Below are 72,089 nucleotides of genomic sequence, written 5' to 3' on the forward strand. Positions count from 1 at the left end.
CACACTCCCACACATGGATCATACTCCCACACATGGATCACACTCACACACATGGATCACACTCCCACACATGGATCACACTCCCACACATGGATCACACTCACACACATGGATCACACTCACACACATGGATCACACTCCCACACATGGATCACACTCCCACACATGGATCACACTCCCACACATGGATCACACTCCCACACATGGATCACACTCCCACCCATGGATCACACTCCCACACATGGATCACACTCCCACACATGGATCACACTCCCACACATGGATCACACTCCCACACATGGATCACACTCCCACACATGGATCACACTCACACACATGGATCACACTCCCACACATGGATCACACTCCCACACATGGATCACACTCCCACACATGGATCACACTCCCACACATGGATCACACTCCCACACATGGATCACACTCCCACACATGGATCACACTCCCACACATGGATCACACTCCCACACATGGATCACACTCACACACATGGATCACACTCACACACATGGATCACACTCCCACACATGGATCACACTCCCACACATGGATCACACTCCCACACATGGATCACACTCCCACACATGGATCACACTCACACACATGGATCACACTCCCACACATGGATCACACTCCCACACATGGATCACACTCCCACACATGGATCACACTCCCACACATGGATCACACTCCTACACATGGATCACACTCCCACACATGGATCACACTCCTACACATGGATCACACTCCCACACATGGATCACACTCCCACACATGGATCACACTCCCACATAAGGATCACTCTTTATTTATTTATTTATTTATTAACAATTTGAGCACACATACAGAGGTACAAAAAATACAGATAAGAGCAGCATGCCAAAGCCACTTATACTATGCATAGCATTACGGGCTGGCTTAAAATTAACTTAGGATTAACTAAGCAATGATGAAATCAGTGATAAAACATTTATGTAAACAGATAACTATAAAGCACAAGTGAGTATTACAAAGACAGGTCATATGGTTGCATGCATTACTGTTCATTCAGTCGTATGAAGTATTCTGTTAGGTAGTGTATTTAAAAAAATAATAAAGTTAGATTCGGTTTTAGGTTTAACATTTATGTGATATAATTGTGAGAAACATTTAAGATATACAATTTATAAGGTTCAGTTATTCAGTATTTATTTGGTTTTGGGTGAGTAAGTGATCTTTGAGAAGAGACTTGAATTTATAAACAGGTAGTGTTTCTTTTATATTTACAGGTAATGAATTCCAGATTTTAGGGCCTTTTATGTGCATTGAGTTTTTGCATAGTGTGAGATGGACACGAGGAACATCAAAGAGTGATCTGTGCCTTGTATTATGGTCATGTGTTCTGTTGAGGTTGGCAAGATGTTTGAGGGGAGGGTTAATATCAGAGTTAAGTGTTCTATGTATGTAATAGGTGCAATAATAAGTATGGATGTTTTGTATGGTGAGTAGGTTTAGTGTTTTGAATATTGGTGGAGTGTGCTGCCTGTAGTGAGAATTTGTTATCATTCTAACTGCAGCCTTTTGTTGGGTAATTAGTGGTCTGAGATGGTTTATTGTTGTTGAGCCCCATAAACAAATTCCATAAGTGAGATAGGGGTAAATAAGCGAGTGATATAGAGCCAGGAGGGCTGACTGTGGAACATAGTACCGTATCTTCGATAGTATGCCTACAGTCTTGGAAATTTTCTTAGAAATTTGTTGTATATGTGTATGAAATTTGAGTCTATTATCAAGGTGGATTCCTAAGAATTTTCCCTCTGTTAGTTTTGTGATAGGTGATCCATTTATCATTATGTTAAGAGGGACATCTGTAGCTCTGTTACCAAACTGAATGAAGTAGGTTTTGTCAATGTTTAGTGTAAGTTTGTTAGTCCTCATCCAGGTAGATATTTTCTGTAATTCGGTATTTACAGTATTGGCTAGCATGACTGGGCTCGGGTGAGAGAAGACGTATGTAGTGTCATCTGCAAGTAGTGTGGGTTTGAGTAATTGCGAAGCATTTGGAAGGTCATTTATGTATAGGAGAAAGAGAAGAGGGCCAAGGACACTTCCCTGTGGGACACCAACTGTAATTGGTTGTGCAGAAGAGTTTGCCCCATTTGCGTACACATATTGGCTTCTGTTGCTGAGGTAAGACTTGAGGTAGTTGAGGGAGTGCCCTCTTATACCATAGTGTGACAATTTTACGTGGAGCAAGTCATGGTCAACTGTATCAAAAGCTTTACGTAAGTCAATGAAGATCCCCAGTGGGACTTCTTTTTTCTCTATTGCAGTGTATACATGTTCTAGCATGTGTATAATAGCATCATTAGTATTTTTATTAGGCCTGAATCCAAATTGGCAGGGGTTGAGTATGTTGTGGGAGATAAGGTAGGGTAGGATCCAGAATACGGCGGGATAGCTCCAGTTCCTGGGATCAAAACCCGTCACGGGGCACCAACGCACCTTGATGTATCATCACCACGCATGTATCGCGAGCGGTAAAGCCGCAGGGGCGAGAGAGAGCCACAAATATGAGAGACAAACCAGACTGCTCAATGTTTACAAGTCTGGTGCTGGCTTCACTGTGTTCCAACACCTGCACTTAACTACACTAATGTTATATATGACTTCTGTCATCTATTATAAACATTATTTATAATATATATATCTCTGTTATAATCTATTGATAATTTTTTACGTGCTCATGTATGCCTTCAACACTAATGAAGGGAATTTTATTTAAAAAAAATTTGAATTTAAGGCAGAGTTTTGGAGGAAGTGTTGACTGGCGACTTCAGCTGTGAATCCGGATTTGTCTTGACACTTCAAGAACCCTGATGATGATGATGATGATCATGATCATGATTATTATTATTATTATTATTATTATTATTATTATTATTATTATTATTATTATTATTATTATTATTATTATTATTATGGAGGGGTGTCTGTGCAGTACAGTTTGCTAAGTATCTCTTGGGCCACGACACAGCCGACCGTTTTGCCGAGGTGGCCCGTGGCCTGGTGGGAAAAGCTCTCGCTTCACACTCTGAGGGTCCAGGTTCAATTCCCGGCGAGGGTTGAAACATTGGGCCTGTTTCCTTTCACATGTTGTCCATGTTCACCCATCAGTAAAATGGGTACCTGGGTGTAAGTGGACTGATGTGGGTCACATCCTGGGTGTTAGTGGACTGGTGTGGGTCACATCCTGGGTGTTAGTGGACTGGTGTGGGTCACATCCTGGGTGTTAGTGGACTGGTGTGGGTCACATCCTGGGTGTTAGTGGACTGGTGTGGGTCACATCCTGGGTGTTAGTGGACTGATGTGGGTCACATCCTGGGTGTTAGTGGACTGGTGTGGGTCACATCCTGGGTGTTAGAGGACTGGTGTGGGTCACATCCTGGGTGTTAGTGAACTGGAGTGGGTCACATCATGGGTATTAATGGGCTGGTGTGGGCCGCATCCTGGGTCTTAGTGGACTGATGTGAGTCACATCTTGGGTGTTAGTGGACTGGTGTGGGTCACATCCTAGGTGTTAGTTGACTGGTGTGGGCCACATCCTGAGTGTTAGTGGACTGGTGTGGGTCACATCCTGGGTGTTAGTGGACTGGTGTGGGTCACATCCTGGGTGTTAGTGGACTGGTGTGGGTCACATCCTGGGTGTTAGTGGACTGGTGTGGGTCACATCCTGGGTGTTAGTGGACTGGTGTGGGTCACATCCTGGGTGTTAGTGGACTGGTGTGGGTCACATCCTGGGTGTTATTGGACTGGTGTGGGTCACATCATGGGTGTTAGTGGACTGGTGTGGGTCACATCCTGGGTGTTAGTGGACTGGTGTGGGTCGCATCCTGGGTGTTAGTGGACTGATGTGGGTCACATCCTGGGTGTTAGTGGACTGGTGTGGGTCACATCCTGGGTGTTAGTGGACTGGTGTGGGTCACATCCTGGGTGTTAGTGGACTGGTGTGGGTCACATCCTGGGTGTTAGTGGACTGGTGTGGTCACATCATGGGTGTTAGTGGACTGATGTGGGTCACATCCTGGGTGTTAGTGGACTGGTGTGGGTCACATCCTGGGTGTTAGTGGACTGGTGTGGGTCACATCCTGGGTGTTAGTGGACTGGTGTGGGTCGCATCCTGGGACAAAACTAACCTAATTTGCGGGAAATGCTCTACATAACAAGTGGCTTTCTATATAGTAGTATGTCATTGATGTCAACTATGGTCTGTATACCTTGTACATGTACTGATAGAAACAGAGAGGCAGTAGGCAGTCTGGGATGAAGTGATCATGGCAGAGATGCAACACGCCCGGCCAGAGAGACGTGTAGTAAGATTACCATCCCCTACGTAATTAAAGATCAAAGTGTTAAATTAAATGACTTGTGGAGTCAAGGAATTACACTGAATTCACAGTTGTGTGGTTTATCCTTTCCTGTCCGTGACTACACTTGATTTTCTGAGGGCCACCAATGGCTGGTCAGCGTCAACCTTGGTCAGATTAGATTGCAATCCATAATTCTCTGCCAGGTAAGAAGGGAGCTAGCTTAGGCAGGGGTATTTGGTTCAGAATAACAAGAATTAATCATGGTGTCATACACGTGACTCCAACACAAGGCGGACACCTCTCTCTACCAAGTGTACTGGGTAATCAAAGCCTGGATAATGAACTAGGCACCAGGTGTTATTAGACAACCCATCGGAGGTAAGACTAACATCAGATTAGACTTAGGATGTAGACAAATGGATCAGAGACCCGACAAGTTGATAAATTAGACACATGTGCGACATCTGAGTATCTTTATTAAGGTAATGGCTTCGCCACACAGTGGCCTCATCAGTCCAATACAAAGAAGAATGGTGAATGCTGATCTTCAACACTGTGATGGCTGGGGTCTAGCTTGACTAATATGTGATTAATTAGTATCTATCAAAGTAGGAACATCCCACTAATTATTGACATTCTGTGGGTTAAACGATATCAATTATCAGTCATAGCGATGTGACAATACTTGCTGTCGATGTGGCTGGCACGCCAACACTTCGAGTTCCCTTATACTGCACGATGACGGATCTATAGCCAGCCACAGTGAGGTGCAGCACTCAGCGAGGTGCAGCACTCAGCGAGGTGCAGCACCAGCTCACTATGTGACCAGTTTGTCACGTCATTAGTGACAGGCAGACTGTACAACCTGCTACTCTAAACTGTGATTGTCACACTGGTCACATCTCTAATCACCAGTCAATTGGTGATTAGAGAGATGTTACCTATGCTAATCACCAGTGAATTGGCGATTAGCACAGGTAACTTAGATCCGTTGTATAATACTTACAGGTCTAAACATGTGTGATTTAAGTTGAACTGTAGTTAAGTATGAAGCTTCACAAACAACTAAATTCTTTTTTCACTCACACTTACCCTAGAGAACTCAGCTCACACACTGAGGTCTGGGGTTCGAATCCCCGGTACGGCTGGAAAATGTTTCCTTGAGACACCTGCTGTCCATGTTTATCCATTAGTAAAATGGGTACCTGAGTCTTAGTGGACTGGTGTGGGTCGCATCCTGGACGTTAGTGGACTGGTGTGGGTAGCATCCTGGACGTTAGTGGACTGGTGTGGGTCGCATCCTGGACGTTAGTGGACTGGTGTGGGTCGCATCCTGGACGTTAGTGGACTGGTGTGGGTCGCATCCTGGACGTTAGTGGACTGGTGTGGGTCGCATCCTGGACGTTAGTGGACTGGTGTGGGTCGCATCCTGGACGTTAGTGGACTGGTGTGGGTCGCATCCTGGACGTTAGTGGACTGGTGTGGGTCGCATCCTGGACGTTAGTGGACTGGTGTGGGTCGCATCCTGGACGTTAGTGGACTGGTGTGGGTCGCATCCTGGACGTTAGTGGACTGGTGTGGGTCACATCCTGGGACAAAATTGACCTAATTTGCGGGAAATGCTCAGCATAACAAGCTTTCTATATAGTAGTATATCACTGATAGACTTCCAGTATGGGTGCCCCAAGTTGAGCTGTGAGTGCTGCTCCAGATTGTATTCACACACCCGATTTACACACTGAAATCGGTGGGTCATCATCTAACACCCGCATCAGGAAACCTTGTCCTGTTTCCTGACGAACCTAACCTAACCTAACCTAACCTAACCTTAGCTAACCTAAAGCAGACTCCACTTTCTGCCAGTCACTGGTTTAACACTGCATGTACCTACATACAGGTACCTACGTACATGTACCTACTTACAGGTACCTACATACATGTATCTACATACATGTATCTACATACAGGTACCTATATACGGGCACCTACAGACAGGCAGCTACATACAGGTACCCACATGGAGGTACTTACATACAGGTACCTACATACATGTATCTACATACAGGTACCTACATACAGGCACCTACATACAGGCACCTACATACAGGTACCTACATGGAGGTGCCTACATACAGGTACCTACATACATGTATCTACATACAGGTACCTACATACAGGAACCTACATACAGGCATCCACAGACAGGCACCTACAGACAGGCACCTACAGACAGGCACCTACTTGCAAGTACCTACATGGAGGTACCTACAGACAGGCACCTACATAGAGGTACCTACATACAGGCACCTACATACAGGCACCTACAGACAGGCACCTACAGACAGGCACCTACATACAGGTACCTACATACAGGCACCTACAGACAGGCACCTACAGACAGGCACCTACATACAGGTACCTACATACAGGTACCTACATACAGGTACCTACATACAGGCACCTACATACAGGCACCTACAGACAGGCACCTACAGACAGGCACCTACATACTGGTACATACATACAGGCACCTACATACAGGCATCTACAGACAGATACCTACAGACAGGCACCTACATACAGGTACCTACATACAGGCACCTACAGACAGGCACCTACAGACAGGCACCTACAGACAGGCGCCTACATACAGGTACCTACATACATGTATCTACATACATGTATCTACATACAGGTACCGACATACAGGCACCTATATACAGGCACCTACAGACAGGCAGCTACATACAGGTACCTACATGGAGGTACCTACATACAGGTACCTACATACAGGCACCTACATACAGGTACCTACATACATGCACCTACATACAGGCACCCACAGACAGGCACCTACAGACAGGCACCTACATACAGGTACCTACATACATGTATCTACATACATGTATCTACATACAGGTACCTACATACAGGCACCTATATACAGGCACCTACAGACAGGCAGCTACATACAGGTACCTACATGGAGGTACTTACATACAGGTACATACATACATGTATCTACATACAGGTAACTACATACAGGCACCTACATACAGGCACCTACAGACAGGCACCTACATACAGGTACCTACATGGAGGTGCCTACATACAGGTACCTACATACATGTATCTACATACAGGTACCTACATACAGGCACCCACAGACAGGCACCTACAGACAGGCACCTACATGCAAGTTTACCTGGAGTTTACCTGGAGAGAGTTCCGGGGGTCAATGCCCCCGCGGCCCGGTCTGTGACCAGGCCTCCTGGTGGATCAGAGCCTGATCAACCAGGCTGTTGCTGCTGGCTGCACGCAAACCAACGTACGAGCCACAACCTGGCTGGTCAGGAACCGACTTGAGGTGCTTGTCCAGTGCCAGCTTGAAGACTGCCAGGGGTCTGTTGGTAATCCCCCTTATGTATGCTGGGAGGCAGTTGAACAGTCTCGGGCCCCTGACACTTATTGTATGGTCTCTTAACGTGCTAGTGACACCCCTGCTTTTCATTGGGGGGATGTTGCGTCGTCTGCCAAGTCTTTTGCTTTCGTAGTGAGTGATTTTCGTGTGCAAGTTCGGTACTAGTCCCTCTAGGATTTTCCAGGTGTATATAATCATGTATCTCTCCCTCCTGCGTTCCAGGGAATACAGGTTTAGGAACCTCAAGCGCTCCCAGTAATTGAGGTGTTTTATCTCCGTTATGCGCGCCGTGAAAGTTCTCTGTACATTTTCTAGGTTGGCAATTTCACCTGCCTTGAAAGGTGCTGTTAGTGTGCAGCAATATTCCAGCCTAGATAGAACAAGTGACCTGAAGAGTGTCATCATGGGCTTGGCCTCCCTAGTTTTGAAGGTTCTCATTATCCATCCTGTCATTTTTCTAGCAGATGCGATTGATACAATGTTATGGTCCATGAAGGTGAGATCCTCCGTCATGATCACTCCCAGGTCTTTGACGTTGGTGTTTCGCTCTATTTTGTGGCCAGAATTTGTTTTGTACTCTGATGAAGATTTAATTTCCTCGTGTTTACCATATCTGAGTAATTGAAATTTCTCATCATTGAACTTCATATTGTTTTCTGCAGCCCACTGAAAGATTTGGTTGATGTCCGCCTGGAGCCTTGCAGTGTCTGCAATGGACGACACTGTCATGCAGATTCGGGTGTCATCTGCAAAGCAAGTACCTACATGGAGGTACCTACATACAGGCACCTACATACAGGCACCTACAGACAGGCACCTACATACAGGTACCTACATACAGGCACCTACAGACAGGCACCTACATACAGGTACCTACATACAGGCACCTACAGACAGGCACCTACAGACAGGCACCTACATACATGTACCTACATGGATGTACCTACATACAGGTACCTACATACAGGCACCTACATACAGGCACCTACAGACAGGCACCTACAGTCAGGCACCTACATACAGGTACCTACATACAGGCACCTACATCCAGGCACCTACATACAGGTACCTACATACAGGCACCTACATCCAGGCACCTACATACAGGTACCTACATACAGGCACCTACAGACAGGCACCTACAGACAGGCACCTACATACATGTACCTACATGGATGTACCTACGTACAGGTACCTACATACAGGCACCTAAAGACAGGCACCTACATACAGGTACCTACATACAGGCACCTACATACAGGCACCTACAGACAGGCACCTACATACAGGTACCTACATACAGGCACCTACAGACAGGCACCTACAGACAGGCACCTACATACATGTTTACCTGGAGTTTACCTGGAGAGAGTTTCGGGGGTCAACGCCCCCGCGGCCCGGTCTGTGACCAGGCCTCCTGGTGGATCAGCGCCTGATCAACCAGGCTGTTGCTGCTGGCTGCACGCAAACCAACGTACGAGCCACAGCCCGGCTGATCAGGAACTGCCTTTAGGTGCTTGTCCAGTGCCAGCTTGAAGACTGCCAGGGGTCTGTTGGTAATCCCCCTTATGTGTGCTGGGAGGCAGTTGAACAGTCTCGGTCCCCTGACACTTATTGTATGGTCTCTTAACGTGCTAGTGACACCCCTGCTTTTCATTGGGGGGATGGTGCATCGTCTGCCAAGTCTTTTGCTTTCGTAGTGAGTGATTTTCGTGTGCAAGTTCGGTACTAGTCCCTCTAGGATTTTCCAGGTGTATATAATCATGTATCTCTCCCTCCTGCGTTCCAGGGAATACAGGTTTAGAAACCTCAAGCGCTCCCAGTAATTGAGGTGTTTTATCTCCGTTATGCGCGCCGTGAAAGTTCTCTGTACATTTTCTAGGTCGGCAATTTCACCTGCCTTGAAAGGTGCTGTTAGAGTGCAGCAATATTCCAGCCTAGATAGAACAAGTGACCTGAAGAGTGTCATCATGGGCTTGGCCTCCCTAGTTTTGAAGGTTCTCATTATCCATCCTGTCATTTTTCTAGCAGATGCGATTGATACAATGTTATGGTCCTTGAAGGTGAGATCCTCCGACATAATCACTCCCAGGTCTTTGACGTTGGTGTTTCGCTCTATTTTGTGGCCAGAATTTGTTTTGTACTCTGATGAAGATTTAATTTCCTCATGTTTACCATATCTGAGTAATTGAAATTTCTCATCGTTGAACTTCATATTGTTTTCTGCAGCCCACTGAAAGATTTGGTTGATGTCCGCCTGGAGCCTTGCAGTGTCTGCAATGGAAGACACTGTCATGCAGATTCGGGTGTCATCTGCAAAGGAAGACACGGTGCTGTGGCTGACATCCTTGTCTATGTCGGATATGAGGATGAGGAACAAGATGGGAGCTAGTACTGTGCCTTGTGGAACAGAGCTTTTCACCGTAGCTGCCTCGGACTTTACTCTGTTGACGACTACTCTCTGTGTTCTGTTAGTGAGGAAATTATAGATCCATCGACCAACTTTTCCTGTTATTCCTTTAGCGCGCATTTTGTGCGCTATTACGCCATGGTCACACTTGTCGAAGGCTTTTGCAAAGTCTGTATATATTACATCTGCATTCTTTTTGTCTTCTAGTGCATTTAGGACCTTGTCGTAGTGATCCAGTAGTTGAGACAGACAGGAGCGACCTGTTCTAAACCCATGTTGCCCTGGGTTGTGTAACTGATGGGTTTCTAGATGGGTGGTGATCTTGCTTCTTAGGACCCTTTCAAAGATTTTTATGATATGGGATGTTAGTGCAATTGGTCTGTAGTTCTTTGCTGTTGCTTTACTGCCCCCTTTGTGGAGTGGGGCTATGTCTGTTGTTTTTAGTAACTGAGGGACGACCCCCGTGTCCATGCTCCCTCTCCATAGGATGGAAAAGGCTCGTGATAGGGGCTTCTTGCAGTTCTTGATGAACACAGAGTTCCATGAGTCTGGCCCTGGGGCAGAGTGCATGGGCATGTCATTTATCGCCTGTTCGAAGTCATTTGGCGTCAGGATAACATCGGATAGGCTTGTGTTAATCAAATTTTGTGGCTCTCTCATAAAAAATTCATTTTGATCTTCGACTCTCAGTCTGGTTAGCGGCTTGCTAAAAACTGAGTCATATTGGGACTTGAGTAGCTCACTCATTTCCTTGCTGTCATCTGTGTAGGACCCATCTTGTTTAAGTAGGGGCCCAATACTGGACGTTGTTCTCGATTTTGATTTGGCATAGGAGAAGAAATACTTTGGGTTTCTTTCGATTTCATTTATGGCTTTTAGTTCTTCCCGCGATTCCTGACTCCTAAAGGATTCTTTTAGCTTAAGTTCGATGCTTGCTATTTCTCTGACCAGTGTCTCCCTGCGCATTTCTGATATATTGACCTCTTTTAGCCGCTCTGTTATTCTTTTCCGTCGCCTGTAAAGGGAGCGCCTGTCTCTTTCTATTTTACATCTACTCCTCCTTTTTCTTAGAGGAATAAGCCTTGTGCATACATCGAGTGCCACCGAGTTAATCTGTTCTAGGCATAAGTTTGGGTCTGTGTTGCTTAGTATATCTTCCCAGCTTATATCGGTTAGGACTTGGTTTACTTGGTCCCACTTTATGTTTTTGTTATTGAAGTTGAATTTGGTGAATGCTCCCTCGTGACTAGTCTCATTTTGTCGGTCTGGGGCTCCACGCATACATGTCTGAACCTCAATTATGTTGTGATCTGAGTATATTGTTTTTGATATGGTGACATTTCTTATCAGATCATCATTGTTAGTGAAGATGAGGTCTAGTGTATTCTCCAGTCTAGTAGGCTCTATTATTTGCTGGTTTAAATTGAATTTTGTGCAGAGATTTAAAAGCTCGTGTGAGTGTGAGTTTTCATCAGAGCTGCCTCCTGGTGTTATTACTGCAACAATATTATTTGCTATATTCCTCCATTTTAGGTGCCTTAAGTTGAAATCCCCCAGGAGCAAGATGTTGGGTGCAGGAGCTGGAAGATTTTCCAGACAGTGGTCAATTTTTAACAGCTGTTCCTGGAATTGCTGGGATGTTGCATCCGGAGGCTTGTAGACTACCACAATGACTAGGTTTTGGTTCTCGACCTTTACTGCTAAAACTTCCACTACGTCATTTGAGGCATTAAGCAGTTCTGTGCAAACAAGTGACTCTGCAATGTACAGGCCAACCCCCCCCTTTTGCCTGTTCACTCTGTCACATCTGTATAGGTTGTAACCTGGGATCCATATTTCGTTGTCCAAGTGATCCTTTATGTGGGTCTCAGTGAAAGCCGCGAACATTGCCTTTGCCTCTGCAAGCAGTCCACGGATGAAAGGTATTTTGTTGTTTATTGCTGGCTTTAGACCCTGTATATTTGCAAAGAAGAATGTTATCGGACTGGTGGTATTGTTGGTACTGGGGGGGGATTTTTTTTTCCGGCATTAGTATCTGTATCTGTTGGTTTGGAGTGGAGGCCATCGACTGTGGTTCCACTCCAGGAATGACTGGATTTGGTGTACGATTTCTGCCATTTCCTGCCAGTTTTTTTTCCTTCCTGGCACTAAAAAACCTCTCCCTCTTGAGTGGCTGTGGCTACCCAGGTTTTCCCATGGCCTGGATGTTTTGTATCTTTTTGTCCCCTTTAGATGGTATGCCTGGCAATTTAAGTTATAGCACAGTCTTTCCTGTACTGAAGAGGTACACATTTCAGGGTGAAAAAGCTTACAGGAAGGGAGTTTGCATTTTCCTGTTGTCATATGGGCATGACATTTTCTAGGGTGGTCATAGTTGCATGTCCCATCTGTTTTTCCAGATTTCCCATGCCAGCAGATACCAAGTGCATAGTATGTGCACAGGCTTGGTTTCCGTTTGCCTTGGGTTTCTGTGACTGTATTCCCTGTTGGTGCATGTTTCCCTGTCTTATTCCTATCCTCCTTAGCACCAACAATGGAGCTCCCACCAGTTGTTTTTGGTAATTTATCCTCACTATTGCTATTGGAGTCCTCTTGTTTGCTATTTCCTGCGGTATTTCTGGTTTGCAATATTGGTTTTATCTTATCTTTGACTACACTTGTTTCCCTACTATGGCTCCTGTCCTCTATGAGGTCATTTATATGTATTCCTTCCTGCGTATAATTCCCGACTACCTGGACAAAATCTCCAGCTTCACCATTACTGTCTACCAGGACAGTATCTCCAGCTTCACCATGTACCTACATGGATGTACCTACATACAGGTACCTACATACAGGCACCTACATACAGGCACCTACAGACAGGCACCTACAGTCAGGCACCTACATACAGGTACCTACATACAGGCACCTACATCCAGGCACCTACATACAGGTACCTACATACAGGCACCTACATCCAGGCACCTACATACAGGTACCTACATACAGGCACCTACATACAGGCACCTACAGACAGGCACCTACAGATAGGCACCTACAGTCAGGCACCTACAGACAGGCACCTACAGACAGGCACCTACGTACAGGTACCTACATGGAGGTACCTACATACAGGTACCTACATACAGGCAACTACATACAGGCACCTACATGGAGGTACCTACATACAGGTACCTACATACAGGCACCTACAGACAGGCATCTACAGACAGGCACCTACAGACAGGCACCTACATACAGGTACCTACAGACAGGCACCTACATACAGGTACCTACATACAGGCACCTACATACAGGCACCTACAGACAGGCACCTACATACATGTACCTACATGGATGTACCTACGTACAGGTACCTACATACAGGCACCTAAAGACAGGCACCTACATACAGGTACCTACATACAGGCACCTACAGACAGGCATCTACAGACAGGCACCTACATGCAGGTACCTACATGGAGGTACCTACAGACAGGCACTTACATACAGGTACCTACATACAGGCACCTACATACAGGCACCTACAGACAGGCACCTGCAGATAGGCACCTACATACAGGCACCTACAGACAGGCACCTACAGACAGGCACCTACGTACAGGTACCTACATGGAGGTACCTACATACAGGTACCTACATACAGGCAACTACATACAGGCACCTACATGGAGGTACCTACATACAGGTACGTACATACAGGCACCTAAAGACAGGCATCTACAGACAGGCACCTACAGACAGGCACCTACATACAGGTACCTACAGACAGGCACCTACATACAGGTACCTACATACAGGCACCTACATACAGGCACCTACAGACAGGCACCTACAGATAGGCACCTACAGTCAGGCACCTACAGACAGGCACCTACAGACAGGCACCTACGTACAGGTACCTACATGGAGGTACCTACATACAGGTACCTACATACAGGCAACTACATACAGGCACCTACATACAGGTACCTACATACAGGTACCTACATACAGGCACCTACAGACAGGCATCTACAGACAGGCACCTACAGACAGGCACCTACATACAGGTACCTACAGACAGGCACCTACATACAGGTACCTACATACAGGCACCTACATACAGGCACCTACAGACAGGCACCTACAGACAGGCACCTACATACATGTACCTACATACAGGCACCTACAGACAGGCACCTACAGACAGGCACCTACATACATTCACCTACATGCAGGTACCTACATACAGGCACCTACATACAGGCACCTACAGGCAGGCTCCTACAGACAGGCACCTACAGACAGGCACCTACAGACAGGCACCTACAGGCAGGCACCTGCAGACAGGCACCTACAGACAGGCATCTACAGACAGGCACCTACAGACAGGCACCTACCTGGAGTTTACCTGGAGAGAGTTCCGGGGGTCAACGCCCCCGCGGCCCGGTCTTTGACCAGGCCTCCTGGTGGATCAGAGCCTGATCAACCAGGCTGTTGATGCTGGCTGCACGCAAACCAACGTACGAGCCACAGCCCGGCACCTACATACAGGTACCTACATGGAGGTGCCTACATACCGGCACCTACATACAGGCACCTACAGACAGGCACCTACAGACAGGCACCTACAAACAGGCACCTACAGACAGGCACCTACAGACAGGCACCTACAGACAGGCACCTACATACAGGTACCTACATGGAGGTACCTACATACAGGCACCTACATACAGGCACCTACATACAGGTACCTACATATAGGTACCTACATACAGGTACCTACATATAGGTACCTACATACAGGTACCTACATATAGGTACCTACATACAGGTACCTACATATAGGTACCTACATACAGGTATATAAGATAAACAACCAATTATATTTTAAGTATATTCAAATATGATAAAGAAACAATACAAAGAAACAAAGAAATAATACAAAGAAACAAAGAAAAAATACAAAGAAACAAAGAAACAATACAAAGAAACAAAGAAAAAATACTAGTGACATAACTTAAATTTATCTAAATTTAAAACCGTTATATTTCCTGACGGACAAACATTATGAATGACAAGTGACGGGGCCAGGAGCTATGACTCGACCCCTGCAACCACAGTTAACTGAATACAAGAATTAGGTTAGCAGACAAGTTGAAATTTCCTGGCAGAAAGGTACCTAAACCCTGGCAGAAAGGTACATAAACCCTGGCAGAAAGGTACATAAACCATGGCAGAAAGGTACCTAAACCCTGGCAGAAAGGTACATAAACCCTGGCAGAAAGGTACATAAACCATGGCAGAAAGGTACATAAACCCTGGCAGAAAGGTACATAAACCCTGGCAGAAAGGTACATAAACCCTGGCAGAAAGGTACATAAACCCTGGCAGAAAGGTACATAAACCCTGGCAGAAAGGTACATAAACCCTGGCAGAAAGGTACATAAACCCTGGCAGAAAGGTACATAAACCCGGGCAGAAAGGTACATAAACCATGGCAGAAAGGTACATAAACCCTGGCAGAAAGGTACATAAACCCTTGCAGAAAGGTACATAAACCATGGCAGAAAGGTACATAAACCATGGCAGAAAGGTACATAAACCCTGGCAGAAAGGTACATAAACCCTGGCAGAAAGGTACATAAACCATGGCAGAAAGGTACATAAACCCTGGCAGAAAGGTACATAAAGACCTGGCAGAAAGGTACATAAACCCTGGCAGAAAGGTACCTAAACCCTGGCAGAAAGGTACATAAACCCTGGCAGAAAGGTACATAAACCCTGGCAGAAAGATACATAAACCATGGCAGAAAGTTACCTAAACCCTGGCAGAAAGGTACATAAACCATGGCAGAAAGGTACCTAAACCCTGGCAGAAAGGTACCTAAACCCTGGCAGAAAGGTACATAAACCATGGCAGAAAGGTACATAAACCCTGGCAGAAAGGTACATAAACCATGGAAGAAAGGTACATAAACCCTGGCAGAAAGGTACATAAACCATGGCAGAAAGGTACCTAAACCCTGGCAGAAAGGTACATAAACCATGGCAGAAAGGTACCTAAATTCTGGCTGGAGGTACATAAATCCTGGCAGAAAGGTACGTAAATCCTGGCTGAAGGTACATAAATCCTGGCAGAAAGATACATAAATCCTGGCTGGAGGTACATAAATCCTGGCAGAAAGGTACATAAATCCTGGCTGGAGGTACATAAATCCTGGCAGAAAGGTACGTAAATCCTGGCTGGAGGTACATAAATCCTGGCAGAAAGGTACCTAAACCCTGGCAGAAGGTACATAAATCCTTGCAGAAAGATACATAAATCCTGGCTGGAGGTACATAAATCCTGGCAGAAAGGTACATAAACCCTGGCAGAAAGGTACATAAACCATGGCAGAAAGGTACATAAACCATGGCAGAAAGGTACCTAAACCCTGGCAGAAAGGTACATAAACCCTGGCAGAAAGGTACATAAACCATGGCAGAAAGGTACCTAAACCCTGGCAGAAAGGTACATAAACCATGGCAGAAAGGTACCTAAACCCTGGCAGAAAGGTACCTAAACCCTGGCAGAAAGGTACATAAACCATGGCAGAAAGGTACATAAACCCTGGCAGAAAGGTACATAAACCATGGCAGAAAGGTACATAAACCCTTGCAGAAAGGTACATAAACCATGGCAGAAAGGTACCTAAACCCTGGCAGAAAGGTACATAAACCATGGCAGAAAGGTACCTAAATTCTGGCTGGAGGTACATAAATCCTGGCAGAAAGGTACATAAATTCTGGCTGAAGGTACATAAATCCTGGCAGAAAGATACATAAATCCTGGCTGGAGGTACATAAATCCTGGCAGAAAGATACATAAATCCTGGCTGAAGGTACATAAATCCTGGCAGAAAGGTACATAAATCCTGGCTGGAGGTACATAAATCCTGGCAGAAAGGTACATAAATCCTGGCAGAAAGGTACATAAATCCTGGCTGAAGGTACATAAATCCTGGCAGAAAGGTACATAAATCCTGGCTGGAGGTACATAAATCCTGGCAGAAAGGTACATAAATCCTGGCTGGAGGTACATAAATCCTGGCTGAAGGTACATAAATCCTGGCTGAAGGAACATAAATCCTGGCTGGAGGTACATAAATCCTGGCTGAAGGTACATAAATCCTGGCAGAAAGGTACATAAATCCTGGCTGAAGGTACATAAATCCTGACTGGAGGTACATAAATCCTGGCTGAAGATACATAAATCCTGGCAGAAAGGTACATAAATCCTGGCTGAAGGTACATAAATCCTGGCAGAAAGGTACATAAATCCTGGCAGAAAAGAACATAAATCCTGGCAGAAAAGAACATAAATCCTGGCAGAAAAGAACATAAATCCTGGCAGAAAAGAACATAAATCCTGGCAGAAAGGTACATAAATCCTGGCAGAAAAGAACATAAATCCTGGCAGAAAAGAACATAAATCCTGGCAGAAAAGAACATAAATCCTGGCAGAAAAGAACATAAATCCTGGCAGAAAAGAACATAAATCCTGGCAGAAAAGAACATAAATCCTGGCAGAGAAGAAATTCATCTCAAAAATCGCCACTTAGAGAGCGAATCTTAGGACGAGGTTTCGGTATCTGGTGAACCATCGTCAGTCACTGGACGGACCGAAAGGTGCGCGTTAATTTCCAGTGGTTGAAGCCACTCCATCAGCTGCCCTCCTAGACGGCAGGGGTGGAAGGCAGCACTCCACCAGCTGCCCTCCTAGACGGGAGGGGTGGAAGGCAGCACTCCACCAGCTGCCCTCCTAGACGGGAGGGGTGGAAGGCAGCACTCCACCAGCTGCCCTCCTAGACGGGAGGGGTGGAAGGCAGCACTCCACCAGCTGTTCTCCTAGACGGCAGGGGTGGAAGGCAGCACTCCACCAGCTGCTCTCCTAGACGGCAGGGGTGGAAGGCAGCACTCCACCAGCTGTTCTCCTAGATAGCAGGGGTGGAAGGCAGCACTCCACCAGCTGCCCTCCTAGACGGCAGGGGTGGAAGGCAGCACTCCACCAGCTGCCCTCCTAGACGGCAGGGGCGGAAGGCAGCACTCCACCAGCTGCCCTCCTAGACGGCAGGGGTGGAAGGCAGCACTCCACCAGCTGCCCTCCTAGACGGCAGGGGTGGAAGGCAGCACTCCACCAGCTGCCCTCCTAGACGGCAGGGGTGGAAGGCAGCACTCCACCAGCTGCCCTCCTAGACGGCAGGGGTGGAAGGCAGCACTCCACCAGCTGCTCTCCTAGACGGCAGGGGTGGAAGGCAGCACTCCACCAGCTGCTCTCCTAGACGGCAGGGGTGGAAGGCAGCACTCCACCAGCTGCTCTCCTAGACGGCAGGGGTGGAAGGCAGCACTCCACCAGCTGCTCTCCTAGACGGCAGGGGTGGAAGGCAGCACTCCACCAGCTGCTCTCCTAGACGGCAGGGGTGGAAGGCAGCACTCCACCAGCTGTTCTCCTAGATAGCAGGGGTGGAAGGCAGCACTCCACCAGCTGCCCTCCTAGACGGCAGGGGTGGAAGGCAGCACTCCACCAGCTGCCCTCCTAGACGGCAGGGGTGGAAGGCAGCACTCCACCAGCTGCTCTCCTAGACGGCAGGGGTGGAAGGCAGCACTCCACCAGCTGCTCTCCTAGACGGCAGGGGTGGAAGGCAGCACACCACCAGCTGCCCTTCTAGATGGCAGGAGCGGAAGGCAGCACTCCAACTGCCCTCCTAGACAGCAGGGGTGGAAGGCAGCACTCCTCCAGATGACTTAGAGAGCAGGGGTGGAAGGCAGCACTCCACCAGATGACTTAGAGAGCAGGGGTGGAAGGCAGCACTCCACCAGATGACTTAGAGAGCAGGGGTGGAAGGCAGCACTCCACCAGATGACTTATAGAGCAGGGGTGGAAGGCAGCACTCCACCAGCTGCCCTCCTAGACAGCAGGGGTGGAAGGCAGCACTCCACCAGATGACTTAGAGAGCAGGGGTGGAAGGCAGCACACCCCTGGCACCCACCACTGGCACATCAAAGTCAGGTATGTTGGGCAGGTCTGGGCACGTCTGTACTGTCCCGTCAGCACTCACTTGTAGTGGATACCTGAGGATAGGAAACTATGTCAGGTGACGGTCTTAACTATCAGCACCAAGATCATCTTACTGTCAGCCCCAAAGCAGTGATGATCTCACTGTCAGCACCACCGCAGTGAGAATCTCACTGTCAGCACCACAACAGTGATCTTACAGAAATGTGATGTGAGAATTAAAATTAACTTATAACGACTAAAGTGAACTGGACAGGCTGCAAGCCTGGTCCAGCAACTGGACAGGCTGCAAGCCTAGTCCAGGAACTGACTTCTGCAGTTTAATCCCACCAGTTTTATAGTTATGACGATTGGGGAAGGTCAAAGAAGACCGCGGACAGAGTACAGGCTAGCGGGCCAAAGACTGCAAACCTCACTTAAGATAAAAGATCTCGGGGTGAGTATAATACCGAGCACATCTCCTGAGGCGCACATCAACCAATTAATTGCTGCAGCATATAGGTGCCTGGCAAACCTCAGAACAGCATTTAGATAACTCAGTAGGGAATCGTTCAAGACTATACAGCGTGTACGTCAGGCCTATACTGGAGTATGCAGCACCATTATGGAACCCACACCTGGTCAGGAACGTCAAAAAGTTAGTGAAACTGCAAAAGATTTGAAGCAAGGGCTTCCCCGGAGCTAAGGGGAATGTCCTACGAGATATCATGGGAAAACGACCTAACGACACTGGGGGACAGGAGAGATAGAAGGGACATGATAACGATATAAAATCCACTGAGAGGAATTGGCTAGGTGGACAGGAACAGGATGTTCCAGAGATGTAATAAAGTTGGTAGAATTACCGACAATATGTAAAGTAAAAGGACACAAGTGCAACTAATGTGACATGTTATTGTGGCAACGTTTCGCTCTCCAGGAGCTTTATCAAGTCATTATGGCTTGATAAAGCTCCTGGAGAGCGAAACGTTGCCACAATAAAAATTCACATTAGTTGCACTTGTGTCCTTTTACTTTACATATTCCAGAGATGTGACACAGAAACAAGGGGTCACAACTGGAAGCTGAAGACTCAGACGAGTCACAGGGATATTAGGAAGTATTTCTTCAGTCACAGAGTTGTCAGGAAGTGGATCAATCTGGAGAGCGACTTACTATCCCTACACAGCTTTAAGAAGAAATACGATAAAGCTCACTGAAGGGAGAGAGAGAGAGGGGACCTAGTAGCAACCAGCGAAGAGGCCGGCCAGGAGCTGTGACTTGACTCCTGCAAACTGTTACAAAACCCCAGTTTCTGGTTTCGAGAAAGTCGAATTTACTATTCCAGTTACCTAACAGAAATTAATAAGCTTCTCTACATTACTTCTCATTATAAACTCGGCATCAAATCTCCTTTAACAAACAAAAAATAAAAAATTGTCTGGGAGGATATATACCGAGTTAAAATATCTGACATATGGAGAGAAGTTTATACAGTTTTCTCAGTATATTCCTTTATTTGCCGTCAATAATTATATGATTCCCAAATATCAACTAGGTGGCTCTGGTGGCCTGGTGGTTAACGCTCTCGCTTCACACGGTGAGGGCCTGGGTTCGATTCCCAGCCAGAGTAGAAACATTGGACGTGTTTCTTTCCACCTGTTGTCTATGTTCCCCATCAGTAAAATGGGTACCTGGGTGTTAGTCGACTGGTGTGGGTCGCATCCTGGGACACTGACCTAAGGAGGCCTGGTCACAGACCGGGCCGCGGGGGCGTTGACCCCCGGAACTCTCTCCAGATAAACTCCAGAAGTACATTACTCTGCAGAGATTCAAGAATTTGAATAATGCAAGTATACAAGTATATACAATTTTGAATAAGGATATATATAGTCCAGGCTGGTAATGACTCGACTCAGACAAGTCCCTACCAAGAGTGACGAGCAGTACGTGGTTCCGTCTCACCCACGAACGTCACCCACGGAACGCCACCGTGGGTTAGACAGATAAGATAAGATTTCGTTCGGATTTTTAACCCCGGAGGGTTAGCCACCCAGGATAACCCAAGAAAGTCAGTGCGTCATCGAGGACTGTCTAACTTATTTCCATTGGGGTTCTTAATCTTGTCCCCCAGGATGCGACCCACACCAGTCGACTAACACCCAGGTACCTATTTGCTGCTAGGTGAACAGGACAACAGGTGTAAGGAAACGTGTCGAAATATTTCCACCCGCCGGGAATCGAACCGGGACCTCCGTGTGTGAAGCGGGAGCTTTAGCCACCAGGCCACGTAACTCCGTGTTCTTGATAAACACGTAACTCCGTGTTCTTGATGAACACGTAACTCCGTGTTCTTGATGAACACGTAACTCCGTGTTCTTGATGAACACGTAACTCCGTGTTCTTGATGAACACGTAACTCCGTGTTCTTGATGAACACGGAGTTCCACAAGTCTGGTCCTGGGGCAGAATGGTTGGCCAGGTCATATATTGCTTTTCTCAAAGTCTTGTGATGTTAGGATAATATCAGAAATTTTTGAATCAACCAAATTTTGCGTCTCGGTCTTAAAAAAAATAATTAAGACTACACAAACCAGAGTCTAACACACGAAAAAGACAACAGAGCCGATTAAACTTGCGGGCACCACGACTCAACAGCCAGAGAGAGAAAATTATGCTGGATGTAGCGAGGTGTGTGAGGCAGACTTTACAGCTACTCCGGAGACTGAAATAAGCGAGAAGGGGTTAACAGCAGCTGACAGCCAGGCTGACAGCACTTATTACCCTCCCAAGAGATTGAAATAAGAAGCAGGGGTTAACAGGAGCTGACAGCCAGGCTGACAGCCAGGCTGACAGCACTTATTATCCCCCCGGAGATTGAAATAAGAAGCAGGGGTTAACAGGAGCTGACAGCCAGGCTGACAGCACTTATTATCCCCCCAGAGATTGAAATAAGAAGCAGGGGTTAACAGGAGCTGACAGCCAGGCTGACAGCACTTATTATCCCCCCAGAGATTGAAATAAGCGAGCAGGGGTTAACAGGAGCTGACAGCCAGGCTGACAGCACTTATTATCCCCCAGAGATTGAAATAAGCGAGCAGAGGTTAACAGGAGCTGACAGCCAGGCTGACAGCACTTATTATCCCCCAGAGATTGAAATAAGCGAGCAGGGGTTAACAGGAGCTGACAGCCAGGCTGACAGCACTTATTATCCCCCAGAGATTGAAATAAGCAAGCAGGGGTTAACAGGAGCTGACAGCCAGGCTGACAGCACTTATTATCCCCCCAGAGGTTGAAATAAGCAAGCAGGGGTTAACAGGAGCTGACAGCCAGGCTGACAGCACTTATTATCCCCCAGAGATTGAAATAAGCGAGCAGAGGTTAACAGGAGCTGACAGCCAGACTGACAGCACTTATTACCCCCAGAGATTGAAATAAGCGAGCAGAGGTTAACAGGAGCTGACAGCCAGGCTGACAGCACTTATTATCCCCCAGAGATTGAAATAAGCGAGCAGGGGTTAACAGGAGCTGACAGCCAGGCTGACAGCCAGGCTGACAGCAGTCAGGTCAACCTACTAATTTATATAACTAAAACAAAGACTCAGATAATAATATAAAGAAAAATATTTTGATTTTAAATTATTAATGAAAATATCTCCAATATAAATTACATGAAAAGGTAATATATACATAGAATATACACTGCGTCCTTCTCAAGGTGAGTACACACACACACACACACACACACACACACCCACACACATACACACACACACACACACACACACACACACACACACACACAAAAATCACACACGCAAAATCATGGAGAAGATTATCAGGAGAAGAGTGGTGGAACACCTAGAAAGGAATGATCTCATCACCAGCAGCCAACATGGTTTCAGGGACGGGAAATCCTGTGTCACAAACCTACTGGAGTTCTATGACATGGTGACAGCAGTAAGACAAGAGAGAGAGGGGTGGGTGGATTGCATTTTCTTGGACTGCAAGAAGGCGTTTGACACAGTTCCACACAAGAGATTGGTGCAAAAACTGGAGGACCAAGCAGGGATAACAGGGAAGGCACTACAATGGATCAGGGAATACTTGTCAGGAAGACAGCAGCGAGTCATGGTACGTGGCGAGGTGTCAGAGTGGGCACCTGTGACCAGCGGGGTCCCGCAGGGGGTCAGTCCTAGGACCAGTGCTGTTTCTGGTATTTGTGAACGACATGACGGAAGGAATAGACTCTGAGGTGTCCCTGTTTGCAGATGACGTGAAGTTGATGAGAAGAATACACTCGATCGAAGACCAGGCAGAACTACAAAGGGATCTGGACAGGCTGCAGACCTGGTCCAGCAATTGGCTCCTGGAGTTCAATCCCACCAAGTGCAAAGTCATGAAGATTGGGGAAGGGCAAAGAAGGCCGCAGACGGAGTACAGTCTAGGGGGTCAGAGACTACAAACCTCACTCAAGGAAAAAGATCTTGGGGTGAGTATAACACCAGGCACATCTCCTGAAGCGCACATCAACCAAATAACTGCTGCAGCATATGGGCGCCTAGCAAACCTCAGAACAGCATTCCGACATCTTAATAAGGAATCGTTCAGGACCCTGTACACCGTGTATGTTAGGCCCATATTGGAGTATGCGGCACCAGTTTGGAACCCACACCTAGCCAAGCACGTGAAGAAACTAGAGAAAGTGCAAAGGTTTGCAACAAGACTAGTCCCAGAGCTAAGAGGTATGTCCTACGAGGAGAGGTTAAGGGAAATGAACCTGGCGACACTGGAGGACAGGAGAGATAGGGGGGACATGATAACGACATACAAAATACTGAGAGGAATTGACAAGGTGGACAAAGACAGGATGTTCCAGAGATTGGACACAGTAACAAGGGGACACAGTTGGAAGCTGAAGACACAGATGAATCACAGGGATGTTAGGAAGTATTTCTTCAGCCACAGAGTAGTCAGTAAGTGGAATAGTTTGGGAAGCGATGTAGTGGAGGCAGGATCCATACATAGCTTTAAGCAGAGGTATGATAAAGCTCACGGCTCAGGGAGAGTGACCTAGTAGCGATCAGTGAAGAGGCGGGGCCAGGAGCTCGGACTCGACCCCCGCAACCTCAACTAGGTGAGTACAACTAGGTGAGTACACACACACACACACACACACACACACAAGGGGTCACAACTGGAAGTTAAAAAATCAGACGAGTCACAGGGATGTGAGGAAGTATTTCTTCAGTCATAGAGTTGTCAGGAAGTGGAATAGTCTGGAAAGCATGGTAGCGGAAGCAGGATCCATGCACAGCTTTAAGAAGAGGTATGATGAAGCTCATGGGGCAGGGAGAGTTCGATCTAGTAGCGTCCAGTGAAGAAGTAGGGCCAGGAGCTATGAATGGACCCCTGCAACCACAATTAGGAGAGTACACGCACTTTACCTAAGAAAGCGGATTCTGTGTTCATTGTCAAAGGAATCGTCAATATATTTGTTCAAGGCATCGTCAGCCAACTCTCTGATCCTGGTGATGGCTGTCAGTGAGGCTGGGTCTGTCAGTGCTGCGTCCTCCTCTGACAGACCTGACGTGTGTTCCGCCCACAGTGATCTACGGAAATCCCTGACAGCCCCGTCTTCAACGGCTTCTTCTGTGGTTGAGTCGTTGGCACGAACCTGTCAAGAAACAGGAGACTATCATACCCAGTCGTTGGCACGAACCTGTCAAGAAACAGGAGACTATCATACCCAGTCGTTGGCACGAACATGTCAAGAAACAGGAGACTATCATACCTAGTCGTTGGCACGAACCTGTCAAGAAACAGGAGTCTATTATACCCAGTCGTTGGCACGAACCTGTCAAGAAACAGGAGACTATTATACCCAGTCGTTGGCACGAACCTGTCAAGAAACAGGAGACTATCATACCCAGTCGTTGGCACGAACCTGTCAAGAAACAGGAGACTATCATACCCAGTCGTTGGCACGAACCTGTAAAGAAACAGGAGACTATTATACCCAGTCGTTGGCACGAACCTGTCAAGAAACAGGAGACTATCATACCTAGTCGTTGGCACGAACCTGTCAAGAAACAGGAGACTATCATACCCAGTCGTTGACACGAACCTGTCAAGAAACAGGAGACTATCATACCCAGTCGTTGGCACGAACCTGTCAAGAAACAGGAGACTATCATACCTAGTCGTTGGCACGAACCTGTCAGGAAACAGGAGACTATCATACCCAGTCGTTGACACGAACCTGTCAAGAAACAGGAGACTATCATACCCAGTCGTTGGCACGAACCTGTCAAGAAACAGTTGACTATACACTAATAATTATGGGAAGTCGTGTGTGACATTAAAATAAACAAAATAACTTGTGGTTCGATCCTCCGTCCACAAACAACGATTCAAACATCGTACCTGAACGACTGACCAAGATCATATACCAGTGAGATGTGTGTACACAGAAGAGTATTGAAAATATAATTTTTAGAAGCATAATGTATATGATACATATATAAGGGTCATTCAACCCTAGAAGCGCTGGCCACTGATTTTACCCAGAAATATAAGGATAGATTTTGCCGCCGAAGTGGCCAGTTTATTGTGTACCTCATATTCATCCTGTGGATGGTAGTGGCTAGTTTATTGTGTACCTCATATCCATCCTGTGGATGGTAGTGGCTAGTTTTTTGTGTACCTCATATCCATCCTGTGGATGGTAGTGGCTAGTTTATTGTGTACCTCATATCCATCATGTGGATGGTAGTGGCTAGTTTTTTGTGTACCTCATATCCATCCTGTGGATGGTAGTGGCTAGTTTTTTGTGTACCTCATATCCATCCTGTGGATGGTAGTGACTAGTTTATTGTGTACCTCATATCTGTCCTGTGGATGGTAGTGGCTAGTTTATTGTGTACCTCATATCCATTTTGTGGATGGTAGTGGCTAGTTTATTGTGTACCTTATATCCATTTTGTGGATGGTAGTGGCTAGTTTATTGTGTACCTCATATCCATAAACACATATGCAGTATAATGTGATCCTATATTGACAACGTTTCACCCACACAGTGGGCTTTTTCAAGTCACACACAGATCTACCTGGGGTGGAAGGTACGGGAGTATTTATAGTCATGTTCAGAATGTTGAGGTCAGGTGGAGAATGCTGCATCTGATGATCTACCGGGTGGAGTTATAGAGTCTTGGGTAGCTTGGCAGGGGTATTGGACAAGTTGTGAGTAGACCTTCTGCAGTGTTCTATGTTCTTATGTGGGACAGCGATGAAGAAGTTTCTTGGCGAGTGGTTCAGCTATGTTATAGAAGCCATTGTTCTGGTTGAAATTGTTGGTTATAGAGATAAGCGATGATTCCAGGATTCTTCTCTATTGAGTGTTGTCTTCTGTGGCGATAAGTCTTGAGTTTCTGTAGTTAATTAAATGGTTACACAGCTTACACATTGAGTATCCGTGGTTCGATCCCCGGTACAGGCGAAAACATCGGGTTCGTTTCCTTCAGACATCTGCTGTCACTGTTCACCTAGCAGTAAGTAGGTACCTGGGTGTTCATCACCTTACACCTGCTGTTTCTGTTCATCTAGCAGTAAGTAGGTACCTGGTGTGGGTCGCATCCACGGGAAAAAAATTAACCTAATTGCCAGAAATACTCTGTATAACCACGGGCTTTCTATATACTATATTAGTGATTTTGTCTATGTATGTATAAGTTGTATCATGTACTTTCAGAAATGTAATTATTATTATTATTATTATTATTATTATTATTATTATTATTATTATTATTATTATTATTATTATTATTATTATTTTTATTATTATTATTATTATTATTATTATTATTATTATTATTATTATTATTATTATTATTATTATTATTATTATTATTATTATTTTTATTATTATTTTTATTATTATTATTATTATTATTATTATTATTATTATTATTATTATTATTATTATTATTATTATTATTATTATTATTACTATTATTATTATTATTTTTATTATTTTTATTATTATTATTTTTATTTTTATTATTATTATTATTATTATTATTATTATTATTATTATTATTTTTATTATTATTATTATTATTATTATTATTATTATTATTATTATTATTATTATTATTATTATTATTATTATTATTATGATACAACAAGCAAACTAAAGGGTTGAAAATCTATCCCAACAGATTTATAGATGACCAGAACACTAAAAACCAATTTACTGCTAAGTGAAAGGCCGAAAAACTAGCACTCAACACCTGTAAACACCACCAATTAACCATACACACCTGGCAAGCAGCTACTGCTACCTCGGTATCGCGAGTACCGTCCAAGGAACGCTGGTTGAGGTTAGCAGAGCCGATTACGATGTGAGAGTCGTCAGCCAGAGCCATCTTGGAGTGGACGTAGATGAGGAAGCGGGACTTGAGTCGCCATTTATACTCCAGAGTGCCAGGAAGAGGCATTTCCTGGCCTCCTGACTGCATCACGTGCCTCTGCGACTCCTTCTGTAACCACGTAACACAATTAAACCACGTAACACAAGTAAACCACGTAACACAAGTAATAACGGTAGAATTTACGACAAATTGTTAGGATGTTAATTAATGGCTTGTAGTGGTACCAGTGGCAGCAGCAGTACTAGTGTCAGTAGTAGCAGTACTAGTGTCAGTAGTAGCAGTACTAGTGTCAGTAGTAGCAGTACTAGTGTCAGTAGTAGCAGTACTAGTGTCAGTAGTAGCAGTACTAGTGTCAGTAGTAGCAGTACTAGTGTCCGGTACTGGTGTCGGTGGTGGCGGTACTGGTGTCGGTGGCAGCGGTACTGGTGTCGGTGGTAGGCGGTGCTGGTGTCGGTGGTAGGCGGTGCTGGTGTCCGGTGGCAGCGGTACTGGTGTCGGTGGTAGGCGGTGCTGGTGTCGGTGGTAGCGGTGATGGTGTCGGTGGTAGGCGGTGACTGGTGTCGGTGGTGGCGGTGCTGGTGTCGGTGGTGGCGGTGCTAGGTGTCGGTGGTAGCGTGCTAGGTGTCGGTGGTAGGCGGTGCTGGTGTCGGTGGCAGGCGGTACTGGTGTCGGTGGTGGCAGGTGCTGGTGTCATGGTAGCGGTGCTGGTGACAGTGGTAGCGGTACTGGTGTCAGTGGCAGCGGTACTGGTGTCGGTAGGTGGCGGTACTGGTGTCGGTAGGTGGCGGTGCTGGTGTCGGTGGTAGGCATGCCGGTGTCGGTGGTAGCGGTGCCGGTGTCGGTGGTAGGCGGTACTAGGTGTCAGGTGGTGGCGGTACTGGTGTCGGTGGCAGGCGGTACTGGTGTCGGTGGTAGGCGGTGCTGGTGTCGGTGGTGGCGGTGCTGGTGTCGGTGGTAGCGGTACTGGTGTCGGTGGTGGCGGTGCTGGTGTCGGTGGTGGCGGTACTGGTGTCGGTAGCAGGCGGTACTGGTGTCGGTGGTGGCGGTGCTGGAATGTCGGTGGCAGCGGTACTGGTGTCGGTGGTAGCGGTGCTGGTGTCGGTAGGCAGGCGGTGCTGGTGTCGGTGGTAGCGGTACTAGTGTCGGTAGGTAGGCAGGTGCTGGTGTCGGTGGTAGCGGTGCTGGTGTCGGTGGTAGGCGGTGCTGGTGTCGGTAGGTGGCAGTGCTGGTGTCGGTGGTGGCGGTGCTGGTGTCGGTGGTGGCGGTACTGGTGTCGGTGGCAGCGGTGCTAGGTGTCGGTGGTAGGCGGTACTGGTGTCGGTGGTAGGCGGTGCTGGTGTCGGTGGTGGCGGTACTGGTGTCGGTGGCAGCGGTGCTGGTGTCAGGTATTAGCGGTACTGGTGTCGGATGGTAGCAGTGCTGGTGTCAGTGGTAGGCGGTGCTAGGTGTCGGTAGGTAAGGCGGTGCTAGTGTCGGTGGTAGCGGTACTGGTGTCGGTGGTAGCGGTGCTAGGTGTCGGTAGGCAGGCGGTACTGGTGTCAGGTGGTAGCGGTGCTGTGTCGGTGGAGGCGGTACTGGTGTCCGGTGGTAGCGGTGCTAGGTGTCGGTGGCAGGCGGTACTGGTGTCGGCGGTGGCGGTGCTGGTGTCGGTGGTAGGCAGGTGCTGGTGTCGGTGGTGGCGGTACTGGTGTCGGTGGTAGGCGGTACTGGTGTCGGTGGTAGCGGTGCTGGTGTCGGTGGTAGGCGGTGCTGGTGTCCGGAAGTGGCAAGGTACTGGTGTCAGGTGGCAGCGGTACTGGTGTCGGTGGTAGGCGGTACTGGTGTCGGTGGTGGCAAGGTGCTAGGTCGTCGGTAGGTAGGCGGTACTGGTGTCGGTGGTAGGCGGTACTGGTGTCGGTGGTAGGCGGTACTAGGTGACAGGTGGCAAGGCGGTGCTAGGTGTCGGTAGGTGGCGGTGCTGGTGTCGGTGGTAGGCGGTGCTGGTGTCGGTGGTGGCGGTACTGGTGTCGGTAGTAGGCGGTACTGGTGTCGGTAGGCAGGCGGTACTGGTGTCGGTAGTGGCCAGTGCTGGTGTCGGTGGTAGCAGGTACTAGGTGTCAGTGGCAGCAGTGATAGGTGTCGGTGGTAGCGGTACTGGTGTCGGTAGTGGCGGTACTGGTGCCGGTGGCAGCGGTACTGGTGTCGGTGGTAGCGGTACTGGTGTCGGTGGTGGCGGTGCTAGGTGTCGGTAGGTAGGCGGTACTGGTGCCGGTGGCAGGCGGTACTGGTGTCAGGTGGTAGGCGGTGCTGGTGTCGGTGGTAGCGGTGCTGGTGTCGGTGGTAGCGGTACTGGTGCCGGTGGTAGCGGTACTGGTGTCGGTGGTGGCGGTACTGGTGTCGGTGGTGGCGGTACTGGTGCCGGTGGCAGGCGGTACTGAGTGTCGGTGGCGGCGGTGCTGGTGTCGGTAGGTTGGCGGTACTGGTGTCAGGTAGGTAGCGGTGCTGGTGCCAGGTGGCAAGGCGGTACTGGTGTCGGTGGCAGGCGGTACTGGTGTCGGTGGTAGGCCGGTACTGGTGTCGGTGGTAGGCGGTGCTGGTGCCAGGTGGCAGGCGGTACTGGTGTCGGTAGGCAGGCGGTACTGGTGTCGGTGGTGGCAAATTGCTGGTGTCGGTGGTAGCGGTACTGGTGCCAGGTAAGGTAGGCAGGTGCGCTGGTGCCAGGTGGCAGCGGTACTAGGTGTCGGTGGTGGCGGTACTGGTGTCGGTGGTGGCAGGTACTGGTGACGGTGGTAGCGGTACTAGTGTCGGTGGCAGCGGTACTGGTGTCGGTGGTAGCGGTGCTGGTATCAGGTGGTGGCGGTATTGGTGTCGGTGGTAGCGGTACTGGTGTCGGTGGTAGCGGTAACTGGTGTCGGTGGTGGCGGTGCTGGTGTCGGTGGTAGCGGTACTGGTGTCGGTGGTAGCGGTACTGGTGTCGGTGGTGGCGGTGCTGGTGTCGGTGGTGGCAGTGCTAGGTGTCGGTGGCAGCGGTACTAGTGTCGGTGGTGGCGGTACTGGTGTCGGTGGTAGGCGGTGCTGGTGACGGTGGTGGCGGTACTAGTGTCGGTGGCAGGCGGTACTGGTGTCGGTGGTAGGCGGTGCTGGTGTCGGTGGTAGCGGTGCTGGTGTCGGTAGGTAGCGGTGCCGGTGTCGGTGGTAGGCGGTACTGGTGTCGGTGGTGGCGGTACTAGGTGTCAGTGGTAGGCGGTGCTAGGTGTCAGGTGGCAGGCGGTACTGGTGTCCGGTGGTAGCGGCTGGTGTCGGTGGTGGCGGTACTGGTGTCGGTGGTAGGCGGTGCTGGTGTCGGTGGTGGCGGTACTGGTGTCGGTGGTAGGCGGTGCGCTGGTGTCGGTAGCAGGCGGTGCTGGTGTCGGTGGTAGCGGTGCTGGTGTCGGTGGCGGCGGTACTGGTGTCGGTGGTAGCGGTGCTGGTGTCGGTGGCAGCGGTACTAGGTGTCGGTGGTAGCGGTGCTGGGTGTCGGTGGTGGCGGTACTGGTGTCAGGTGGTAGCGGTGACTGGTGTCGGTGGTAGGCAGGTACTGGTGTCAGGTGGTAGGCGGTACTGGTGTCGGTAGGTAGGCGGTACTGGTGTCGGTGGTAGGCGGTGCTGGTGTCAGTGGCAGCGGTACTGGTGTCAGGTGGTAGCGGTACTGGTGTCGGTGGTAGCGGTACTGGTGTCGGTGGTAGCGGTACTGGTGTCGGTGGCAGCGGTACTGGTGTCGGTGGTAGCGGTACTAGGTGTCGGTGGTAGCGGATGCTGGTGTCGGTAGGTGGCGGTGCTGGTGTCGGTGGTAGGCGGTACTGGTGTCGGTAGGTGGCGGTACTGGTGTCGGTGGTAGGCGGTACTGGTGTCAGGTGGCAGCGGTACTGGTGTCGGTGGTAGGCGGTGCTGGTGTCGGTGGTAGCAGGTGCTGGTGTCGGTGGTAGCGGTACTGGTGTCGGTAGGCAGCGGTACTGGTGTCAGGCGGTAGGCGGTGCTGGTGTCGGTGGTAGCGGTACTGGTGTCGGTGGTAGGCGGTACTGGTGTCGGTGGTAGGCGGTGCTGGTGTCGGTGGTAGGCGGTGCTAGGTGTCGGTGGTAGCGGTACTAGGTGTCGGAGGTAGGCGGTGCTGGTGTCGGTAGGCAGGCGGTGCTGGTGTCGGTGGTAGCGGTGCTGGTGTCGGTGGTAGGCGGTACTGGTGTCGGTGGTGGCGGTGCTGGTGTCGGTGGTGGCGGTGCTGGTGTCGGTGGTGGCGGTGCTGGTGTCATGGCAGGCGGTACTGGTGTCGGTAGGTAGGCGGTGCTGGTGTCGGTGGTAAGGCGGTACTGGTGTCAGGTAAGTGGCGGTGCTGGTGTCGGTGGTAGGCAGGTGCTAAGGTGTCGGTGGCAGCGGTGCTAGGTGTCGGTGGTGGCAGGTGCTGGTGTCGGTGGTAGCGGTACTGGTGTCGGTGGCGGCGGTACTGGTGTCGGTGGTGGCGGTACTGGTGTCGGTGGTAGGCGGTGCTAGGTGCCGGTGGCAGGCGGTGCTGGTGTCGGTGGTAGGCGGTGCTGGTGTCGGTGGTAGCGGTGCTGGTGTCGGTGGTGGCGGTGCTGGTGCCGGTGGCAGGCGGTGCTGGTGTCGGTGGTGGCGGTGCTGGTGTCGGTGGTAGGCAGGTGCTAGGTGTCGGTGGTAGCGGTACTGGTGCCGGTGGTAGGCAGGTGCTAGGTGTCGGTAGGTAGCGGTGCTGGTGTCGGTGGTAGCGGTGCTGGTGCCGAGTGGCAGCGGTGCTGGTGTCGGTGGCAGCGGTGCTGGTGTCGGTGGTAGCGGTGCTGGTGTCGGTGGTAGCGGTACTAGTGCCGGTAGGCAGCGGTGCTGGTGTCGGTGGCAGCGGTACTGGTGTCGGTGGTGGCGGTACTAAGGTGTCCGGTGGTAGCGGTGCTGGTGCCGGTAGCAGGCGGTGCTGGTGTCAGGTGGCAGCGGTGCTGGTGTCGGTGGTAGCGGTGCTGGTGTCGGTGGTAGCGGTACTGGTGCCAGGTGGTGGCGGTGCTGGTGCCGGTAGGCAGCGGTACTGGTGTCGGTAGGCAGGCGGTACTGGTGTCGGTGGTAGCGGTGCTGGTGCCAGGTGGATGGCGGTGCTGGTGCCGGTGGCGGCGGTACTGGTGTCGGTGGCAGCGGTACTGCTGTCGGTGGTAGCGGTACTGGTGTCGGTGGTAGGCGGTTGCTGGTGTCGGTAGGCGGCGGTACTAGGTGTCGGTGGTAGGCAGGTGCTGGTGTCGGTGGCAGGCAGGTACTGGTGTCAGGTGGTGGCGGTACTGGTGTCGGTGGTAGCGGTACTGGTGTCAGGTGGTAGCGGTACTGGTGTCGGTGGTGGCGGTGCTGGTGTCGGTGGCAGCGGTACTGGTGTCGGTGGTAGCGGTACTGGTGTCAGGTGGTAGGCGAGGTACTAGGTGTCGGTAACGGCGGTACTGGTGTCGGTGGTAGCGGTACTGGTGTCGGTGGTATGGCGGTGCTGGTGACGGTGGTAGCGGTGCTAGTGTCGGTGGCAGCGGTCACTGGTGTCAGGTGGTAGCGGTACTGGTGTCGGTAGTGGCGGTGCTAGTGTCGGTAGGTAGCGGTACTGGTGTCGGTGGTAGGCGGTACTAGTGTCGGTGGCGGCGGCGGTAACTGGTGTCGGTGGTAGGCGGTACTGGTGTCGGTGGTAGCGGTACTGGTGTCGGTGGTAGGCGGTGCTAGGTGTCGGTGGTAGGCGGTGCTGGTGTCGGTGGCGGCGGTACTGGTGTCGGTAGGTAGCGGTGCTGGTGTCAGGTGGTAGCGTGCTAGGTGTCAGGTAGGCAGCAGGTACTGGTGTCGGTGGTAAGGCGGTACTGGTGTCGGTGGTAGCGGTACTGGTGTCGGTGGTAGCGGTACTGGTGTCGGTGGTGGCGGTGCTGGTGTCCGGTGGTAGGCGGTACTGGTGTCGGTGGTGGCAGCGGTACTGGTGTCAGGTGGTAGGCGGTACTGGTGTCGGTGGTAGGCGGTGCTAGGTGTCGGTAGCGGCGGTGGTGTCGGTGGTAGCGGTGCTAGGTGTCGGTGGTAGCGGTACTAGGTGACGGTGGTGGCGGTGCTGGTGTCGGTGGCGGCGGTGCTGGTGTCGGTGGTAGGCGGTACTGGTGTCGGTGGTAGCGGTACTGGTCGGTAGTGGCAGGTACCGGTGTCGGTGGTAGGCGGTACTGGTGTCGGTGGTAGCGGTACTGGTGTCGGTGGTGGCGGTGCTGGTGTCGGTGGCAGCGGTACTGGTGTCGGTGGTGGCGGTACTGGTGTCGGTGGTAGCGGTACTGGTGTCGGTGGTAGCGGTGCTGGTGTCGGTATGGCGGTACTGGTGTCGTGGTAGCGGTGCTGGTGTCAGGTGGCAGGCGGTACTGGTGTCGGTGGTAGCAGGTGCTGGTGTCGGTGGCAGCGGTGCTGGTGTCGGTAGGTGGCGGTGCTGGTGTCGGTGGCAGCGGTACTGGTGTCGGATGGTAGCGGTGCTGGTGTCGGTGGTGGCGGTGCTAGTGTCGGTGGTAGCGGTACTGGTGTCGGTGGTAGCGGTACTGGTGTCGGTGGTGGCGGTGCTGGGGTGTCAGTGGTAGCGGTGCGGCTGGAGTGGGCGGTAGGTAGGCGGTGCTGGTGTCAGGTGGCAGCAGGTACTGGTGTCGGTGGTAGCGGTACTGGTGTCGTGGTAGGCGGTGCGGGTGTCGGTGTGATGCTAGGTGTCAGGTGGCAGCGGTACTGGTGTCAGGTATGGCAGGTACTGGTGTCGGTGGTATAGCGGTGCTAGTGTCGGTGGTGGCGGTACTGGTGTCGGTAGGTAGGCAGGTGCTGGTGTCGGTAGTAGCGGTACTAGGTGTCGGTGAGGTAGGCGGTACTGGTGTCGGATGGCAGCGGTACTGGTGTCAGTGGTGGCGGTGCTGGTGTCGGTGGTAGCGGTACTGGTGTCGGTGGTAGCGGTACTGGTGTCGGTGGCAGCGGTACTGGTGTCGGCGGTAGGCGGTGCTGGTGTCGGTGGTGGCGGTACTGGTGTCGGTAGGTAGGCGGTGCTAGTGTCGGTGGTAGCGGTGCTGGTGTCGGTAGTAGGCAGGTGCTAGTGTCAGGTGGTAGGCGGTGCTGGTGTCAGGAAGTAGGCGGTACTGGTGTCGGTGGCAGCGGTACTGGTGTCGGTGGTAAGGCGGTGCTGGTGTCGGTGGTGGCGGTGCTGGTGTCGGTGGTGGCGGTGCTGGTGTCGGTAGGTAGGCGGTACTGGTGTCGGTGGTAGCGGTACTAGGTGTCGGTGGCAGGCAGGTACTGGTGTCAGTGGTAGCAGGTACTGGTGTCAAGGTAGAGCGTACTAAGGTGTCGGTAGGTGGCGGTACTGAGTGTCGGTAGTGGCAGGTGCTGGTGTCAGGTGGCAGCAGGTACTGGTGTCGGTAGTGGCGGTGCTAGGTGTCGGTAGTAGGCGGTGCTGGTGTCGGTGGCGGCGGTACTGGTGTCAGGTGGTAGCGGTACTGGTGTCGGTAGGTGGCGGTGCTGGTGCCGGTGGCCCAGCGGTACTGGTGTCGGTGGTAGCGGTGCTAGGTGTCGGTGGTAGCGGTGCTGGTGTCGGTGGTGGCGGTGCTGGTGCCGGTGGCGGCGGTACTGGTGTCGGTGGTAGGCGGTACTGGTGTCAGGTGGTAGCGGTACTGGTGTCGGTGGTGGCGGTACTGGTGCCGGTGGTGGCGGTACTGGTGTCGGTGGTGGCGGTGCTGGTGTCGGTGGTGGCGGTGCTGGTGCCGGTGGCAGCGGTGCTGGTGTCGGTGGCAGCGGTACTGGTGTCGGTGGTAGCGGTACTGGTGTCGGTGGTAGGCGGTGCTAGTGCCGGTAGGCAGCGGTGCTGGTGTCGGTGGCAGCGGTACTGGTGTCGGTGGTAGCAGCAGTACTAGTGTCAGTAGCAGCAGTACTAGTGACAGTAGCAGCAGTACTAGTGTCAGTAGCAGCAGTACTAGTGACAGTAGCAGCAGTACTAGTGACAGTATCAGCAGTACTAGTGTCAGTAGTAGCAGCAGTACTAGTGTCAACAGCAGCAGTACTAGTGTCAGTAGCAGCAGTACTAGTGTTAGTAGCAGCAGTACTAGTGTCAGTAGCAGCAGTACTAGTGACAGTAGCAGCAGTACTAGTGTCAGTAGCAGCAGTACTAGTGTCAGCAGCAGCAGTAGTACTAGTGTCAGTAGCAGCAGTACTAGTGTCAGTAGCAGCAGCAGTACTAGTGACAGTAACAGCAGTACTAGTGTCAGTAGCAGCAGTACTAGTGACAGTAGCAGCAGTACTAGTGTCAGTAGCAGCAGTACTAGTGACAGTAGCAGCAGTACTACTGACAGTAGCAGCAGTACTAGTGACAGTAGCAGCACTACTAGTGTCAGTAGCAGCAGTACTAGTGACAGTAGTAGCAGTAATAGTGACAGTAGCAGCAGTACTAGTGTCAGTAGCAGCAGTACTAGTGACAGTAGCAGCAGTACTAGTGACAGTAGCAGCAGTACTAGTGTCAGTAGTAGCAGTACTAGTGTCAGTAGTAGCAGTACTAGTGCCAGTAGCAGCAGTACTAGTGTCAGTAGCAGCAGTACTAGTGTCAGTAGTAGCAGTACTAGTGTCAGTAGTAGCAGTACTAGTGTCAGTAGCAGCAGTACTAGTGTCAGTAGCAGCAGTACTAGTGACAGTAGCAGCAGTACTAGTGTCAGTAGCAGAAGTACTAGTGACAGTAGCAGCAGTACTAGTAACAGTAGCAGCAGTACTAGTGACAGTAGCAGCAGTACTAGTGACAGTAGCAGCAGTACTAGTGACAGTAGCAGCAGTACTAGTGTCAGTAGCAGCAGTACTAGTGACCGCAGCAGCAGTACTAGTGACAGTAGCAGCCGCAGTACTAGTATCAGTAGCAGCAGCAGTACTAGTGACAGTAGCAGCAGCGGTGCTAGTGACAGTAGCAGCAGCAATACTAATGACAGTAGCAGCAGCAGTACTAGTGACAGTAGCAGCAGCAGTATTCTACCTGTGTTGGAACGTACCCTCCCCAGGCAGTGTAGGAACGTACCCTCCCCAGGCAGTGTAGGAACGTACCCTCCCCAGGCAGTGTAGGAGCGTACCTTCCCCAGGCAGTGTAGGAACGTACCTTCCCCAGGCAGTGTAGGAACGTACCTTCCCCAAGCAGTGTAGGAACGTACCTTCCCCAGGCAGTGTAGGAACGTACCTTCCCCAGGCAGTGTAGGAACGTACCTTCCCCAGGCAGTGTAGGAACGTACCTTCCCCAGGCAGTGTAGGAACGTACCTTCCACAGGCAGTGTAGGAACGTACCTTCCCCAGGCAGTGTAGGAACGCACCTTCCCCAGGCAGTGTATGAACGTACCTTCCCCAGACAGTGTAGGAACGTACCTTCCCCAGGCAGTGTAGGAACGTACCTTCCCCAGGCAGTGTAGGAACGTACCTTCCCCAGGCAGTGTAGGAACGTACCTTCCCCAGGCAGTGTAGGAACGTACCTTCCCCAGGCAGTGTAGGAACGTACCTTCCCCAGGCACTGTAGGAACGTACCTTCCCCAGGCAGTGTAGGAACGTACCTTCCCCAGGCAGTGTAGGAACGTACCTTCCCTAGGCAGTGTAGGAACGTACCTTCCCCAGGCAGTGTAGGAACCTTCCCCAGGCAGTGTAGGAACGTACCTTCCCCAGGCAGTGTAGGAACGTATCTTCCCCAGGCAGTGTAGGAACGTACCTTCCCCAGGCAGTGTAGGAACGTACCTTCCCCAGGCAGTGTAGGAACGTACCTTCCCCAGGCAGTGTAGGAACGTACCTTCCCCAGGCAGTGTAGGAACGTACCTTCCCCAGGCAGTGTAGGAACGTACCTTCCCCAGGCAGTGTAGGAACGTACCTTCCCCAGGCAGTGTAGGAACGTACCTTCCCCAGGCAGTGTAGGAACGTACCTTCCCCTGGCAATGTAGGAACGTATCTTCCCCAGGCAGTGTAGGAACGTACCTTCCCCAGGCAGTGTAGGAACGTACCTTCCCTAGGCAGTGTAGGAACGTACCTTCCCCAGGCAGTGTAGGAACGTACCTTCCCCAGGCAGTGTAGGAACGTACCTTCCCCAGGCAGTGTAGGAACGTACCTTCCCCAGGCAGTGTAGGAACGTACCTTCCCCAGGCAGTGTAGGAACGTACCTTCCCTAGGCAGAGGAAGAGAACGTAATCACATGGGTGACGCTCCGAACCGACCTCCTTCAACGCCGCTGCGATCCTCTTATACATCATCTGGTGAAGAATACTGGTGATAGTAATAGTAATAATAATTAATAATAATAATAATAATAATAATAATAATAATAATAATAATAATAATAATAATAGTGTTGTATCTGGAAAGATAGATAGTTACCTGGAAAGGAAGACAGGTACCTGGAAAGATAGACAGGTACCTGGAAAGCAAGATAGGTACCTGGAAAGTAAGACTGGTATCTGGAAAGACAGACAGGTACCTTAAGAATAAGACTGGTATCTGGAAAGACAGACAGGTACCTTAAGAGTAAGACTGGTATCTGGAAAGACAGACAGGTACCTAGAAAGTAAGATAGGTACCTGGAAAGCAAGACTGGTATCTGGAAAGGCAGACAAGTACCTAGAAAGTATGACAGGTACATCTATAGTGAGACAAGTACATCTATAGTTAGATAGGTACATATATACTGAGACACTGTAAATAGGTTTCAGGGTAGTAAGGTCAAATCCTGGATAAAGAAATACGTACCTGAATAGTGGGATAGGTACCTGCATAGCATGACAGGTAAGTAGAGAGCATGACAGGTACCTGCATAGCATGACAGGTAAGTAGAGAGCATGACAGGTACCTGCATAGCATGACAGGTAAGCAGAGAGCATGACAGGTACCTGCATAGCATGACAGGTAAGTAGATAGCATAACAGGTACCTGGATAGTCAGATACTGGTAGTGCAGAATAGTCTTGATGCTGGAACGTACAAGTGGTTGCTCTGGATTACCCTCGGGCAACATTGGTAATACAATATACACACGGAAGTCCTCACCAGCCCGGATCTTGCTCACCTGGGATAGAGTACAAAGAAGTACATGAAATTTCACGAGAGTACATGATACGAACAGGAAATGTACTCTGTTTTCAATAATTATTAATTGTCGGTTTTAACACAAGACGTAAATATCCCAGCGATCAATAATTACCAATGTCCCGAAGATAATTAAGTAATTACTCTCACGAGCAAAATGATTATTAAATAATTTAACAAACTAAAAAAAAACGAGTTCCTGGGCCTCGACGAACTATATTCAATTTTTTTTTAATAATCTAAATGAGAACGTAGCCGCTATAGGGACTATTTAATTCATCAATCCAAACTATTGTTGTACCAGAGATGTGGAAGATGATTAATTCCTATATTTAAGTCAGGTGATAATTGCATCAGATTACCGTCCAATAAACCTTACGTCTATGGCAGCCAAACTGTTAGAATCAATTATAACCGAGATTATTAGAAGTTACCTTGATGAATATAATTTATTCGATAATTTGACTTGATAAGGTCACTGTGTGGGCGAAACGTTGTCAATAATGACATTATACTGTGTTTATATTTCTAGTAATGTTTGTAAAGCTGAGTGATCTCCAGTGGTACAATGTTACCACACACTGGGTGATCTCCAGTGGTACAATGTTACCACACACTGGGTGATCTCCAGTGGTACAATGTTACCACACACTGGGTGATCTCCAGTGGTACAATGTTACCACACACTGAGTGATCTCCAGTGGTACAATGTTACCACACACTGGGTGATCTCCAGTGGTACAATGTTACCACACACTGGGTGATCTCCAGTGGTACAATGTTACCACACACTGGGTGATCTCCAGTGGTACAATATTACCACACACTGAGTGATCTCCAGTGGTACAATGTTACCACACACTGAGTGATCTCCAGTGGTACAATGTTACCACACACTGGGTGATCTCCAGTGGTACAATGTTACCACACACTGGGTGATCTCCAGTGGTACAATGTTACCACACACTGGGTGATCTCCAGTGGTACAATGTTACCACACACTGGGTGATCTCCAGTGGTACAATGTTACCACACACTGAGTGATCTCCAGTGGTACAATGTTACCACACACTGGGTGATCTCCAGTGGTACAATGTTACCACACACTGGGTGATCTCCAGTGGTACAATGTTACCACACACTGGGTGATCTCCAGTGGTACAATATTACCACACACTGAGTGATCTCCAGTGGTACAATGTTACCACACACTGAGTGATCTCCAGTGGTACAATGTTACCACACACTGAGTGATCTCCAGTGGTACAATGTTACCACACACTGGGTGATCTCCAGTGGTACAACGTTACTTACCACACACTGAGTGATCTCCAGTGGTACAATGTTACCACACACTGAGTGATCTCCAGTGGTACAATATTACCACACACTGAGTGATCTCCAGTGGTACAATGTTACCACACACTGAGTGATCTCCAGTGGTACAATGTTACCACACACTGAGTGATCTCCAGTGGTACAATGTTACCACACACTGGGTGATCTCCAGTGGTACAATGTTACCACACACTGAGTAATCTCCAGTGGTACAACGTTACTTACCACACGCTGAGTGATCTCCAGTGGTACGTTACTTACCACACACTGAGTGATCTCCAGTGGTACAACGTTACCACACACTGAGTGATCTCCAGTGGTACGTTACTTACCACACGCTGAGTGATCTCCAGTGGTACGTTACTTACCACACACTGAGTGATCTCCAGTGGTACAACGTTACCACACACTGAGTGATCTCCAGTGGTACAACGTTACTTACCACACGCTGAGTGATCTCCAGTGGTACAACGTTACTTACCACACGCTGAATGATCTCCAGTGGTACAACGTTACCACGCACTGAGTGATCTCCAGTGGTACAACGTTACTTACCACACGCTGAGTGATCTCCAGTGGTACAACGTTACTTACCACACGCTGAGTGATCTCCAGTGGTACAACGTTACTTGCACAGGCGTGCTGGTCCTCCTCCCAGGCCTTCGACGATCCCACGAAGAACTGTAAGTTGTTACACTTTATATCTCAGTCTGTGTAGGCTGTGTCAATTTGTGCATCAGTCTAGGTCTAGACCTAGCCTAGACCTAGACACAGACCTAGGCCTAGGGATAAAGTTATGTGTCAGAGGTGAGTGTGTGTGTGTGTGTGTGTGTGTCGGTCTTCTCTGTTGGTACAAATTTGAACATCTGTGTCGCACTCCCTTTAATAAAACACACACACGAAAATACACAGTTAAAAGAGCGAATAAAACAAAACACTAGAAAACAGAGAGAGAGAGAGAGAGAGAGAGAGAGAGAGAGAGAGAGAGAGAGAGAGAGAGAGAGAGAGAGAGAATGTGGGGGTTGCTAATCATCCACATGCTTCTGGATGAACATATTCCAAGTATCATCAGACTCGCAGGTGTTGAAGTTGATGTGACATCAGGTGACAAATTTTCAGTGACTTGTAAAGCATTGAAGGGTAAAAATAAGGTCCAATTAGATTGATCTTCACAATAGTAATGACACGAGAAAGGATCTTACAACAGAAAGGATGACTAAGATAGACAGAGGGTGTGCCTCGACTTGGACAAAACAAGAAAGATATTAAAGTCCACACACCTGTTAATATATGTCCACTAACCATTATTACATTCCATATCACACTAGTCTTCCCATACCCACAATCCTCACCCCATCTTTCCAGTTCAAGGATCCTCCTCACACCTGCCTCTCGCTCCAACCCCTTCCCCTTAAGGCCCTATGTTACCTGTACCTCAACCTCCTCATCCACCACATCTGCATCCAAGATTCTGAACCCCTTCAGTACAAAAAACCCACCACCCCAACCTAATCTCCAACCACTCCAGGATTCAAGAACCCATAAACTGGAACACTGTAATGCTATGGAAGCTGGATGGAATAACAAATATGAATGATGAATGGAAAAAACGAATAATGGAGGCATCCCAAGACATAACACAGAGACAAGGCTTATGGAGATAATAACAGATGTGATCTTCCAGGCTGAACATCAGATTATGAGAAACGACAGAGAGAACAAGAGGTGGAGTTGTAGCACTGCTCCTCAGAAACCAGAGGAATGGACAGAGGGAAAGTAGACGACTAAAAAGTAGGAACACTGCAGACGGGTTCCAAGGTCGTGATAACAGTGATGCACAACCCTCCACTGAAAAGCAAGAGTGCGCCAACAGGGCAATAGTGGATACCATAGATAAGGTGGCCTGATGGGCTCTCGTTAACCGGGCAAATCTGCTGGTCATAAAGGACTTTAACAACAAGGAGACTGACTGGGAGAACCTGGAGCCACACAAGGGACCAGAAATATGGAGGACTAAGATGCTGGAGGCTGTATTAGAAAACTTAATGCACCAACATGTTAGTGACACAACCAGAGAGAGAGAGAGAAGAGGATGAACCAACAAGGCTGGACCTTGGCACACTACTGCTAGTGAGTAAAACAAAATACATAAACATTTACAAACAGGGAGGCTCCATGACACCTCCTCCCCTCTTCTGCCGGTCTGTCTACCAGCAGGCACAAAACACTATACAGTAATGTCCCAAAACTTAAACGCGCCTCTGGACACTAGGGTCTTACGGGTAAACATGAGAACACTTCAACACAAATAAAATAACCTATGGTATAAACTTACAAAAAAAAAGAACAACCCCCCCCCTACTTAAACCAAAGCCAAACCATGACGACTTCTCCCAGCCGCCTCTTCTCGTACTGCCCCACAAACACCTCACCCGCTCCTGTCTCCTGGCCACTCTGCCTGACCAGGAATAATAGGCGTCCGGTTTCAGAACAGATTCTGGAAAATGACATTACATATGGAGCGTTTATCATAGAGCATTTTTACTGCAGCACACTGCTTATGGGTCCTGAGAGTGGGGACAGATGCTGTGTGTGCCGCTAGCAACAATCATCAACAAATCTATTCAAACAAGGTAACTACCAGAGGCGTGGAAGACAGCAAATGTAACCCCAATTTTTAAGTAAGAAGACAGACAAGCAGCACTGAAAAGTATTGTACCGACATGTATAGTATGGAGAGGATTATCAAGAGAAGAAGGGAATCAACCTGACGACACTGGAGGGAATGAGGGATAGGGGAGACATGATAACGACATATAAAATGCTGAGAGGAACTGACAAGGTGGATAGGGACAATGTTTCTGAGATGTGACACTGCAACAAGGGGTCACAACTGGAAGTTGAAAACTTAGATGAGTCATAGGGATGTTAGGAAGTATTTCTTTAGCCTTAGAGTTGTCAAGAAGTGGAACAACCTGGGGAGTGATGTAGTGGAGACAGGATCCATACATAGCTTAAAGAAGAGGTATGATAAAGCTGATGAAGCAGGAAGAGTGACCTAGTAGCGACCAGTGAAGAGGCGGGCCAGGAGCTATGATTTGACCCCAGCAACAACAATCAGGTGAGCAATTAGGCGAGTACACACACATACACACACACATACACACACACACACACACACACACACACACACACACGCACACACACACACACACACACACATACACACACACACACACATACACACACCAGGAGCTGAGTCTCGACCCCTGCAACCACAATTAGGTGAGTACAATTAGGTGAGTACACAAACACACACACACACACACACACATACACACACACACACACACACACACACACACACACACACACACACGCACACACACACACACACACACACATACACACACCAGGAGCTGAGTCTCGACCCCTGCAACCACAATTAGGTGAGTACAATTAGGTGAGTACACACACACACACACACACACACACACACACACACACACACACACACACACACACACACACACACACACTAACCACAATCTTCAACACATCCCTTGAAACTGGGCAACTACCTGAGGTATGGAAGACGGCAAATGTAGTCCCTAATTTTAAGAAAGGAGAGAAACGAGGCACTAAACTACAGACCAGTGTAACTGACGTGCATAGTATGCAAAGTCATGGAGAAGATTATCAGGAGAGTGGTAGAGCACCTTGAACGGAACAAAAGTATAAATGCCAACCAGCACGGATTCATGGAAGGCAAATCCTGTGTCACTAATCTTCTGGAGTTTTATGATAAAATAACAGAAGTAAGACACGAGAGAGAGGGATGGATTGATTGCATTTTCCTGGATTGCAGGAAGGTCTTCGACACAGTTCCTCACAAGAGAATAGTGCAGAAACTAGAGGATCAGGCGCATATAACAAGAAGGGCACTGAAATGGATCAGAGAATACCTGACAGGGAGGCAACAACGAGTCATGGTACGTGATGAGGTATCACAATGGGCACCTGTGACGAGCGGGGTCCCACAGGGGTCAGTCCTAGGACCAGTGCTATTTTTGGTATATGTGAATGACATGATGGAAGGGATAGACACAGAAGTGTCCCTGTTCGCAGATGATGTGAAGTTAATGAGGAGAATGAAATCAGATGAGGATCAGGCAGGACTTCAAAGAGACCTGGACAGACTGGACACCTGGTCCAGCAACTGGCTTCTTGAATTTAACCCCGCCAAATGCAAAGTCATGAAGATCGGAGAAAGGCAAAGAAGACCACAGACGGAGTATAAGCTGGGTGGCCAAAGACTACAGACCTCGCTCAAGGAGAAAGATCTTGGGGTGAGTATAACACCGAGCATGTCTCCGGAAGCACACATCAACCAGATAACTGCTGCAGCATATGGGCGCCTGGCAAACCTGAGAAGAAGGTTCCGATACCTTAGTAAGGAAACAAGGGGTCACAATTGGAATTTGAAGACCCAGATGAGTCACAGGGATGTTAGGAAGTATTTCTTCAGTCATATAGCAGTCAGGAAGTGAAATAACCTAACAAGTGAGGCAGTGGAGGCAGGAACCATACTTAGCTTTAAGATGAGGTATGATGAAGCTCATAGAGCAGGGAGAGAGAGAGAGGAGCTAGAGGCACTCAGTGAAGAGGCGGGGCCAGGAGCCGAGTCTCAACCCCTGCAACCACAATCAGGTGAGTACACTCACCTGATTTTCAATATAAATGAATTTTTGTGCTCTTCTGATGAGACGAACTACAGCTCTATGGATGCTTGCATCAATCACACGCCCACCTGTGGTGTCAAGCACGCCCACACGCCCACTGCTGAACATGGCAGAATTGCCATCGATTGACCGCACCACCTGTGGAACGAATTGGTCATCAGTAGCCAGCAGGGAGAGATATTAAGAGAGTGAGTACCTGCACTCTGACTCGTGATCATTCAGGTACAAGCACCTGAATGGTTACCAGTCAGAGCAAGCACCTGAATGGTCACCTGTCAGAGCAAGCACCTGAATGGTCACCAGTTAGAGCAAGCATCTGAATGGTCACCAGTTAGAGCAAGCATCTGAATGGTCACCAGTCAGAGAAAGCACCTGAATGGTCACCAGTCAGAGGAAGCACCTGAATGGTCACCAGTCAGAGCAAGCACCTGAATGGTCACCTGTCAGAGCAAGCACCTGAATGGTCACCAGTTAGAGCAAGCATCTGAATGGTCACCAGTTAGAGCAAGCATCTCAATGGTAACCAGTCAGAGCAAGCATCTGACTGGTCACCAGTCAGAGCAAGCATCTGACTGGTCACCAGTCAGAGAAAGCACCTGAATGGTCACCAGTCAGAGGAAGCACCTGAATGGTCACCAGTCAGAGTAAGCATCTGAATGGTCACCAGTCAGAGGAAGCACCTGAATGGTCACCAGTCAGAGTAAGCATATGAATGGTCGCCAGTCAAATCAAGCACCTGAATGGTCACCAGTCAGAGTAAGCATCTGAATGGTCACCAGTCAGAGCAAGCATCTGACTGGTCACCAGTCAGAGCAAGCATCTGACTGGTCACCAGTCAGAGCAAGCACCTGAATGGTCACCAGTTAGAGTAAGCATCTGAATGGTCACCAGTCAGAGGAAGCACCTGAATGGTCACCAGTCAGAGCAAGCATCTGCCTGGTTAGCAGTCAGAGCAAGCATCTGACTGGTCACCAGTCAGAGCAAGCATCTGACTGGTTACCAGTCAGAGCAAGCACCTGACTGGTCACCAGTCAGAGTAAGCATCTGAATGGTCACCAGTCAGATCAAGCACCTGAATGGTCACCAGTCAGAGTAAGCACCTGAATGGTCACCAGTCAGAGCAAGCATCTGCATGGTTATCAGTCAGAGCAAGCATCTGACTGGTCACCAGTCAGAGCAAGCATCTGACTGGTTACCAGTCAGAGCAAGCACCTGACTGGTCACCAGTCAGGGCAAGCATCTGACTGGTTACCAGTCAGAGCAAGCACCTGACTGGTCACCAGTCAGAGCAAGCATCTGACTGGTTACCAGTCAAAGCAAGCATCTGACTGGTTACCAGTCAGAGCAAGCATCTGACTGGCCACCAGTCAGAGCAAGCATCTGACTGGTTACCAGTCAGAGCAAGCATCTGACTGGTCACCAGTCAGAGAAAGCACCTGAATGGTCACCAGTCAGAGGAAGCACCTGAATGGTCACCAGTCAGAGTAAGCATCTGACTGGTTTCTAGTCAGAGCAAGCATCTGACTGGTTACCAGTCAGAGCAAGCATCTGACTGGTCACCAGTCAGAGTAAGCATCTGAATGGTCACCAGTCAGAGCAAGCATCTGACTGGTCACCAGTCAGAGCAAGCATCTGACTGGTTACCAGTCAGAGCAAGCATCTGACTGGTCACCAGTCAGAGAAAGCACCTGAATGGTCACCAGTCAGAGGAAGCACCTGAATGGTCACCAGTCAGAGTAAGCATCTGAATGGTCACTAGTCAGAGGAAGCACCTGAATAGTCACCAGTCAGAGTAAGCATCTGAATGGTCACCAGTCAGATCAAGCATCTGACTGGTTACCAGTCAGAGCAAGCACCTGACTGGTCACCAGTCAGAGCAAGCATCTGACTGGTTACCAGTCAAAGCAAGCATCTGACTGGTTACCAGTCAGAGCAAGCTTCTGACTGGTTACCAGTCAAAGCAAGCATCTGACTGGTTACCAGTCAGAGCAAGCTTCTGACTGGCCACCAGTCAGAGCAAGCATCTGACTGGTTACCAGTCAGAGCAAGCATCTGACTGGTTACCAGTCAGAGAAAGCACCTGAATGGTCACCAGTCAGAGCAAGCATCTGACTGGTCACCAGTCAGAGCAAGCATCTGACTGGTTACCAGTCAGCGCAAGCATCTGACTGGTCACCAGTCAGAGAAAGCACCTGAATGGTCACCAGTCAGAGGAAGCACCTGAATGGTCACCAGTCAGAGTAAGCATCTGAATGGTCACTAGTCAGAGGAAGCACCTGAATAGTCACCAGTCAGAGTAAGCATCTGAATGGTCACCAGTCAGATCAAGCACCTGAATGGTCACCAGTCAGAGTAAGCATCTGAATGGTCACCAGTCAGAGCAAGCATCTGACTGGTCACCAGTCAGAGCAAGCATCTGACTGGTTACCAGTCAGAGCAAGCAGCTGACTGGTCACCAGTCAGAGCAAGTACCTGAATGGTCACCAGTCAGAGTAAGCATCTGAATGGTCACCAGTCAGAGGAAGCATCTGACTGGTTACCAGTCAGAGCAAGCATCTGACTGGTTACCAGTCAGAGCAAGTATCTGACTGGTTACCAGTCAGAGCAAGCATCTGACTGATCACCAGTCAGAGCAAGCATCTGACTGGTTACTAGTCAGAGCAAGCATCAGACTGGTTACCAGTCAGAGCAAGCATCTGACTGGTCACCAGTCAGAGAAAGCATCTGGCTGGTTACCAGTCAGAGCAAGCATCTGACTGGTTACCAGTCAGAGCAAGCATCTGACTGGTCACCAGTCAGAGCAAGCATCTGACTGGTCACCAGTCAGAGCAAGCATCTGACTGGTCACCAGTCAGAGTAAGCATCTGAATGGTCACCAGTCAGATCAAGCACCTGAATGGTCACCAGTCAGAGTAAGCATCTGAATGGTCACCAGTCAGAGTAAGCATCTGAATGGTCACCAGTCAGGGCAAGCATCTGACTGGTCACCAGTCAGAGCAAACATCTGACTGGTTACCAGTCAGAGCAAGCATCTGACTGGTCACCAGTCAGAGCAAGCACCTAAATGGTCACCAGTCAGAGTAAGCATCTGAATGGTCACCAGTCAGAGGAAGCACCTGAATGGTCAACAGTCAGAGTAAGCATCTGAATGGTAACCAGTCAGATCAAGCACCTGAATGGTCACCAGTCAGAGTAAGCATCTGAATGGTCACCAGTCAGAGTAAGCATCTGACTGGTCACCAGTCAGAGCAAGCACCTGAATGGTCACCAGTCAGAGGAAGCACCTGAATGGTCACCAGTCAGAGCAAGCATCTGACTGGTCACCAGTCAGAGCAAGCACCTGAATGGTCACCAGTCAGCGCAAGCATCTGACTGGTTACTAGTCAGAGCAAGCATCTGACTGGTTACCAGTCAGAGCAAGCATCAGACTGGTCGCCAGTCAGAGCAAGCATCTGACTGGTTACCAGTCAGAGCAAGCATCTGACTGGTTACCAGTCAGAGCAAGCATCTGACTGGTCACCAGTCAGAGCAAGCATCTGACTGGTCACCAGTCAGAGCAAGCATCTGACTGGTTACCAGTCAGAGCAAGCATCTGACTGGTCACCAGTCAGAGAAAGCACCTGAATGGTCACCAGTCAGAGGAAGCACCTGAATGGTCACCAGTCAGAGTAAGCATCTGAATGGTCACCAGTCAGAGGTAGCACCTGAATAGTCACCAGTCAGAGTAAGCATCTGAATGGTCACCAGTCAGATCAAGCACCTGAATGGTCACCAGTCAGAGTAAGCATCTGAATGGTCACCAGTCAGAGCAAGCATCTGACTGGTCACCAGTCAGAGCAAGCATCTGACTGGTCACCAGTCAGAGCAAGCAGCTGACTGGTCACCAGTCAGAGCAAGCACCTGAATGGTCACCAGTCAGAGTAAGCATCTGAATGGTCACCAGTCAGAGCAAGCACCTGAATGGTCACCAGTCAGAGTAAGCATCTGAATGGTCACCAGTCAGAGGAAGCACCTGAATGGTCACCAGTCAGAGGAAGCATCTGACTGGTTACCAGTCAGAGCAAGCATCTGACTGGTTACCAGTCAGAGCAAGCATCTGACTGGTCACCAGTCAGAGCAAGCATCTGACTGGTTACTAGTCAGAGCAAGCATCTGACTGGTTACCAGTCAGAGCAAGCATCTGACTGGTCACCAGTCAGAGCAAGCATCTGACTGGTTACCAGTCAGAGCAAGCATCTGACTGGTTACCAGTCAGAGCAAGCATCTGACTGGTCACCAGTCAGAGCAAGCATCTGACTGGCTACCAGTCAGAGCAAGCATCTGACTGGTCACCAGTCAGAGAAAGCACCTGAATGGTCACCAGCCAGAGGAAGCACCTGAATGGTCACCAGTCAGAGTAAGCATCTGAATGGTCACCAGTCAGAGGAAGTACCTGAATGGTCACCAGTCAGAGTAAGCATCTGAATGGTCACCAGTCAGATCAAGCACCTGAATGGTCACCAGTCAGAGTAAGCTTCTGAATGGTCACCAGTCAGAGTAAGCATCTGAATGGTCACCAGTCAGAGCAAGCACCTGACTGGTCACCAGTCAGAGCAAACATCTGACTGGTTACCAGTCAGAGCAAGCATCTGACTGGTCACCAGTCAGAGCAAGCACCTGAATGGTCACCAGTCAGAGTAAGCATCTGAATGGTCACCAGTCAGAGGAAGCACCTGAATGGTCACCAGTCAGAGTAAGCATCTGAATGGTCACCAGTCAGATCAAGCACCTGAATGGTTACCAGTCAGAGCAAGCATCTGACTGGTTACCAGTCAGAGCAAGCATCTGACTGGCTACCAGTCAGAGCAAGCATCTGACTGGTTACCAGTCAGAGGAAGCACCTGACTGGTCACCAGTCAGAGCAAACATCTGACTGGTTACTAGTCAGAGCAAACATCTGACTGGTTACCAGTCAGAGCAAGCATCTGACTGGTCACCAGTCAGAGCAAGCACCTGAATTATAAAAAAGGATTATTTGGTGTTCTGGTAGCGGGGAGTAAATGATATGTCTTCGGAGGCTTCTTTGTTTATTGAAAATGTTGTGGTGGGTACACAGGCTTGTGTGTTGTGCCCATGGCCCGGGAGGGCCATCCCACGAGAGAGAGCTAGGAGTAGGCCTTGTGTCTTCCTGCTAGGCCACTGTGTGTGTGAGAGCGTGGCAAGGGCCGGCAGGCTGGCGTGCCCACCGAGAGGCCTGGCTACAGAGGGCAGCATCTTAGTGCCGCGAAATATGAACTAAGCTGACAGACAGCATAGGCTGTTTGTGCAGACAGTACAGGCTGTCTACCGTGTGTCGTCCCGACGTGACGATACTGGTGGTAAAAGGAACTCGGTCTCTCTCTCGTAGGAACAGGGCACCGAACACAAAATAAAAACATATATATACATATGGACATGGAAAAAAAACTTCCTACAGGGAGAGAAGAAAAAACATGTTGGGTGTGCTAAACATCGTGGTCATAGGCAGTGAGCGTCGATGGGCATCACTGCACGCCTTCCTGTGTCTGGACAGATACTGCAACACAGGAGACATCGCTGCGGCTGAGCTGTGACGTAACAGGTTACGGTCTCCTCTGGAACGGTGAAGCAGACATCGTAGGAGTCGCTGCAGGTTTCACTCAACCTGGGGCACGACATGCTGGTGCCCTCGAGTGAGGCGTCGACAAAACTCGGCAACTGGGCAGGACTTCTGGCAAGCGACTCAGGAGGACACTTCTCGACTGGTACTGTCGCTGGGCTGTCACTGCCGGCGAGCGTGGAGCGAGTTGTAGAGAGAGTCGTGGCAGAGACAACTGGGTGAAACATCTGGGAGTCGTAACATCATACACCAGACTGCAGTGAGAGAGCTACCAGTCAAAGTGACATCTTCTTTGTGCAGGCTGCTCACTGAAGCTTGTGACACGAGGCTGACACAGCGTGACTTGGCGAGTATCATTCTCTCGGCAGTTGGAGTTATAGCAGAGGTTAGTCTAAGCATCCCCAGACTTGTTTCTCTACATATAACTACACTCTGACGGTCTGGAGGTGAAGTGAAGCAAATCTCGATGGGAATCGTAGCAGGTACAAGAGGGCTCGGTCACTCAGGGCTGTCTTGACATCAGCTGTCATATGCACTGGTCACATCAGGTGACTTAGCACAGTGGTGCTACTCAGGTCTGGCTCAGACCTCACTGGACACACGGAAACTTTAAACACACCCGCGGTACATGTGGTACAACATGGCTTAAACTAGCAAATGATGCTTTTCTGTGCATAAAACTGACACTAAGACATACTAAAATGTGAGAACACTGACTGAGAGGAATTAACACACGGCATATATCTTCTCTTAGTCTTCTCGACAATATTTTAATAATTACTGAACACTCGATGGTGACATCATGTGATGTCAGGCGTGATGACATCAGCAGCACTGTGACGTCAGCAGACATCTCAAGGTGACTTCAGGCAGACATCATGAGGTGACGTCAGCAGACATCGTGACGTCATGAAGTCGGCCAGCATCGTGGGTGACGTCGATGTGATGCGGGCAGCAGACCACAGCATTAGGCCTGGGACATCTGGTAACTCACGTGGCTGGTAGATCCACGTGACATCGCCCACACCCACATGGCGTCGTGATCTACATGGCATGCTGATCCACGTAGCTTCGAGTGGCCTCGGGCACTTGGATACACAGTTCTGGCAATGAATTCACACGGAAAACAGCAGAAAACACAGCAGAGGGAGTGGGCAGTGGTGAGTGGTGTATGGTAGTGTGGTGGCGAGGAGCGTGGGTGAGTGTATGGCGAGGGAGCATCTGGCCATTCCTCCTCCTCCCACCCACAAACAGAGGGAAACACACTGGACGCAGAAATCACCACGAAACTCACCTCTGGCTTGCTGAAACAACTGTGCTGAGCTGAACAACAACAGCAACATGCAAGTGACGCTGAACACATGACTTGGGAAACAGCATGGGACGCGGAGAATTTCGGCAAATTTCGGCTTGGATCCTGCTTGTACTTGTGTCTGGATGCTCAAACGTGCAGACACGACATCAGGATAACTCGTTGAGAGACGGATGCTTGTTGTATGGGATGATGAAGTGAAGATGACTTCATCCCTCTTCCTTCCTCTCTCTGGGCAAACAACTGCTGCGACCACTGCTTTCCACCATTTATAAAAGGATTATTTGGCGTTCTGGTAGCGGGTGGTTAAATGATACGTCTTCGGAGGCTTCTTTGTTTATTGAAAATGTCGTGGAGGGTACACAGGCTTGTGTGTTGTGCCCATGGCCCGGGAGGGCCATCCCATGAGAGAGAGCTAGGAGTAGGCCTTGTGTCTTCCTGCTAGCCCGCTGTGTGTGAGAGCGTGGCAAGGGCCGGCAGGCTGGCGTGCCCACCGAGAGGCCTGGCTACAGAGGGCAGCATCTTAGTGCCGCGAAATATGAACTAAGCTGACAGACAGCATAGGCTGTCTGTGCAGACAGTACAGGCTGTCTGCAGAATGGTCACCAGTCAGAGTAAGCATCTGAATGGTCACCAGTCAGAGCAAGCACCTGAATGGTCACCAGTCAGAGGAAGCATCTGACTGGTCACCAGTCAGAGGAAGCATCTGACTGGTCACCAGTCAGAGCAAGCATCTGACTGGTCACCAGTCAGAGCAAGCATCTGAATGGTCACCAGTCAGAGCAAGCACCTGAATGGTCACCAGTCAGAGCAAGCACCTGAATAGTCACCAGTCAGAGCAAGCACCTAACTGGTCACCAGTCAGAGCAAGCACCTGAATGGTCACAAGTCAGAGCAAGCACCTGAATGGTCACAAGTCAGAGCAAGCATCTGAATGGTCACCAGTCAGAGCAAGCATCTGAATGGTCACAAGTCAGAGCAAGCATCTGAATGGTCACAAGTCAGAGCAAGCATCTGAATGGTCACCAGTCAGAGCAAGCACCTGAATGGTCACAAGTCAGAGCAAGCACCTGAATGGTCACAAGTCAGAGCAAGCATCTGAATGGTCACAATTATCACAATTTAACACAAATTATTACAGTTTAACCAAAATTATCCAGAGTTTGTTTACCATATCTCTGATAGATGGCAGGGTAGAAATTAATCAATCTATTAGTGGAATACTGTATGGGAATGATTGAAAGATATATGCAACACCTGCGTATTTTTATTACGCAGATATTTAGCCCACCTGTCGTCAGTCTATAGTTGATTGAGTTTGGGGGACTGATAACCTCATCTACTGCAGAGCTTAGAGCACCATAGAATCCAGTCAGAGCACCACAAATCCCAGTTAGGGCACCACACATCCCAGTCAGAGCACCACACATCCCAGTCAGAGCACCATACATCAAAGTTAGAGCACCACACATCCCAGTCAGAGCACCACACATCCCAGTCAGAGCACCATACATCCCAGTCAGAGCACCATACATCAAAGTTAGAGCACCACATATCTCAGATAGAGCACCACACATCCCAGTCAGAGCACCATACATCAAAGTTAGAGCACCACACATCCCAGTCAGAGCACCATACATCCCAGTCAGAGCACCATACATCAAAGTTAGAGCACCACATATCTCAGATAGAGCACCACACATCCCAGTCAGAGCACCATACATCAAAGTTAGAGCACCACACATCCCAGTCAGAGCGCCATACATCCCAGTCAGAGCACCATACATCAAAGTTAGAGCACCACACATCCCAGTTAGAGCACCACACATCCCAGTCAGAGCACCATACATCAAAGTTAGAGCACCACACATCCCAGTTAGAGCACCACACATCCCAGTTAGAGCACCACACATCCCAGTCAGAGCACCACACATCCCAGTCAGAGCACCATACATCTCAGTCAGAGCACCATACATCAAAGTTAGAGCACCACACATCCCAGTTAGAGCACCACACATCCCAGTCAGAGCACCATACATCAAAGTTAGAGCACCACACATCCCAGTTAGAGCACCACACATCCCAGTTAGAGCACCACACATCCCAATCAGAGCACCACACATCCCAGTCAGAGCACCATACATCCCAGTCAGAGCACCATACATCAAAGTTAGAGCACCACACATCCCAGTTAGAGCACCACACATCCCAGTTAGAGCACCACACATCCCAGTTAGAGCACCACACATCCCAGTCAGAGCACCATACATCAAAGTTAGAGCACCACACATCCCAGTTAGAGCACCACACATCCCAGTCAGAGCACCATACATCAAAGTTAGAGCACCACACATCCCAGTCAGAGCACCACACATCCCAGTCAGAGCACCACACATCCCAGTCAGAGCACCATACATCAAAGTTAGAACACCACACATCCCAGTCAGAGCACCACACATCCTAGTCAGAGCACCATACATCAAAGTTAGAGCACCACATCCCAGTCAGAGCACCACTCACCCCAGTCAGAGCACCACACAGCCTAGTTAGAGCACCACCCATGTCAGTCAGAGCACCACACAACCCAGTTAGAGCACCACACATCCCAGTTACAGCGCCACATATCCCAGTCAGAGCACCACACATCCCAGTTAGAGCACCACCCATGCCAATCAGAGCACCATGCAACCCAGTTATTGCACCACAGGAGAGCTTAGAGCCAGAGATTCGAACAGGTTTAAGAGCTGTCATGTTTAATTATCTAGCGGATGTTTACAGAAGCTTCCGTTGACGTAGAGTTCTGGGTCACAATCAGTAACCAGATGATTGGAACTTGGGAAGGGAATGGAAGAGACGTTTGGGGATTGGATTTGAGAGGGATTGTAACTAAAGTTTGGGACTGGATTTGAGAGGATTAAAAGGAACGTTTTGAAGTTTAATTTATGGGGATTGGAAAGACTGTTTGGGATTGGATTTGAGGGAGATTGGAAGGGAAGCTTGGGAATGGTTTGTTTTCAATTGTGTTATTACGATTTCGTGAGTTTTAGAACTCACCCTAGGTTCGACCCCCACCCGTTCCGTGATCTCTAACACTTACCTGCATTTGCCAGATATTTTTGTCCTCCATTCTTCGTAAATCAGGTACGATGTCGTCTTCGTAAGTCTGAACCAGCAAATGGACCTTCTTAGGCACCTGTTTCCTCCAGCATTCTTCAAAGTTCCTGAGGAGATCGATGGCCGCTGGTCCTGTGAGGCGAGCGTGGACATCGTGCCAGGGTTCCCGGGGTCCTTGGCTTTCTTTCACTTTGATGATTCCGTTGTGAAAGTCCCCGCGGTGTTCGCGGGCCAGTGTGGTGAAGAGGTTGTGGTCTGGCGTATCCCAGCGGCCTTTGGTTATGTCTAGACCGCCCACGAAAGCCACCAGACCATTTTCCCCATCGTCGGCTACTATGAGTTTCTGGTGGTGGGACCACACTGCCTCAACCAGCTTCTTTCTCACTACGGAAGCTGTGATTCGTTTTCGTGTCGTCTTGGCGACGTGAACATTTGTATTTTCGAAGTATCGATCTGTGTTCTCGTCATAAGTTTGAAAGAGCCCGGCGCAAAGTCCCACCGAGAGTAATTCGTTCCAGATGAGTATGAGAACTCGTACTCCTTCTGCTGCTTTCTGCTTCAGCAGCTCCCCCAGGGTTTCCTTGTCACGTTCCAGCCTGGTGCCCGTCCATAGACTCCAGGCGGCAATGTAAATAAACTTCCTCGCTCGGCGGAAAGTGTCCGCCATGGCTTTGAAAACGCCTTCCCGCGGCGTAACTATCCCAGGAATATTACTGAAGTGTGCATCTTGGTATAGAGTGAACGACCCACCCTTCCGCATTGGGAAGTACGACCTGGGCATCTCCATACCCTCCTGCAGTGCCTGAGCTGCTGGGGTATATCTTATCTTCATCACGACTCTTCTTTTCCCTCCCTCGAGGTATACAGGACCATCCTTACTCCAGGCCTTGTTTGTATCACCCAGGGCCACACGACCACATCCCACACACTTGGATCGAATGCGATCTTTCTCCCACACGTTAACTTTCAGAAAGTTGGCGGCCTCACATACAGGAATGATGGTGCGTTCGCCCCACACCGCATTCACTGCGTTCTTACGAACTCCTGTGGTAAGTATGTCCTCTGTTCCCAGCAACACAGTTACCCACACGTCCGACCATTCTCCAGGGATGATTTGATATATATGATCTTTGTCACTGAGATCCTCTCCCCTCACCACTTCCAGTTCCAAGTCTCCATGAAGGATCGACATAGTAATACAAGGTATCAATCCACTGTCAACAAACGCAGCATCAACATACCACCTCTCCTTTCCTCCGAACCACCCAGACGGTGTCAACACCTCATAGAATTATCTCCCAGATACGGTAGAAGCATCTTGTGAAGTATCCTGTCAATCGATTAAACTCAAGGAATAGAACCTCCACCTACGTTCAATAATCCACAAGCAATTAGCCCTTCCTTGATATTTCCAGATATCAGGAGACACAGCCACAACTACAGACAACAACTCTCTGTGCTACACTGATCTCTCACACTCGCCGTCCACAGGAAATCCCCGATGTCTGATACGTAGTGCTGAGATTTCCCAAGATAACAATTACAGTCTTGGGGAAATACTTAAACCCTTTGGAGTTACAACACAGGTCTGGGAAGTGTTTATTATTGTTATTTGTAATTAAGACATATTCGCTGCGCTTGGATTAGTAAGTTTATTTAGTAACAAGTAAACATTAACACAGCTATATAATTTGTCATCAAAGCAGAATGTGTGTAAATCACCCAGGAGAACCCCAAAAAGGTCAAACAAACTGACCTATTCCCACTGTGGTCCAAGGATAGTCTTATTAACGAAGCATTTCGATACTGGGAGCTTTGTTGGGGTCATGGTTGTAGAGAGAATGGGTAGGGGTCAGAGTTGAAGACACGTTGTGTGGGGTCAGGGTTAAAGATGGGGTGCATGCATTAAGAGACTGATCACCATCCATCAAGACTGAAGGTGTGATCACTTTCCATGAGGGCTAAAGGACTGATCACCTTCTGTCAAAACTAAGGGACGGATTTCTTGTTTTATTAACGCTAAGGGACTGATCACCTATCAAAGACAGGACAGGACAGACGGTAGTAAGTTACAAACATAACAGAACAACAACACAACATGGTTGTAAGGCGACCTTGTTGTCTCTGACTCTGCTTAAACACCACTTAAACAGTGTTTCTAGTTCCCGGTGTTTGCTGTATCTGACCAAAACATTACCTTGTAATAATAATAATAATAATAATAATAATAATAATAATAATAATAATAATAATAATATCTTTATTTTTAAAGTACATAACAACGTATACATACCATAGCTGAGAATGTCATACTACAATGTTATACTATATAGAGAGCATTTGAGGGAAATTAGGTTAATTTTGTCCCCAGGACTCGACCACCACCCGTTCACTAACACCCAGGTACCTATTTACTACTAAGTGAACATGGACAACAGGTGTCTTAGAGAAACACGCCTTAATGTGTCCACCCACACCGGGGATCGAACCAGGGCCACTCAGTATACGAACTGAGTGCGCTAACAACAGAGCTCGGGTTCCACAATACCTTCTTCCTCTCTAAACAACTAGAGACCCAACACTGATCACTGTGAACGCCACTTGTGACAGAGTCATGGAATTCCTCACCATTTATACTCACTCGTTTGATTTTATTAGTCAGCTACACTTGATCCGGAGAACATTCTTCTTTAGCCTAATTCTGTTATTGTCTTTGTTTTTATTTGTTATTCGGGACTTTATTAGAAGCCTTATCGAACTCTAAATAAAGAGTATTACATTATCATGGTCACACTCCTCAAAGTGCTTTAATGATGGACGTTAGTAAATATGCTAAGAATAATTCCTGGTGGCCATTATTGCTTCAGATAATCTGCTTACGTTAACGTCTGGCTTATTGGTCGATAATTTGATGGTAGGGACTTACCTACCTAGCTTCATCGCTAGCGCACTAAGCTCACACACAAAGTTCCAGGGGTCGATCCCCGTAAATGCAGGAAACATTATTACGAGTTCCCATTAAACACCTGCTGTTCTTGTCTACCAATCAGTAAAATGGGTACCTGGGTGTTAATGGACTGGTGTGGGTGGCATCCCGGGTGTTAGTGGACTGGTGTGGGTCGTATCCTGGGTGTTAGTGGACTGGTGTGGGTCACATCCTGGGTGTCAGTGGACTGGTGTGGGTCATATCCTGGGTGTTAGTGGACTGGTGGGGGTGGCATCCTGGGTGTTAAAGGACTGGTGTGGGCCGCATCCTGGGTGTTAGTGGACTGGTGGGGGTGACATCCTGGGTGTTAGTGGATTGGTGTGGGTCGCATCCTGGGTGTTAGTGGACTGGTGTGGATCACATCCTGGGTGTTAGTGGACTGGTGTGGGTCACATCCTGGGTGTTAGTGGACTGATGTGGGTCACATCCTGTATTAGTGTTAGTGGACTGGTGTGGGTCACATCCTGGGTGTTAGTGGACTGGTGTGGGTCACATCCTGGGTGTTAGTGGACTGGTGTGGGTCACATCCTGAGTGTTAGTGGACTGGTGTGGGTCACATCCTGAGTGTTAGTGGACTGGTGTGGGTCACATCCTGGGTGTTAGTGGACTGGTGTGGGTCACATCCTGGGTGTTAGTGGACTGGTGTGGGTCACATCCTGAGTGTTAGTGGACTGGTGTGGGTCACATCCTGGGTGTTAGTGGACTGGTGTGGGTCACATCCTGAGTGTTAGTGGACTGGTGTGGGTCACATCCTGGGTGTTAGTGGACTGGTGTGGGTCACATCCTGGGTGTTAGTGGACTGGTGTAGGTCACATCCTGGGTGTTAGTGGACTGGTGTGGATCACATCCTGGGTGTTAGTGGACTGGTGTGGGTCACATCCTGGGTGTTAGTGGACTGGTGTGGGTCATATCCTGGGTGTTAGTGGACTGGTGTGGGTCACATCCTGGGTGTTAGTGGACTGGTGTGGGTCACATCCTGGGACAAAACTGACCTAATTTACGGGAAATGCTCAACATAACAAGTGACTTTCTATATAGCAGTATGTCAGTGATGTCAACTATGGTCTGTATACCTTGTACATGTACTGGTAGTAATAAAATTATTATTATTATTATTATTATTATTATTATTATTATTATTATTATTATTATTATTATTATTAATGATATTTATAGTAACTACCTTCCACATACTCGGCGAAATAGTTACTCAGGTTTATGGAGACTCTTTCCTCATTTTACCTGGAGAAGTTTTCGGGGGTCAACGCCCCCGGGGCCCGATCTGTGACCAGGCCTCGTGGTGGATCACGGCCTAATCAACCAGGCTGTTTCTGCTGGCCGCACGCAAGCCGACGTACGAACTATAGCCCGGCTGGTCAGGTACAGGATTTAGGTGCCTGTCCAGTACTTTCTTTAAGACAGCCACGTACATATGTGGCTTAAGACAGCCACGTACATATGTGGCTTAAGACAGCCACGTACATATGTGGCTTAAGACAGCCACGTACATATGTGGCTTAATACAGCCACGTACATATGTGGTTTAAGACAGCCACGTACATATGTGGCTTAATACAGCCACGTACATATGTGGCTTAATACAGCCACGTACATATGTGGTTTAAGACAGCCACGTACATATGTGGCTTAAGACAGCCACGTACGTATGTGGCTTAAGACAGCCACGTACATATGTGGCTTAAGACAGCCACGTACATATGTGGCTTAAGACAGCCACGTACGTATGTGGCTTAAGACAGCCACGTACGTATGTGGCTTAAGACAGCCACGTACATATGTGGCTTAAGACAGCCACGTACATATGTGGCTTAAGACAGCCACGTACATATGTGGCTTAAGACAGCCACGTACATATGTGGCTTAAGACAGCCACGTACACATGTGGCTTAAGACAGCCACGTACGTATGTGGCTTAAGACAGCCACGTACGTATGTGGCTTAAGACAGCCACGTACATATGTGGCTTAAGACAGCCACGTACATATGTGGCTTAAGACAGCCACGTACGTATGTGGCTTAAGACAGCCACGTACGTATGTGGCTTAAGACAGCCACGTACATATGTGGCTTAAGACAGCCACGTACATATGTGGCTTAAGACAGCCACGTACATATGTGGCTTAAGACAGCCACGTACATATGTGGCTTAAGACAGCCACGTACATATGTGGCTTAAGACATCCACGTACATATGTGGCTTAAGACAGCCACGTACATATGTGGCTTAAGACAGCCACGTACATATGTGGCTTAAGACAGCCACGTACATATGTGGCTTAAGACAGCCACGTACATATGTGGCTTAAGACAGCCACGTACATATGTGGCTTAAGACAGCCACGTACATATGTGGCTTAAGACAGCCACGTACATATGCTGCCACATACTATCCATTATTATTATTATAATCAAGGGGGAAGCGCTAAACCCGGAGGATTATACAGCGCCTGGGGGGGGGGATGTGGAAGGCATTCAGGCTTAATTCGGGGAACTGGAGCTCAGATCCAATTCCCTAAATCAAGAGCCCCTCACCAACATCAAGGAACCTTCCTTGAGGGGACATACTATCCAGATTATCATGGTTTTAATATACATATAAAAATCCATTTACGCTTTGTTAATCCCGGCCCAGGAGCTGTCACTCCACAGTATGTTCACCTGTCCTTATCTTTAATGCATTAATTGGTTGACAGGTTCCATAACCCTGTTTTATATTTTGTTATTTTCAGGGTTATGATTCGTATTTGCTTTCATTATAGTAGACTGGAAAAGTGGGTATTATTAATATAATTTTTTAAGTGGTAGGTGGGTAAGTCAGTGGTTGACCTGGGTGGTCAGATGACCACAAGTTCCTGTAGCGGGTTATTATGTTAGGACCCGCGTCAGGAAACACTTGTCCTGTTTCCTGACGAACCGACAAAAAAGAGTTTTGAGAACCTATTTCCTTCTCATTATGAGTAAGTTTGTCCAGATCTACTTCCAAGCACACATAAGGGGGATTACCAACAGACCCCTGGCAGTCTTCAAGCTGGCACTGGACAAGCACCTAAAGTCAGTTCCGGATCAGCCGGGCTGTGGCTCGTATGTTGGTTTGCGTGCAGCCAGCAGCAACAGCCTGGTTGATCAGGCTCTGATCCACCAGGAGGCCTGGTCTCAGACCGGGCCGCGGGGGCGTTGACCCCCGGAACTCTCTCCAGGTAAACTCCAGGTAAGTGGGTTCAATTTTACCTTAAGTTCCCACTGTGGGTATTTGTTTAGTCACGAACTCCCACTGGTGGGTTTGTATGTTAATATTACAGTGTGGTGGTCACAGTGACGGTGAGAAAGCTGTATCACCCACTAACACCTCTACACATTAATATGTAACCGTGAAAGTGATGTACTGTTCGATAGATATATGCCAGAAAATAATTTAGGTATTCCTCTATCTATACCATACTCTTAGACATTAACATATATTTAGTAATCAGATAATCCATATTGTGATGGCTAGCAGGGAAGAGGAACCTCACAGGCCGCTTGGTCAGTCTTCTGGCATCAGCAGTGGTGGGTTAAAGAGGTTACCTGGAGGTTATTCCGGGGATCAACTCCCCCGCGGCCCGGTTCATGACCAGGCCTCCCGATGGATCAGGGCCTGATCAACTAGGCTGTTACTGCTGGCCGCACGCAGTCCAATTTACGAGCCACAGCCCTGCTGATCCGGCACTGACTTTAGGTATCTGTCCAGCACTCTCTTGAAGGCAGCCAGGGGTTTATTGGTAATTCCCCTAATGCTTGATGGGAGGCTGTTGAACAGTCTTGGGCCCCGGACACTTATGGTGTTTTCCCTTATTGTACCAATGGTGCCCCTACTTTTAATTGGGGGCATTTTGCATCGCCTGCCCAGTCTTTTACTTTCGTAGGGAGTGATTTCTGTGTGCAGATTTGGGACCATTCCTTCCAGGATTTTCCAAGTGTAGATTATGGTATATCTCTCCCTCCTGCGTTCCAACGAGTACAAGTCAAGTGCTTCCAAGCGTTCCCAGTAGTTAAGGTGCTTGACAGAACTTATACGTGCAGTAAAGGATCTCTGTACACTCTCTAGATCTGCGATTTCACCTGCTTTGAATGGAGATGTTAATGTACAGCAGTATTCTAGCCTAGAGAGAACAAGTGATTTGAAAAGGATCATCATTGGCTTGGCATCTCTCGTTTTGAACGTTCTCATTATCCATCCTATCATTTTCTTTGCACGTGCGATCGTGGCACTGTTGTGATCCTTGAAAGTGAGATCCTCAGACATTACTACTCCCAGGTCCCTTACATTATTTTTCCGCTCTATTGTATGGCCAGAGTCTGTAGTATACTCTGTTCTAGTTATTATCTCCTCCAGTTTTCCATAACGGAGTAGTTGGAATTTGTCCTCATTGAACATCATATTGTTTACCGTTGCCCACTGGAAAACTTTGTTTATATCTTCTTGGAGCTTACTGGCGCACAGAGCTTGTATCTCACACTGCTTACAAAATATATATCTGGCAGCCAGTGATACAAAGACAGAGGCATTCCCAGCGTACCGAGGATATCCGTCTCCACTCCTGACTCGTTTGTGAGATTATTTCCAGTATTTTACCTCAGTAAGTGGCCACCGTATTATTGTTGGAAAGACGGGAATAATTTACCTTTTGGTTATGAGCGGACCAAGAACCCAAACTAGGGTATGTAGCAGCCCACTGAGTTGACTAAGTGAATCACCCGAGAGTATTTAGCCAGAAGTTAGTAATCTTTCCGTGCACATTAAAGCTAGTTTTTTTTTTTTTATATTTTATTTATAACCAATACAGTATACATAAAAATAAAAATAAAAGGAAACAGTATGGATCTCTAACATCATAATCCTACTAGAACATCTACATACTTATCCCATATACCAAAATACAAATAAACATACAAAGAAAACAGCTTAAAACCGACTCATTACAGTTACAATAAACCCGTATACAAAAATCTCAGACACAAAAGGAATGCGTGTATAAACTGGCTAGATATATCTGTATACCATACAGCCAAAACTTACGTTAAGAACATAGCATGAAAAACCTATATCAGGGTGCTGACAGTCTAAGTACATCTTAACATACAAAAACCTAGAACATAACATAACCTAAAAAAAAACCACTTCATATGGCAAAGAACAATACCATTGTATAATACTATACAAAGTACATTGAAATGACAATTAAAACAAATTATCGAAAAGGGAACATACAACAAGCATGTTGAATACCTATAAACCTACACATCACATACACCACAGTATTATCTTTGTATAACACATTTGAGGACAAAAAGAAAAACCAAACATACTTAGATCATGCCTTGTGTCACCTCAAACCTTCAAACACACAAATACTGTGAGATGTACCCTCTCACACATACACACAATGTAGTGCAACAACACTACTTACATATTATATTCAATACCTTCTGAAAAACAATGTGAAAAACATATCTTGCACAACTACCCAGACCAAACTCACATCACAAAAGAAGCTTATTTATTATATTACCAAACATACCACACACGCTAACATCCATACACATGTCCATACTCAAGAAAACTAGCCCGCCGCAACCCCTTACTTTACACTTAAATCTCTTAAATCCTTCAACCTGAATCTACGATAACCTTCAGTAAATGCTGTCTCCCATCTTTCCCCATAAAGATCCCTATTGCGGCACTTTGTTCTATACATCGTGGCCCCTAACACTCTTATCCTTTCCTCGACTCCCACCTCCCTCATTGCCCAAGATATATATATAAAATCAGTGACCAAATACGCAACCGCATTCACCACCTGCTGACTCCACCCACCTATATCTAAACTTAACACCCGCAACACCTGTAACCCTTCCCCACCCACTAACCTAACTACCCTACTTAGCCAGACCCTCACATCTTCTAAACAAATACAAAAGTACACAGCGTGAAATATGGTTTCCGGACATCCACACGCTTTGCACTCCCCACCCTCCCTTAATCTCCTATTAAATAACACAACCCCAGACGGCAAAATCCCATGTAAAAACCTAAACATAACCTCCCTGACACTTGGTTTTACACGTAGTTGTTGAAGACATTTCCATACAGAACCCCATGCATACATAGGGTATGCCCCCTCAACTGCCGCCACCACAGACCCACCCCCCACCCTCTCAAGAACCTTCAATTTAAGCTGTTTCGGATCCCTTACCTTCAGTAAAACTCGCAACATAGCCTCCCCAAACATTAAATCCCTACCCCTCCACCACCGTTGCATATCCATGCGCAGTCTTTCAAGGCCTCCCCCCCTCACCCCCTCCCTCACAAACCCCCTTTTCAGAAACACACTCAACATACGTTTCTCAAGAGGTATAAGCCCCAGCCCCCCCTGGCTAACGGGAAGCGACACCACCCCTCTACTTAGCCAGTCACAACCCGATCCCCATATAAATCTGAATACTCGCAGTTGCAACCGTTGCACCTCACACCGTCGTAACGGATATATTGCCACCACGTGCCATAACTTGCTATACAACAGGACATTCGTGACTATAACCCTTTGATGCAACGTTAATTGCTCTGCCCTCAAACCTCCCAATCTTTTCAAAACTCCATCCACGGTGCGCCTCGAATTTGCCTCTTGTGCATCCCTATCATTCCGCATGTACACTATCCCACATATCAACAGCTGATCTACCACACGCCATCCACCCTCAACAGTCTCACCATTATGTACACTATCCCCTAGATCCAAATACTTGGACTTTACTACATTAATTTTCATCCCCGTAGCCTCACCAAAAACGTCTATCACCCTTCCTACCTTATGTAAATCCCTCACATCCCTCACCAAGACAGTCGTATCATCCACGTAACCCACTATACCCGCTTCCCCTTCTCGTGCAAAACCAACCCTCGCTCTCGCCATACTCCACCTAACTGCCCTATAAAAGGGTTCCTGAAGACATGCAAACAAAATTTGCGACAGAGGACATCCCTGTCGCAAACCCCTTCCCATCTGTATGCTATCACCTAGTCGTCCATTAACCTGAATTCTCATAACTGCACCCAGATACAAAGTTTTTGCCCAAGAAACAATTTCCCTCCCGAAACCCAACCAACGCATAAAACTCCATAATGCATCCCTTTCTACGCTATCATAAGCAGCTCTCCAATCCAGAGCCAAAACACCCCCTCCCCCCTCCCCCCTATGCTCTATAAAACTCCTAATAACTCCATGCCCTTCATACATTGATCTACCCGGTATGCCATATTGTCCTCTATCAATTACTTTACCTAAAACCTGTTTGATTCTGTTCCCTAATACCCTTGCAAATAACTTATAATCACCGCACATAAGCGATATTGCACGGTAATCTTCTACCGTGGTCTGTCCACCCTTCGGCACTAATACAACAACAGCAGTCCTTTGCTGCTCACCCATTGCCCCATCTTCCTTCATTACATTGAACAATCTGACTAAAAATCTCCTCAATACTTCCCAATTCTTAACATAAAAATCATTAGGCAACCCGTCTACACCCGGTGCCTTACCTAAACTTGCACCTGCTATAGCTTGCCAAATTTCCCCTTCCGTAATCTGTCCTTCCAAAGTCTCCCTATCTCTACCATCAAGCTCGCATTGCACATAACCACCCATTTCCCTTAAAGCATCATCTCGTATACCCACATGTTGTGCATATGACCTAAACCATACATCAAGATATCCACTCATACCTTCAGTCGACATCAATACCTGCCCTTCCCTATACCCTCCCATCCCCACATGAACAGTTAATCCCATCATCTCCGTCGCCGCTCTCCTCTTACGCTGTCCTCTCAATACACACGCCGATGGCCTATCACCCCATAACACCTCCTCCAACCCTGCCAAAATGCGTGCACCATCAAATCTTTCATTTTGCAAATCCCTAATGCTCTCCTTTAATCCCTCAATATCTCCCACCGGGTAACTAACCCTCCCTCGTTCGTAGCAAGCCCTCAACTGCCCCTCAAGATAAGATTGAAACCCATACTTTAACCTATTATATTCCCTCCCATTACGTACATAAAAATCCTTAATACCTGATTTCGCCACCGAGTCCCACCATCTAACCAGATCACCATTCCCAGGTGCTTCTGCCTCCAACCCCTCCCAAAACTGTTTAAATGACTGTCTATATTCTTCTTCATGCAGCAACTTTACATTTAACTTCCAATACCCCCTACCCCTTCGTGGCAACCCCTCCCAACCCAAATCCACCATAACACCCCTATGATCAGAAAATACCACATCCAACACCCTCACCCTATGTATTACTACCCTTCTGGGGACGTACAAACGATCGAGCCTAGCAGCATACCCACGCCTAATAAATGTATGCTCTACCTCCCCCCCCCCACAGATATCGATTAAACCCACCCCTGATAACAATTCTCCCAATGTTCCCATACAATGCCCCGCCCCCCTCGGTTCCACATCCTTACGCCTTATCACACAGTTCCAATCACCTCCTATCACGGCTACCCCTGGCAATCCACGCAAGTAGTAAACCAACACGTCCCTCACAAATTTATTCTTAACGCGTACGTCTCCCTCTGCCGGTCCATACACACACACCAACGTCATCTGTACCTGACCCCATAATCCATCCACACGTATCACCCTCCCCTCCCCCCCTTCACAATGCCTGACAACCAACGGGCTAGTTTCCTTTACCAATATAGCCACACCGCCTTTCAATCTGACCGCATGTTCAACATACACCTTATATCCCTCCACCTTCAACTCATAACCATGTCTATAATTATGCTCCTGCAAGAACACCACGTCAACACCATGACGCTCCAAAAACTCCCTAAACCACTCACACTTTCTCTGCGACCTCAAACCATTGATGTTCAATGTCAAGCACTTAAAACCGACAAAGGTGGTTTCCCTCTTGACACAACCTTTTTGTCACCTGATCGCCTCATTGCACTCTTATCCCTCCCCCCCCTTTTTGTGCACTCTTACTCGATCCCTGTCCCTGAGTGTCTTTTGAACCCCTCTGCGTGACATCCGCCCATGTTTTCTTCCCTGAACGTTGTGCGGGCGTAAGCACTTCATCTGAATCATAAAGCACTGCTGCGCGCTTTCGCGTCGTACCGTCGACCTGCATCTCGTCATCAAGCTCATCACCACGATGAACCTCAACCTCCACCGTATTCACCGACAAGACAGCCTTGTCACACACCTTAGGACGAACTACCTTCGCCCCTCCGTCCTCCATAATAGTCCCAAGATCCAGGATCGTGCCTTCTTCCTGATACGGCCCCGTGCCCGAAATATCCACAAGCGTCGTCAATGCTTCCTCCTTGCTATCATTCACTTCTGCGATGATCTCCTCCAATGCCTGAACCACGTCCAAGGAAGGGGAGTCCCCCCCACTCGTAGCACCTGCCATCTTCTCTGCCTTCTCAACCTCCTCACTCCATGACGCACTCTGCGGAGTCAGTGTCGAAAAAGGCTGTTCTTGCTCCACTCTCCTCACCTCTACGTTTCTTCGTTGTTGCAGGTCGTTGTCTCCACGTCCTCTACCACATTGCGCTGCCAGGTGTTCATACGACCCACACAAACGACAAGTGCGTCGTTGCCCTGCGTATGTCACAAGTACCTGAGTTCTGAATTCTTCCATCACCACATACGACGGTATAGGATGTCGTATCGTCATCTTTGCAGAGTACGTACCCTCAGGTATTCCCATATACGTACCAGCTGACCATCTTCCGGCAGTAACCGTGTGTACCGTCCCATATTTACTCATGGCAAACCTTATGTCAGATGCATCCGCCTCAAATGGCACATTCCTGATCTTCACCCAAGTGAAGTAACTTGATACATCATGCATCCTCACCGTGACAGCATGATTCACAGGTATGGCCACTTCCTGAAACTTGTTAACCACTGTCTCATACATACTCGTCGAATTGAATTTAAGAAATATCCTCTTCGTGCCATTCAAGGCAAGTCCACAAATCTCTTCAGTAGCTACGCCGTAGGTGTCTCTAATTATTGCTGGTAGAAGTAGCTCCATAGACGGCCCAGTGATAGCTCCACTGGTTAATTCAATACAGACTGTATTGACTCTCCGGCGACAAGCCTGCGCCATGTTGTGAAAATATTACTGCACCCAGTCAACACCAGGGGGTAGCAGCAGCACACGTCCTCTCTACTCAAGGGCTGAGAGACGAATGGTTTAAAGCTAGTTAGGATGTATGCTGGGATTACTAACATTAACTGATTACAAGTGGCAAGTGTGCAAGTGGCTTTCAAAAGAGAAGTTGCATGGAAGTTAGCCTGGGTAGACTCAGGGGATTTCTAGCTAGGATAGTTTGAGCATGAGAAAAGCAAGGACATTAGTCCTGCAGATCAGTTAACCTTTACAAAGAAATGAAATAAAGAACATTTGTGACGGTACGATAAAGTGGTCTTACGTTACCTGTGTCAGCAGTGACTGCCTGAGTAAGGTCCCTCTGAAGTTCCCATATACGTAAAGCTAGGTAAGATTCACCAGGAAACAAGACAAGTGTTTCCTGAGACGGGTCTTAGTCATAGAATAACCCACCACTAGATCTTTTGGTTATCTTACCGAGGCCTTCCACCTACCCATCCACCACATGACCGAGGTCTTCCACCTACCCATCCACCACATGACCGAGGTCTTCCACCTACCCATCCACCACATGACCGAGGTCTTCCACCTACCCATCCACCACATGACCGAGGTCTTCCACCTACCCATCCACCACATGACCGAGGTCTTCCACCTACCCATCCACCACATGACCGAGGTCTTCCACCTACCCATCCACCACATGACCGAGGCCTTCCACCTACCCATCCACCACATGACCGAGGCCTTCCACCTACCCATCCACCACATGACCGAGGCCTTCCACCTACCCATCCACCACATGACCGAGGTCTTCCACCTACCCATCCACCACATGACCGAGGCCTTCCACCTACCTATCCACCACATGACCGAGGTCTTCCACCTACCCATCCACCACATGACCGAGGTCTTCCACCTACCCATCCACCACATGACCGAGGTCTTCCACCTACCCATCCACCACATGACCGAGGTCTTCCACCTACCCATCCACCACATGACCGAGGTCTTCCACCTACCCATCCACCACATGACCGAGGTCTTCCACCTACCCATCCACCACATGACCGAGGACTTCCACCTACCCATCCACCACATGACCGAGGTCTTCCACCTACCCATCCACCACATCACCCAGGCCTTCCTCCCACCCATCCACCACATGACCGAGGACTTCCACCTACCCATCCACCACATGACCGAGGCCTTCCACCTACCCATCCACCACATGACCGAGGTCTTCCACCTACCCATCCACCACATGACCGAGGTCTTCCACCTACCCATCCACCACATGACCGAAGTCTTCCACCTACCCATCCACCACATGACCGAGGTCTTCCACCTACCCATCCACCACATGACCGAGGTCTTCCACCTACCCATCCACCACATGACCGAGGTCTTCCACCTACCCATCCACCACATGACCGAGGTCTTCCACCTACCCATCCACCACATGACCGAGGTCTTCCACCTACCCATCCACCACATGACCGAGGTCTTCCACCTACCCATCCACCACATGACCGAGGTCTTCCACCTACCCATCCACCACATGACCGAGGTCTTCCACCTACCCATCCACCACATGACCGAGGTCTTCCACCTACCCATCCACCATATGACCGAGGTCTTCCACCTACCCATCCACCACATGACCGATACCAAGTCAGGTAATTGTTCTCTATTCTCCATTGTTGACAAAACCATTAGGCCTCCCGAGGCTGTGCCTAAACCTAACATCAATACCAAGGCCAACAATGTAAATTGTGAGTTCATTACCTCTGTAACTTGCTCAGCTATCAAAACTTTGGAGTCCAGTCCCTGGACCAATTATGTACCTCTGTAATCTTTTGACTACCGCCCACAGGATGGGTATGGGGTACATAATAAACATATTAAACTAAAACTAAACTACCAAGGCCATCCTTAAAACCCTTATTAGATTTATATCTCACGTGGGAATTCCACTATCCATTCAAAGTGACCAGGGCACTAACTTCACGGCATGGAATTAGAGAGATTTTTCTACCTTGGTTATGATGTAGACTTGGGAGCCTCAAAACCTATTAAACTCTCTCCTAACAGAGCTGATCCTGAGAAGCAGTAATTAATTCACCAGCAAGTAATGTTTGTACTAGAACCTGGACTGGAGGAAGAGTCTTCTAGCTCGTGGGCCTCGTTTCGCATCCTTGTTCAACCTAATTGGCAGAGCGGATGTGTACGGATTACCGCAAGTGACTGAGATCACAGTACCGGATGTTTACCCTCTTTCTCGTGTCTACGACATACTGAACTTTGTAAGATAAAGTGTGTTTCTACATTAGACCTCCTTAAAGGACACTATCAAGTGGTCTAAAAAGACACTCGCGCAAATACTAGGACTTATTAATTGGAAAACATTGCGGTCCTGGGATCATTACAACCCACTGACCTACCTCATCTCTATGATAAATGAATATTCGTCTCATGCACTGGGCTTTGTCTGCAACCATACAACATGAACATTAAAATGGTATAAAATACCGACAGGTTGTTAACAACCTGTCGGTATTTTATACCATTTTAATGTTCAACCATACAACATGTCTGTCCAATATACCACTGGCAAGGCTAACGTCATAGCGGACTGACTCTCTCTCTCTCCAGATTTCGTTGTTAGTATGTATTAATTTCAAGCATTATGTGATAGGTCGGGTGTATGGCCAACTACCTCTTTTTTTATGGTCTAATTATAAATAATTTATATGAGGGTTAAAAGAATTTTTCTTTTGGTGAGGGACAGATTGCTCTTGTTTAGGAGTGTATTAGACCTAAGCTAGTTCTACTCTCTACTGTCTCACTCTAGGGTTAGTGGCTGGACTTTGGGTTGAGCAGGCAGTGCTCAACCCAAAGTCCCTCTTTGGGTTGAGCACTGTTTGCTCAGTTGGATGGTCGAGATGAAAGACAATTCCGTTAGTTACATTGTTTGCGTTAGTTATAAGAGCCTTTTCTAACGTATTTCAGACGCCCATGTTGGCCTGCCATCCTGACCAGTGAACCAATAGGTAGGATCACGTGATTGGCTGCTTTATCAGCCACACCCTGATCTACCACAAGGCCTGGTCTCAGACCAGGCCGCGGGGTCGTTGACCCCGCGAAATCCTCTCCAGGTACATAACTGTGTCGTTAACAATCCCACCAATAGATCGAGCTAGTGGTATGACCTTCCAGTCACATACAGTCCTAGACCAATCAATGTACATGACAGGAAGATAAAGAATTGGTTAACTAATCTTTTCACTTGAAAGCCTGAGAGATCAGCCTAATCGCACTGATCAATCATTAGTTAATGTTAGACAAGGTTTGAGTACCATCACGAACGAGGTAAGTCACATCAAGTACCTAGTCACATGTTTTGCCCATTTATAGTCGCCTTTTCGAAACACTGAAGTATATTTTAGTTTAATATGTTTATTATACACCTCAGACCCATCCTGTGGGTGGTAGTCCAAAGATCACAGAGGTGCGTAATGGGTCCAGGGACTGTACCTCAACATTACAGAGGTGCGTAATGGGTCCAGGGACTGTACTCCAAAGTTTTGATAGTTGAACAAGTTACAAAGGTAATGACCTCCAGGTAGATGTGGTCACAATCATGACCAAGTTACAGAGTATTGCGAGGTGTTAGTGACAACTGTTAAAAACATCGTGAATAAAAGGTACCCTGGGCGGACTACTTACCCAGTGGCAGACAGACCAGATGATCGAATTCTCTGATCATGCCTCTCCCCTGTGGTAAAATTCCACCGTGTCCCCCATCATTCCACTAGGGGGTGAGTGAACCTAGTAACATAGCGTTTGCTAGCACCCCTACTAGAAGGATGGGCACTGAAGTGTAAGTTGCCTAAATGATTTTTTCCCCTCTAATCAGAGGCCCAAACACTAACATTACATTCCTCTGATATACCAAGTCATCAATGACCTAACAGAACTATGAGTCCTTGACCCATTACGTTAGAACCTGCAGTGTATAAGAATGCTATAAGACTGACATTCACTCACGTCTAGAACACTGTTCAC

At 48.5% G+C, this 72,089-nt stretch overlaps 2 protein-coding genes across 4 annotated transcripts in view; both read right to left on the minus strand.

Moving 5' to 3' along the window:
* LOC128705707 (zinc finger protein 665) overlaps positions 1-2,638 on the minus strand; it is a 13,820-nt gene extending 11,182 nt beyond the window's left edge. The window contains exon 1 of the mRNA XM_053800853.2: positions 2,503-2,638. The gene's annotated coding sequence lies outside the window, so the exon portion shown is untranslated. The remainder of the gene's footprint in view (positions 1-2,502) is intronic.
* Positions 2,639-15,066: 12,428 nt separating this feature from the next.
* Positions 15,067-56,335, minus strand: LOC128706628 (uncharacterized). Of its 3 annotated transcripts, XM_070092511.1 has the most exons (8): positions 54,822-56,333; positions 44,778-44,933; positions 40,648-40,734; positions 38,561-38,695; positions 37,798-37,887; positions 27,542-27,760; positions 24,668-24,897; positions 15,067-19,297 (listed from the first exon to the last, which is right to left on the minus strand). In XM_070092511.1, the coding sequence occupies exons 1-8, from the start codon at positions 56,028-56,030 to the stop codon at positions 19,174-19,176; spliced, it is 2,250 nt and encodes a 749-aa protein (XP_069948612.1). In that variant the 5' UTR covers positions 56,031-56,333; the 3' UTR covers positions 15,067-19,173. The 3 variants fall into 3 exon arrangements, with proteins under 3 accessions (XP_069948612.1, XP_069948614.1, XP_069948618.1); XM_070092513.1 differs by lacking the exon at positions 24,668-24,897 and having other exon boundaries at positions 54,822-56,335; XM_070092517.1 differs by lacking the exons at positions 15,067-19,297; positions 24,668-24,897 and adding an exon at positions 25,489-25,527 and having other exon boundaries at positions 54,822-56,335.
* Positions 56,336-72,089: the final 15,754 nt, after the last annotated feature.

The sequence above is a fragment of the Cherax quadricarinatus genome, chromosome 3 (genome assembly GCF_038502225.1).
Source record: "Cherax quadricarinatus isolate ZL_2023a chromosome 3, ASM3850222v1, whole genome shotgun sequence".
Lineage (NCBI taxonomy): Eukaryota > Metazoa > Arthropoda > Malacostraca > Decapoda > Parastacidae > Cherax > Cherax quadricarinatus.

Coding starts and splice junctions, on each gene's coding strand:
- LOC128706628 (XM_070092511.1), bottom strand. CDS start 56,030: ATGTCGATCCTTCATGGAGACTTGGAACTGGAAGTGGTGAGGGGAGAG. Junction 38,696..40,647: donor TGGAGATCACTCAGCGTGTG/GTAAGTAACGTT, acceptor ACTCTATCCCAG/GTGAGCAAGATCCGGGCTGG. Junction 24,898..27,541: donor TAGCAGTAGCTGCTTGCCAG/GTGTGTATGGTT, acceptor GTTTCTTGACAG/GTTCGTGCCAACGACTCAAC.